Source organism: Marmota monax, unplaced genomic scaffold (genome assembly GCF_021218885.2).
Source record: "Marmota monax isolate L192 unplaced genomic scaffold, Marmota_monax_Labrador192_F-V1.1 WCK01_AAM20220418_F8-fsc00043, whole genome shotgun sequence".
NCBI lineage: Eukaryota > Metazoa > Chordata > Mammalia > Rodentia > Sciuridae > Marmota > Marmota monax.
In genome coordinates this window covers 8,207,631-8,279,719 of record NW_026691982.1, presented here as the reverse complement: position 1 = coordinate 8,279,719, position 72,089 = coordinate 8,207,631, and the positions used below count along the sequence as shown (strand labels likewise).

The 72,089-nt window shown below is 36.9% G+C and overlaps 1 long non-coding RNA gene across 1 annotated transcript; it reads left to right on the top strand.

Annotated features, from left to right (window-relative positions):
* The first annotated feature begins 25,495 nt into the window (after positions 1–25,495).
* On the top strand, positions 25,496–51,835 carry LOC131424312 (uncharacterized). The gene is made up of 4 exons (XR_009227092.1): positions 25,496–25,802; positions 31,947–32,010; positions 41,858–41,965; positions 46,664–51,835. It is a non-coding gene; the product is annotated as an uncharacterized LOC131424312 (long non-coding RNA).
* The last annotated feature ends 20,254 nt before the right edge of the window (positions 51,836–72,089 follow it).

Here is a 72,089-nt window from a genome sequence, read left to right as displayed (position 1 = left end):
AAATGGAAAATAACAATGAAAACCAACAGTGGGAGGTAGGACACTAAAGGGGGGAAAATAATCAAAGAGGAAAACAAACCATGTTTAGTAACATAAATAAACAAATATGGCTGGAAGAACAACCCATATCTCAATAATAACCCTAATGTTAATGGCTTAAACTCACCAATCAAGAGACACAGGCTAGTAGAATGGATCACAAAACAAGACCCAACAATATGCTGCCTACAGGAGACGCATTTGATAGGAAAAGACATACATAGGCTGAAGGTGAAAGGTTGGGAAAAATCATATCACTCATATGGACTTCGGAAACAAGCAGGAGTATCCATACTCATATCAAATAAAATAGATTTCAAGCCAAAGTTAATCAAAAGGGATAAAGAGGGACACTACATACTGCTCAAGGGAACCATACACCAACAAGACATAACAATCATAAATATATATGCCCCAAACAATGGTGCAGCTATGTTCATCAAACAAACTCTTCTCAAGTTCAAGAGTCTAATAGACCACCATACAATAATCATGGGAGACTTCAACACACCTCTATCACCACTGGACAGATCTTCCAAACAAAAGTTGAATAAGGAAACTATAGAACTCAATAACACAATTAATAACCTAGACTTAATTGACATATATAGAATATACCACCCAACATCAAGCAGTTACACTTTTTTCTCAGCAGCACATGGATCCTTCTCAAAAATAGATCATATATTATGTCACAGGGAAACTCTTAGACAATATAAAGGAGTAGAGATAATACCATGCATCCTATCTGATCATAATGGAATGGAACTGAAAATGAACGATAAAAGAAGGAAGGAAAAAGAATACATCACTTGGAGAATGAACAATAGGTTACTGAATGATCAATGGGTTATAGAAGACATCAAGGAAGAAATTAAAAAATTCTTAGAGATTAATGAAAACACAGACACAACATATCGGAATCTATGGGACACACTGAAAGCAGTTCTAAGAGGAAAATTCATTGCTTGGAGTTCATTCCTTAAAAAAAGAAAAAACCAACAAATAAATGATCTCATACTTCATCTCAAAATCCTTGAAAAAGAAGAGCAAAACAACAGCAAAAGAAGTAGAAGGCAAGAAATAATGAAAATCAGAGCTGAAATTAATGAAATCAAAACAAAAGAAACAATTGAAAAAATTGACAAAACTAAAAGTTGGTTCTTTGAAAAAATAAACAAAATCGACAGACCCTTAGCCATGCTAGGGAAGAGAAGAAGAGAGAGAACTCAAATTACAAGCATACGGGATGAAAAAGGCAATATCACAATAGGCACTTCAGAAATACAGAAGATAATCAAAAATTATTTTGAATCCTTATACTCCAATAAATTAGAAGATAGTGAAGGCATCGATAAATTTCTTAAGTCATATGATCTGCCCAGATTGAGTCAGGAGGATATAGACAACCTAAACAGACCAATATCAATTGAGGAAATAGAAGAAACCATCAAAAGACTACCAACTAAGAAAAGCCCAGGACCGGATGGGTATACAGCAGAGTTTTACAAAACCTTTAAAGAGGAACTAATACCAATACTTTTCAAGCTACTTCGGGAAATAGAAAAAGAGGGAGAACTTCCAAATTCATTCTACGAGGCCAACATCACCCTGATACCTAAACCAGACAAAGACACTTCAAAGAAAGAAAACTACAGACCAATATCTCTAATGAACCTAGATGCAAAAATCCTCAATAAAATTCTGGCCACTCGGATACAAAAACTTATCAAAAAAATTGTGCACCATGATCAAGTAGGATTCATCCCTGGGATGCAAGGCTGGTTGAATATACGGAAATCAATAAATGTTATTCACCACATCAATAGACTTAAAAATAAGAATCATATGATCATCTCGATAGATGCGGAAAAAGCATTCGACAAAGTACAGCATCCCTTTATGTTCAAAACTCTAGAAAAACTAGGGATAACAGGAACATACCTCAATATTGTAAAAGCAATCTATGCTAAGCCTCAGGCTAGCATCATTCTGAATGGAGAAAAATTGAAGGCATTCCCTCTAAAATCTGGAACAAGACAGGGATGCCCTCTCTCACCACTTCTGTTCAAAATAGTTCTCGAAACACTGGCCAGAGCAATTAGACAGACGAAAGAAATTAAAGGCATCAAAATAGGAAAAGAAGAACTTGAATTATCACTATTTGCAGATGACATGATTCTATACCTAGCAGACCCAAAAGGGTCTACAAAGAAACTATTAGAGCTAATAAATGAATTCAGCAAAGTGGCAGGATATAAAATCAACACGCATAAATCAAAGGCATTCCTGTATATCAGCGACAAATCCTCTGAAATGGAAATGAGGACAACCACTCCATTCACAATATCTTCAAAAAAAATAAAATACTTGGGAATCAACCTAACAAAAGAGGTGAAAGACTTATACAATGAAAACTACAGAACCCTAAAGAGAGAAATAGAAGAAGATCTTAGAAGATGGAAAAATATACCCTGTTCATGGATAGGCAGAACTAACATCATCAAAATGGCGATATTACCAAAAGTTCTCTATAGGTTTAATGCAATGCCAATCAAAATCCCAACGGCGTTTCTTGTAGAAATAGAGAAAGCAATCATGAAATTCATATGGAAAAACAAAAGACCCAGAATAGCAAAAACAATGCTAAGCAGGAAGTGTGAATCAGGCGGTATAGCGATACCAGACTTCAAACTATACTACAGAGCAATAGTAACAAAAACAGCATGGTACTGGTACCAAAACAGGCGGGTGGACCAATGGTACAGAATAGAGGACACAGAAACCAATCCACAAAACTACAACTACCTTATATTTGATAAAGGGGCTAAAAGCATGCAATGGAGGAAGGATAGCATCTTCAACAAATGGTGCTGGGAAAACTGGAAATCCATATGCAACAAAATGAAACTGAATCCCTTTCTCTCGCCATGCACAAAAGTTAATTCAAAATGGATCAAGGAGCTTGATATCAAATCAGAGACACGCCGTCTGATAGAAGATAAAGTTGGCTACGATCTACATACTGTGGGGTCGGGCTCCAAATTCCTCAATAGGACACCCATAGCACAAAAGTTAATAACTAGAATCAACAAATGGGACTTACACAAACTAAAAAGTTTTTTCTCAGCAAAAGATACAATAAGAGAGGTAAATAGAGAGCCTACATCCTGGGAACAAATCTTTACTCCTCACACTTCAGATAGAGCCCTAATATCCAGAGTATACAAAGAACTCAAAAAATTAGACAATAAGAGAACAAACAACCCAATCAACAAATGGGCCAAGGACCTGAACAGACACTTCTCAGAGGAGGACATACAATCAATCAACAAGTACATGAAAAAATGCTCACCATCTCTAGCAGTCAGAGAAATGCAAATCAAAACCACCCTAAGATACCATCTCACTCCAGTTAGATTGGCAGCCATTATGAAGTCAAACAACAACAAGTGCTGGCGAGGATGTGGGGAAAAGGGTACTCTTGTACATTGCTGGTGGGACTGCAAATTGGTGCAGCCAATTTGGAAAGCAGTATGGAGATTTCTTGGAAAGCTGGGAATGGAGCCACCATTTGACCCAGCTATTTCCCTTCTCGGTCTATTCCCTAAAGACCTAAAAAGAGCATGCTACAGGGAGACTGCTACATCGATGTTCATAGCAGCACAATTCACAATAGCTAGACTGTGGAACCAACCTAGATGCCCTTCAATGGATGAATGGATAAAAAAAATGTGGCATTTATACACAATGGAGTATTACTCTGCATTAAAAAATGACAAAATCATAGAATTTACAGGGAAATGGATGGCATTAGAGCAGATTATGCTAAGTGAAGCTAGCCAATCCCTAAAAAACAAATGCCAAATGTCTTCTTTGATATAAGGAGAGTAACTAAGAACAGAGTAGGGTCGAAGAGCATGAGAAGAAGATTAACATTAAACAGGGATGAGAGGTGGGAGGGAAAGGGAGAGAGAAGGGAAAATGCATGGAAATGGAAGGAGACCCTCAGAGTTATACAAAAGTACATACAAGAGGAAGTGAGGGGAAGGGGAAAAATAATATAACGGGGACAAACGAATGTCAGTAGAGGGGGTAGAGAGAGAAGAGGGGAGGGGAGGGGAGGGGAGGGGAGGGGAGGGGGGATAGTAGAGGATAGGAAAGGCAGCAGAATACAACAGACACTAGTATGGAAATATGTAAATCAATGGATGTGTAACTGATGTGATTCTGCAGTCTGTATATGGGGTAAAAATGGGAGCTCATAACCCACTTGAATCAAATTGTGAAATATGATATATCAAGAACTGTGTAATGTTTTGAACAGCCAACAATAAAAAATTAAAAAAAAAAAAAAAAAAAAGAAGTGGTGATAGAGGGCATCCCTGTCTTGTTCCAGATTTTAGGGGGAATGCCTTCAATTTTTCTCCATTGAGAATGATGCTAGCCTGAGGCTTAGCATAGATAGCTTTTACAATGTCGAGGTAAGTTCCTGTTATCCCTAGTTTTTCTAATGTTTTGAACATAAAGGGATGCTGTACTTTGTCGAATGCTTTTTCTGCGTCTATTGAGATGATCATATGGTTCTTATTTTTAAGTCTATTGATGTGGTGAATAACATTTATTGATTTCCGTATATTGAACCATCCTTGCATCCCAGGGATGAATCCTACTTGATCATGGTGCACAATTTTTTTGATGTGCCTTTGTATCCGATTCGCCAGAATTTTATTGAGGATTTTTGCATCTAGGTTCATCAGAGATATTGGTCTGTAGTTTTCTTTCTTTGAGGTGTCTTTGTCTGGTTTCAGAATCAGGGTGATGTTGGCCTCATAGAAACTTATTTTTCTTACCATGTTTGTTTTAGTTTGATAAAAACATTTGTATTGATTTGACAATTTTTGCTAAATTCATTTAGAACTTGCTTTCACCTTCTCTATTCAAATAATGTAGCTATGCCATAACCTAATTAGGAAAACCTCAAGAGATAGTGGTTATTTCTTATGATTAATATGAAGTGAGAATCTTGTCTTATTTTCTCAATTCACAAATTTTTAAAAAATTTATTTACCTTTAATAAGACTGAAAATACTTTAACAGTGATCCTGTTCAAAGTAATCAAAGCTTAAAAGGTATTTCTCCTATATAATTTTTTAAATAGGCATATATAAAAAGTTGCCAAGTCAAAAAGGATTATATATCAAGTGGGTTGTCTAAGACTTGGAACACATTTTCTTAGAAACAATGTTGTAAATAATGTTCAAATGCACTACTGATTCCTGAATGTGTTTATCACATGTAGAAATGCTGCATATATTATAGAATGTATACTACCACTTTTTTCAATAAATAAAATAAAAAGAGGTTGAAATAAAATTTTATTTAATTTGTGTACTATGATAGAAGTAAATCCAGCTTTATTAGGGATATTTATCAGGGTAATTTTAAAAGACACATAGGTCACTGTCTTTTCAAACACTTTTTAAAAATTCTATACAATTATTGTTTTCATATATTAAGTAATAAACTTCACTGGAGAAAATTGTGGAAATATGAAAAGTAGGAAAAAATATAAAAGTCCTTCTCGAATATAACCATTCTTATGATGGTAGCAGTAATTACCTGTTGCTTTATAACAAAACACTTCTAAATTGTCAACTTGAAATCAAAAAACATTGATTAGTTCATTGTTTATGAGGTTTAGGTATGTAGGAAGGGCTTACCTGAATGATTCTTTTTAAAATTTTTTTCTATTATTTTATTTCCACCTAACCCTATTATTAAAATATTACAAAATAGAAAAAAACAAATATAAACTCCATCTAATTATTGTTCTGTAATTAAACAACAAAACACTATGTTGACATAGTCAAACACATCTCTCTCTCTCTCTCTCTTTTTTTTTTTTTTTGATACCAGTAGATTTAGTAGATTGAAGCTAGCAGCAATAAACACTGAGCCACATCCCCAAACCTTTTTTATTTTTTATTTTGAGAGAGGGTCTCTCTACGTTTCTGAGGCTGCCTTTGAACTTGTGATCCTCCTGCTTCAGCCTCCCAAGTTGCTAGTATGAGAGGCATGCATCAACATGCCCAGCTAAACATATCTCTTAATCAGCAAAAATAAAATTAAAACTTCTTAGTTTTTTCTATGTACTTCACACCTGTCAAACAGTGTATCTTACTTCATTTGAGCTTACAGTATATGAAAATAATTTTAAAGGCGTAACAGGACAAGTCACTTTATTTTGATAAAAAATGTAAATTCCTTTTGAAAAATCCTTGAGGAAGGGCTGAGGTTGTGGCTTAGTGGCAAAGCACTTGCCTAGCACATGTGAGGCTGTGGGTTCGATCCTCAGCACCACATAAAAATAAATAAACAAAATAAAGTTATTGTGTCCATGTATAACTTTAAAAAATCTTGAAAAAAAATCCTTGAGGAAGAGATTTTCATCTTGAGGTGGAAGGGGTCTCCTAAAGTTCAGATACAGAAGCACTTGTTTGCCCTTCCATTTTCAGGCTTTATCAGTGATGTACTGCTGTGAATCAGAACTATCCAGGCAGCTCTGACTTCAGGCAGAACAGCCAGCTGAGCAGCCTGCCTTGTGCTTCCAGGACCTACAGACAGCCTGAACTCATGAGCTCAGAACCCAGCTTCTCATTAGCGCTACTAGGTGCTAGATGAGTCCCCAGGGTATTTTTCAGAGCATTTAAAGAATTAAAGTACACATATGAACAAGAGTTGGGGGCATTATCTAAAATATTAAGACCAGTTCCACCATCTTTAATAATAACTTTAATAACAAATATATATTATACACAGATTAAAGTTATTTTTCTTACCAAGGAACGTTTCTTTTAACCTAGATTGTTCTTCTATGCCTTCAGTCATAACCCACCACCTCCACATTCCTCTCCCTGAAGTGCTGAGCACTGAATCCAGGGTCTCACACATGCCAGTCAAGTGACTGCTCTACCACTGAGTTACACTCCCGATGGTTTCAGTTTTAAAAGGTAAAACTAGTCATGTTAAGACTATGGGTAAATCTCAATATGGGAAGTCAGCATGTAATGGAAAAATAGCAGATAATTGTCTTAAATTTTAAAACAAAGTACTCTTCCTGTGCATCTTTCCAGAGCTGCTTCTCAGAGAAAAAACTATAGCACATTCAGAGGACTGTAGAGATAGAGAAGAACCACAGAATACAGGGTGGGCCCATTCTTCTCTGTCTTCCTTGCTGTTTTTACCAGAATGGTTACTAAGAAGGCAAAGTCACTTACTCTTTGACAAACAATAGTGAAGGCACTTAAAGGTATTTGAACAACAGCCTGTCTGTGGCAAGTGAAGTTTCCCAGAAAAGTAGTCAGGGAAGGCAGCTTTTTTTGAGGGCTTCTCATAAATGCTTCTAGAAACAATGACACAGCATCACAAAACTGGGTGAAACCCATTTAGGTGGACTTCCTGGATGTTCAGGAGACAAACCAAAAAATATGCTAATGGTAATAAAAATCCTGCCACAGAAATTTTGCATTTAATTGAAAAACTAATCTAATAGAAAATGAAAACCCTAAATGTGTTATAAAATTTTTAGTGTAGTTTATCTGTGTATTTAGTACCGGGGACGGAACACAGGGGTGTTTAACCATCATGCCACATACTCCAGTTCTTTTTATTTTGAGACAGAATCTCACTAAGCTTTTGAGGCTGGCTTCAAACATGGGATCCTTCTGCCTCAGCCTCCCCAGTTGCTGGGATCACTGGTATGTAGCACCACATTTGGCATTTTATATATCCCTAACCATTTATTTATTTATTTATGGTATAAATGAAACCAATACCTTTATTTTATTTATTATTTTTTATGCATTGGTGCAGAGGATAGAACCCAGTGCCACTCAAGTGCTAGGAAAGCACTCTACCACTGAGCTACACCCCCACCCCCTGTAGCCTTAGACTTTTGAAAACTGCTGATGAAAGCACTATTGCCTTCTGGCATTTGAGGACTGAAACCAAGTTCTTTGAAATCTTATCTTAGGAAACAAAGGCAGTGTGAAAACTCTCTGTAGTGGAATTTCACTGCAGCATTATTAGAGAACATAACTGAATGGTCACAGAGGCATTTGCTCTTTCAACCTGTTTTGACTGTTTGGGAAACAGAGCAGGAAGAGGTTAAAAAGATATGACCCTAAAAACAAACAAGTGACTAAGCCTCCAACTAGCAACCAGCAAAAGAATTATTCAGTATTTCAAAAGCATCTTAAGAGTAAAGTAGTAAAATAATTTTGGTATCTCAGGACATCCAGAAGGCAGAGTTTGCATTGAAAACAGCCAAACGCTTGCTTCTGAACTTTTAGATTTTTAACTATAAATCTTCAATGATAAAATTTGATCCTTAAAATTTGCACATTTGTTTTATGTAGGAGATACAGCAGTTCGAGAAATTTTTGAATAGACTGGTATAAAGTCCGAATTCAGGTTCCTCCTGCGTATTGGACAACCGCACACCAGTCCTGCAGCCTTCAGGAAGACGGATATGTACGTCATCTGCGCCTCCAGCCATATTCATTCCGCATAAACTGCTGCCAGCATGAATGTCTAAGGTGCGAGAGGATGGACCTCGGAGATCTGGTCAGGACAACTGGAGTTATTTCCTTGACCGTAAATATTGTAGTTATTTTATTCCATCATTCAAAAAGAAACACTCCTGCGTAACACATTTACAGTCAGCGGCCTCCCATCCTCCTTCATGGCGAGGTAGTGGTTCGCACACACTCCCTTGATGGACGTACTACCCCTCTGTCTTCTGCTCCTAGACCCGTCCACTTGCTGTCCGGGTGCATGTGCAGGAAGAAGCATCCATTTTTTGCAATACAACCCCTTGGGGTCCTTGAAGTGGCAGGGCAAGAAAGCGCCCTCAGGCAGCATAGGCAGGGTGGTGATGCTCCTGGCTGCCCTGTCCCTACCTGGGGCCTGCTGGACCCCTGGGCCGCCTGGGCTGCTATAGCCTCCATACCTGGGCTCTGACCCCGCTCGGCCTGGCTCCTCTCCTGGGCTGCAGCCTAGGCCCCGGGGTCCCCAACCTAGGGCCGTGGCAGTGTCCTGCTCAGGTTGCCACTGTGTATGCGCCCTGAAGGATTCTTGTTCAGATTCTTTCATGAGGTTGTGATCAAATTTTTAGCCAAAATCTAAACTACCTCTAATAGAGACAACTACCAAAGAAGATCCTGCTGCCAAGGTCACTCACATAGTCACAGGGAGCCTCTGTTCTTCCTGTCTGTTGGCCCAATATTATACTTGCCCACCATTTAGGCATCTGCTTAAGAGTGATCATACATGGAGCTTGCCTGAGCCAGTGACATAAGTCATAGATCCAGACCCCTAGATGAAAGTCACCATCTGTTTTACCTAAGTTCACGTAGCATACGATCACGTGTGTCATATGCTATTAGTCATTCAAAGTAAGCCTGAACATTAAGGGAAGGGACAACACAAGGCCATTAATTCTAGGAGGTAAGGATTATTATGGTCCCTCTTGAAGGGTGGTATCACAATGGTATGTTTCTTATGGGTCGTCTTTTGATAAATTCCTGTATGCTACGGTCCCATTAAATAATATAAGAACAGTTTATTTCAATAATCCTTCCCATAAATATTATTTTATTGGCTAGACTATATTGTATTTTGTTGACATTTTATATTGTTTCCAAATAATGTGCTATTAAAAAATTCTAATGACAAAAATCTTTTACATAAAACTTCTTTATTTGCATATCAGGTCATTTCTTTTGGATTAAAATGTAGCTAATTTAACACAAATCGCCCAATTGTTTTCCAATTAGGTTCTATCAGTTCACTCACAGGGTATAAGAGTATGTGTTTCACTTTTCCCTTATTGGGTGGACTTTCAGTGTGGTGGTATATATCTCTAATCCCAGAGACTGGGGATGCTAAGTCAGGAAGATCATAAATTCAAGGTCAACCTCAGCAACATAGATACTCTACCTCAAAACAGAAAGTAAAAATAGAAAAAGGATGGGTGTTGTAGATCAGTGGTAAAGTGCCTCTAGGCTTCATCCCCAGTACCAAAACAAAAAAACACAAAGGAAACAAAAATAAGAATACTAGTATTTTATTTTCACGTTAGTTTTCCTGTTCCTTGATTCCTTATATTACCATCTCTGCTCTTTAATGGAGCAATGATAATTGTGTGTTTGTGTATCTGGAAGAGAAGAAAGATGAGAAATAGAATTAGGAAGAGGTGCTCTCCTGAATTAAATGAGAAGTGGGAAGGAATTTTGACGGGTGAGAATATACAACTGAGAGTGGGGGATAAATATTAATTTATTGAGGGACTGGAGTGAAAGATGAGAGGAAGGAAACCAGCATGTGCCTAGATAGGATAGAACAAGGTGGTTGGTGGGAGAAGACAAAGGGGAATGTAATTCCCTATGACTTTCTCCAGGATACCCTCTTGTCTTTCCTCTATTGAGAGTTAGAGAAGATAATGGGAGAAGAAAACAAGCAAATCCCTTCTTCAATTCAGAACAGTTATAAATTATTTTCCTTTTTCCTTGTCAGTTCTTTTGCTTTTACTTTCTTTCCATTTTCTGTTTCAAAACTGATTTCTTGTGGTGAAATTATGACACATTAGGAATAATATTTGGATAAAAGTGTATTCCATGAGCAAGAGTAACATGAAATAATTAAAGGAACTGATTTAGTGCCTCTTCACAGTTGATAACTCATCATTTTCTTTTATATAACTATCTATTATTATTTTTTTTTATGATACCTTTATTTTATTTATTTATTTTTATGTGGTGCTGAGGATGGAACCCAGTGCCTCACACATGCTAAGCAGGTGCTCTACCACTGAACCACAACTCCAGCCCTAAAATACATTTTTATACAAAAATTATTATTGTATTTCTCTCCCTCCCTCCGTCTCTCTCTCTCTCTCTCTCTCTCTCTCTCTCTCTCTCTCTCTCGATAGGTTCTCACTGTGTTATTCAGGCTGGCCTTAAACAACTGGGCTCAAGAGATCTTCTTGCCTCAGTCTCACTTTCCTGAATATCTGGGGTTACAGGCTTATGTCACTGAGCTGGATCTTTTATTGTTGTTGTTTTTTTTAATATTTATTCACCATACCTTTATTTCACTCATTTATTTTTCACATGGTGCTGAGCATGGAACCCAGGGTCCTGCCCGTGTGAGATGAGTGTTCTACCGCTGAGCCACAATCCCAGCCCCTGAGCTGGATCTTTTTTTTTTTTTTTTTTTTTTAATTTTTTATTGTTGGCTGTTCAAAATATTAAATAGCTCTTGATATATCATATTTGACAATTTGATTCAAGTGGGTTATGAGCTCCCATTTTTACCCCATATACAGATTGCAGAATCACATCAGTTACACACCAATTGATTTACATATTGCCATACTAATGTCTGTTGTATTCTGCTGCCTTTCCTATCCTCTACTATCCCCCCTCCCCTCCCCTCCCCTCTTCTCTCTCTGCCCCCTCTACTGACATTCGTTTGTCCCCCTTATATTATTTTTCCCCTTCCCCTCACTTCCTCTTGTATGTACTTTTGTATAACTCTGAGGGTCTCCTTCCATTTCCATGCATTTTCCCTTCTCTCTCCCTTTCCCTCCCACCTCTCATCCCTGTTTAATGTTAATCTTCTTCTCATGCTCTTCGACCCTACTCTGTTCTTAGTTACTCTCCTTATATCAAAGAAGACAATTGGCATTTGTTTTTTAGGGATTGGCTAGCTTCACTTAGCATAATCTGCTCTAATGCCATCCATTTCCCTGTAAATTCTATGATTTTGTCATTTTTTAATGCAGAGTAATACTCCATTGTGTATAAATGCCACATTTTTTTTATCCATTCATCCATTGAAGGGCATCTAGGTTGGTTCCACAGTCTAGCTATTGTGAATTGTGCTGCTATGAACATCGATGTAGCAGTGTCCCTGTAGCATGCTCTTTTTAGGTCTTTAGGGAATAGACCGAGAAGGGGAATAGCTGGGTCAAATGGTGGCTCCATTCCCAGCTTTCCAAGAAATCTCCATACTGCTTTCCAAATTGGCTGCACCAATTTGCAGTCCCACCAGCAATGTACAAGTGTACCCTTTTCCCCACATCCTCGCCAGCACTTGTTATTGTTTGACTTCATAATGGCTGCCAATCTAACTGGAGTGAGATGGTATCTTAGGGTGGTTTTGATTTGCATTTCTCTGACTGCTAGAGATGGTGAGCATTTTTTCATGTACTTGTTGATTGATTGTATGTCCTCCTCTGAGAAGTGTCTGTTCAGGTCCTTGGCCCATTTGTTGATTGGGTTGTTTGTTCTCTTATTGTCTAATTTTTTGAGTTCTTTGTATACTCTGGATATTAGGGCTCTATCTGAAGTGTGAGGAGTAAAGATTTGTTCCCAGGATGTAGGCTCCCTATTTACCTCTCTTATTGTATCTTTTGCTGAGAAAAAACTTTTTAGTTTGAGTAAGTCCCATTTGTTGATTCTAGTTATTAACTTTTGTGCTATGGGTGTCCTATTGAGGAATTTGGAGCCCGACCCCACAGTATGTAGAGCGTAGCCAACTTTTTCTTCTATCAGACGGCGTGTCTCTGATTTGATATCAAGCTCCTTGATCCATTTTGAATTAACTTTTGTGCATGGCGAGAGAAAGGGATTCAGTTTCATTTTGTTGCATATGGATTTCCAGTTTTCCCAGCACCATTTGTTGAAGATGCTATCCTTCCTCCATTGCATGCTTTTAGCCCCTTTATCAAATATAAGGTAGTTGTAGTTTTGTGGATTGGTTTCTGTGTCCTCTATTCTGTACCATTGGTCCACCCGCCTGTTTTGGTACCAGTACCATGCTGTTTTTGTTACTATTGCTCTGTAGTATAGTTTGAAGTCTGGTATCGCTATACCGCCTGATTCACACTTCCTGCTTAGCATTGTTTTTGCTATTCTGGGTCTTTTATTTTTCCATATGAATTTCATGATTGCTTTCTCTATTTCTATAAGAAATGCCGTTGGGATTTTGATTGGCATTGCATTAAACCTATAGAGAACTTTTGGTAATATCGCCATTTTGATGATGTTAGTTCTGCCTATCCATGAACAGGGTATATTTTTCCATCTTCTAAGATCTTCTTCTATTTCTCTCTTTAGGGTTCTGTAGTTTTCATTGTATAAGTCTTTCACCTCTTTTGTTAGGTTGATTCCCAAGTATTTTATTTTTTTTGAAGATATTGTGAATGGAGTGGTTGTCCTCATTTCCATTTCAGAGGATTTGTCGCTGATATACAGGAATGCCTTTGATTTATGCGTGTTGATTTTATATCCTGCCACTTTGCTGAATTCATTTATTAGCTCTAATAGTTTCTTTGTAGACCCTTTTGGGTCTGCTAGGTATAGAATCATGTCATCTGCAAATAGTGATAATTTAAGTTCTTCTTTTCCTATTTTGATGCCTTTAATTTCTTTCGTCTGTCTAATTGCTCTGGCCAGTGTTTCGAGAACTATGTTGAACAGAAGTGGTGAGAGAGGGCATCCCTGTCTTGTTCCAGATTTTAGAGGAATGCCTTCAATTTTTCTCCATTCAGAATGATGCTAGCCTGAGGCTTAGCATAGATTGCTTTTACAATATTGAGGTATGTTCCTGTTATCCCTAGTTTTTCTAGAGTTTTGAACATAAAGGGATGCTGTACTTTGTCGAATGCTTTTTCCGCATCTATCGAGATGATCATATGGTTCTTATTTTTAAGTCTATTGATGTGGTGAATAACATTTATTGATTTCCGTATATTGAACCAGCCTTTCATCCCAGGGATGAATCCTACTTGATCATGGTGCACAATTTTTTTTGATATGTTTTTGTATCCGAGTGGCCAGAATTTTATTGAGGATTTTTGCATCTAGGTTCATTAGAGATATTGGTCTGTAGTTTTCTTTCTTTGAAGTGTCTTTGTCTGGTTTAGGTATCAGGGTGATGTTGGCCTCATAGAATGAATTTGGAAGTTCTCCCTCTTTTTCTATTTCCCGAAGTAGCTTGAAAAGTATTGGTATTAGTTCCTCTTTAAAGGTTTTGTAAAACTCTGCTGTATACCCATCCGGTCCTGGGCTTTTCTTAGTTGGTAGTCTTTTGATGGTTTCTTCTATTTCCTCAATTGATATTGGTCTGTTTAGGTTGTCTATATCCTCCTGACTCAATCTGGGCAGATCATATGACTTAAGAAATTTATCGATGCCTTCACTATCTTCTAATTTATTGGAGTATAAGGACTCAAAATAATTTTTGATTATCTTCTGTATTTCTCAAGTGTCTGTTGTGATATTGCCTCTTTCATCCCGTATGTTAGTAATTTGAGTTCTCTCTCTTCTTCTCTTCGCTAGCATGGCTAAGGGTCTGTCGATTTTGTTTATTTTTTCAAAGAACCAACTTTTAGTTTTGTCAATTTTTTCAATTGTTTCTTTTGTTTCGATTTCATTAATTTCAGCTCTGATTTTCATTATTTCTTGCCTTCTACTTCTTTTGCTGTTGTTTTGCTCTTCTTTTTCAAGGATTTTGAGATGAAGTATGAGATCATTTATTTGTTGGTTTTTTCTTTTTTTAAGGAATGAACTCCAAGCAATGAATTTTCCTCTTAGAACTGCTTTCAGTGTGTCCCATAGATTCCGATATGTTGTGTCTGTGTTTTCATTAATCTCTAAGAATTTTTTAATTTCTTCCTTGATGTCTTCTATAACCCATTGATCATTCAGTAACCTATTGTTCATTCTCCAAGTGATGTATTCTTTTTCCTTCCTTCTTTTATCGTTCATTTTCAGTTCCATTCCATTATGATCAGATAGGATGCATGGTATTATCTCTACTCCTTTATATTGTCTAAGAGTTTCCCTGTGACATAATATATGATCTATTTTTGAGAAGGATCCATGTGCTGCTGAGAAAAAAGTGTAACTGCTTGATGTTGGGTTGTATATTCTATATATGTCAATTAAGTCTAGGTTATTAATTGTGTTATTGAGTTCTATAGTTTCCTTATTCAACTTTTGTTTGGAAGATCTGTCCAGTGGTGATAGAGGTGTGTTGAAATCTCCCATGATTATTGTATGGTGGTCTATTAGACTCTTGAACTTGAGAAGAGTTTGTTTGATGAACATAGCTGCACCATTGTTTGGGGCATATATATTTATGATTGTTATGTCTTGTTGGTGTATGGTTCCCTTGAGCAGTATGTAGTGTCCCTCTTTATCCCTTTTGATTAACTTTGGCTTGAAATCTATTTTATTTGATATGAGTATGGATACTCCTGCTTGTTTCCGAAGTCCATATGAGTGATATGATTTTTCCCAACCTTTCACCTTCAGCCTATGTATGTCTTTTCCTATCAAATGCGTCTCCTGTAGGCAGCATATTGTTGGGTCTTGTTTTGTGATCCATTCTACTAGCCTGTGTCTCTTGATTGGTGAGTTTAAGCCATTAACATTAGGGTTATTATTGAGATATGGGTTGTTCTTCCAGCCATATTTGTTTATTTATGTTACTAAACATGGTTTGTTTTCCTCTTTGATTATTTTCCCCCCTTTAGTGTCCTACCTCCCACTGTTGGTTTTCATTGTTATTTTCCATTTCCTCTTCCTGTAATGTTTTGCCAAGGATGTTTTGAAGAGATGGTTTTCTAGCTGCAAATTCTTTTAACTTTTGTTTATCGTGGAAGGTTTTAATTTCATCTTCCATCCTGAAGCTTAATTTCGCTGGAAACACAATTCTTGGTTGGAACCCATTTTCTTTCAGTGTTTGAAATATGTTATTCCAGGATCTTCTAGCTTTCAGAGTCTGTGTTGAAAGATCAGCTGTTATCCTGATTGGCTTACCCCTAAATGTGATCTGCTTCCTTTCTCTTGTAGCTTTTAAAATTCTCTCCTTATTCTGTATGTTGGGCATCTTCATTATAATGTGTCTAGGTGTGGGTCTCTTATGATTTTGCACATTCGGCGTCCTGTAGGCTTCTAGGATTTGGGGTTCTGTCTCATTCTTCAAGTCTGGGAAGTTTTCTCGTATTATTTCATTGAATAGATTGCTCATTCCTTTGGTTTGAAACTCTGTCCCTTCCTGTATCCCAATGACTCTTAAATTTGGTCTCTTGATGTTATCCCATATTTCTTGGATGTTCTGCTCATGGTTTCTTAACAGTCTTGCTGAGCTGTCTATGTTCTTTTCAAGTTGAAATACTTTATCTTCATTGTCTGATGTTCTGTCTTCTAAGTGTTCTACTCTGCTGGTAGTATTCTCAATTGAGTTTTTAAGTTGGCTTATTGCTTCCTGCATTTCTAGGATTTCTGTTTGTTTGTTTTTTATAACCTCTATTTCCCTGTATAGTTGATCTTTTGCTTCTTGGATTTGTTTATGTAATTCATTGTTGAAGTGATCTTTCATTGTCTGATTTTGCTGTCTGATGTCTTCCTTGAGACTCCAGATCATCTGAAGCATGTATATCCTAAATTCTTCATCTGACATTCCATCTGCTGCAGCTATTACCTCTTCTAACGTTGAGTTGACCTGCAATGCTTGTGGTCCTTTCTTTCCTTGTCTCTTCATACTGTTCGCGTTCCTTTCTACTTGGTGAAACTGTTGTGCTATTGAATTTTCCCCCTATATATTTATATTGGTCTTGTATGGTTGCAAAGTCTCCCTCACAGGCGCGGGCGGTGGCTCTGCCCCTCCTCCAATTGGGGCAATGTGCCTACCACGCCGGCAGGCCGCTGGGCCTGCTCTGCCGGTCGGTAGCAGGTCCGCCAACCTTGCAGGCGCGGGCAGCGGGTCTGTCCCTCTGCGGGCCGCTAGGCTTGTTCTGTTGGTGGTCACAGTTCTGTCTACTTTGCAGGCGCAGGCAGCGGCACTGCCCCTCTGCAGGCCTCTGGGGCTGTACTGCCAGTGGGTCCCAGGTCCGCCTACCTTGCATGTGCGGGGGGGCGCGGCTCTACCCTTCCTCAGGCCACTGGGCCTGTTCTGTCTCTCGGTTGCAGGTCTGGCCTGTTCTGATGGTGGTCACAGTTCTGTCTACCTTGCAGGCGCGGGGGGGAGAGGGCGGCTCTGCCTCTCAGCAGGCTGCTGCTCCTCTTCTGCCGGTGGGTCGCAGGCCCGCCTACCTTGCAGGAGTGATTGGAAGCTCTGTCCCGCCGCTGGACACTGGGCCTTTTCTGTCGGTGGTCACAGTTCCCCTACCTGGCAGGCGCGGGGGGTGTGGGGCGGCTCTGCCCCTCAGCAGGCCGCTGGGCCTGCTCTGTGCATGGTCACAGTTCCCTCTACTTTGCCGGCGCAGGGGAAGGGGGCGGCTCAGCCTCTCAGCAGGCCGCTGCTCCTCTTCTGCTGGTGGGTCGCAGGTCCGCCTACCTTGCAGGAGTGATTGGAAGCTCTGTCCCGCCGCGGGCCACTGGGCCTTTTCTGTAGGTGGTCACCGTTCCACCTACCTGGCAGGCGCGGGGGGTGGGGGGCGGCTCTGCCCCTCAGAAGGCCGCTGGGCCTGCTCTGTGCGTGGTCACAGTTCCCACTATCTATTATTTTACCACAAATTTGTGATTTTTTCCAAAGACGATAAGTTTTCTAAGGCTGCTATTTGATGAACTACATATTTTTATCAAAAGTTGTATTTTTAACTTTGTTTTTTAAGTGATGAGCTAAAATAAACCAAAAAGTAGGGCTGTGTTACTTTGTAACTGAAGCCTCCAGTAATATTTTATCTGGTTCCACAGTGTACTAGAACTACCTCTATATTATATTTTACTGAAATGCATGCCTGTCTGAAATGATCTACTTATATATTGTATTTCTCTTACTAGAATATAATCTGGCCAGGGTTATAAGCTTATACATCTTTAATTCTCAGATTAATACTCAGAATACCTACCACATTGCTTAGTATATAAATATATGTTGAGCCATTAAATGATGTAGTTGAGAATTTGAATGCCAGATTTAATATTCCTTTATATCTAGGTGTTAACTTTTTTAATATGGAAAATAATGAAAATATTCCATTACAACTGTTTTAGTAAGATATTTTGGTAGCAAAGCAGACTCACAAATTTTCTAAAAATGATACATAGGTAGAAATAAATCTGATAATGTTGTGACAGAATATACTTAATATATAAATATATTTTGTGGCGTATAATTTTCATTCATTCATTTTAAAAAAGATTGTTTTACTTTTATATTTTACTTTTTATTGGTGTATTATAAGTATACATAACTGTTTGATTTTTTTATAGTATATTCTTGTATACACACAATGAAACAGTATAATTTGATCAATTTCATTCCCCAGTACCTCCTCTTTTCCTTCCTTTCCTCCCTCTGATTCCCTTCTTCTATTCTACTGGTCTTCCTTCTATTCTGACAGCAGAATGTATTTTGACACATTGTACTCAAATGGAGCACAACTTCTAATTCCTCTGGCTGTGCATGATTGCACCAATAATGTAATTATATATATATTAATAATATCAATATCTTTCTACTATCTTTCCCATCCCCTCAGCTCCACCTCCAACCCTCATTCCCCTGTGCACAATCCAAAGTTTCTTTATTCTTCCTTACTCCCCCCCACAATATGATCAGCATCCACTTATCAGAGAAAATATTTGGCCTTTGGGTTTTTTTCTTTTTTTAGATTGGCTTATTTCACTTAGCATGATGTTCTCTAGTTCCATGCATTTATCTGAAAATGCCATAATTTCATTTTTTTCTTTAAGGCTGAGTAATATTCCATTGTGTGTATGTACCACATTTTCTTTATCCATTCATGTATTGAAGGGCATCTAGGTTCATTCCATAGTTTAGCTATTGTGAATTGGGATGCTATGAACATTGATGTGGATGCATCACCTGGAGTATGCTGGTTTTAAGTCCTTTGGGTATAAACCTAGGAGTGGGATAGCTAGGTCAAATGGTGGCTCCATTCCAAATTTTCTGAGGAATTTCCAGAGTGCTTTCCAAAGAGGATGCACCAATTTGCAGTCCCACCAGCAATGTATGAGTGTACCTTTTCCTTCACATCCTTGCCAACACTTATTATTGTTTGTATTTTTTATGATTGCCATTCTGACTGGATGTGGGGACAAGTGCATGGAGTACTGCATACATGGCATAAGTTCAGGGTGTCTGAGTGGCAAACCACTCCCCTGTTCTAGGCATGTGAGTGGTAAACACTTAACCCATAGGCACAGCCCTGGGCTTGTTACAGTCCCTGAGCTTTCTCCATGGCCCACTCCTCGATTGGTTGCTGCAAGAACAGTTAGCCAGCAATTGTATGGGTGGCTACCTGTAATCTGCCTAGCTACTGCCTAAGTGTATATATATACAATCATGCACAGCCAGAGGAATTAGAAGTTGTGCTTCATTTGAATATGTGTGTGTGTATGTATGTGTGTGTGTATATATATATATATATATATCAACTGAACAAAAAAAAAAAATCAGACCTGCTTCCTGCTTGGTCTCCAGAGGTCTTGATAAGCGACTCTGCAGCCACACTCACCTCTACCCTGTTCCATGGACCTCCTCACTGGACAAGAGAGAGCCCACTGAACTGGAGTGAGATGAAATAGTAGAGTAGTTTTGATTTGCATTTCTCTAATTGCTAGAGATGATGAATATTTTCCCATGTGTTTGTTGATTGCTAGTATTTCTCCTGTGAACTGTCTGCTTAGTTTCTCAGCCCATTTATTGATTGGCTTATTTGTACTTTTGGTGTTAATTTTTTGAGCTCTTTATATATTCTGGAGATTAGTGCTCTGAGTTGCGTGTGGTAAATATTTTTTTTCCCATTCTGTAGGTCTTTCTTAATGTTATTGATTGTTTCCTTCAAAAAAGATTTTTTAAACATCTACTTGCTATGCTTATTTGTTGTGACAGGCAAACATGTAACGTTTTATTTTATTAGGGGACCTTTGACAGATTCTAGATGCCAGATGTTTTAGACAGTAATAAGGGGAAAGCACTGGAACAAAGAGATATGAACATCTTTGTTTGTAAGGTGATGGAAAGTTATAAGAATGATTGAGTAAGAATTTGTGAAGGATAAAAGTTAGGTAGCAACTCTGGGGGTAGATGGAAGAGGGAAATGGAAGAAAATAGGTAAGAATACACAAAGCTAAATGCTATTTGGATATGAGAAGATGGAGGGATTGACTTAGATCTTTTTTGCTATATTTGTATATTGCCACTCTGACTGGATGTGGGTTAAATTGTGATTGACAATAAGTTGAGGTTAAAATATAGGTGGCTAAGAAGATAGTGGGCAAGCTGGTACTTCCACACCATTCTGATGGTGCAATAATAAACAATCAAATAGACAGATTTGGTATTTGGGTAAAATATAGCTGTGGGAAATTTTAGAAGTTGACATAGTGAAAAATAGTGACAAAAATCATGGCACAGAGAGGAAAAAGGAGGAGGAAAAAGAGGAGAAGGAAATACAAAGGACAATAAGAATAAGGAGGATCATCAGGAGAATGAAAAGTGGGCAAATAACTGAAATTTTATGTAGCTTTTTACAATTAATCACTTCACTATATTTTTGGGCATAGTACACTGGTTATGAGTGTCATATAATATTCAAAATAAAAATCTATACTGATATAGAAACTTGATATAGTTCTCTTTTTACTCATGGCTTAAAAAACAAAACAGTGCTGTATTTTTCTCATGGCTTCATATTAGCCTTCATTTCTTTGAAGTGCACAGAAGGCAATTTGTTGCTGATATGGGTATATCCTCCAATGAGTCCCTGAAGATAATTAACCCTAAAAAATATCATAAATTATGGCTTGTTTTAGCATCTCTTACCATAAGTTTTTCTATGATGAGCACAGGCAATCAACAGTGATGCACCTCTTTACAGGATTGGAAAAAAAATCTTGTAGTTAATTGACTTTTGAAGAAGCAATTCATCAGATATTCTTTTTTCCTATGTAGTGTGGAGGACACACAAGACAGTTAACTATCTTCAGGATTGTAAATATGATATGATAGGCTTTGCTATCACTGAACCAAAGCAATTTGATGGACATGAAGAAAATGGAAAGATCTGGGAATATGTGACTAAAATGCTTTTTCTGGAATAAGAGAAATAAGGGTGGTTATGTTTAGAATATGAAGTATCTCAATAATAATTGAAATTCTACAAACTGGCTATGGTACTTTGTTCTTACATCCGGGCTTTTGCTTTATGATTTTTAAAATTTAGGGATTGGAATAGACTATCATGAAGTTTCCTTTAGTTTTAAAATTTCACAAATTCTGAGACATATCAACTCTAAGACTAATTTAATGTTAGAAACATCAACAGGCAAAGGGCTCTTATGTCAGTCAGTTCTACAGATTTGAATCAATATGGCAGGAAATAAATATCAGAGATTTAACTTAAATCATATGAAATTGTCTTTTATGTAGGTCAAAGATAGACAATTTTGTATGTTTCAACCTATTATTCTAGTATCAATATAAGCAAGCCATTGCATTTTGTTTTGATTCATTTTATTTTTTGGAAAATAAAAATTTTATAACTAATTCCTTAACACACAAAGGGGTGCAACATCATACAATGAAATACTTTGAAGTTCTTAGAAATATAGATACAATATAAATACTACATCATCATAGTTTTGTGTAAAAAAAGACAGTGTTCAAAGTATGATATAGGCTTCTGATTCAGTACTGGAATTCTTTATTTGGTAATTGTTCCTTTTCCATATTCACCTGGATAAAATCTTCCTTTATATAGAATCTATTTTGTCTGCAATACCCTATCCCAGAGCAAACCATCTTTGTCTTTCCAACAGGATTTATCAAATCTAGAACCTAATATTAACTATCTTCCATTTTTTGACACTCGCATTCAACTTCTTAGCAGAGATATATTGTATGTTTGAGATTAGATATACTAACAAAAATTAGGTTGTATTTATTCAAGAAAGAACTGGGCATCATTTTTTACTGCAAGAAACTGCTGGCCCCTGAAGTTGAGTCTTCATGGTTCATATCAGCAGCTTACTAGATCCCAGAGTAGGGTCTGGGGGTGATGGAAATCTGCCGACACACAGCTGAGTTGAAAGGGCTTTATCCTCAGGTTGACAGACGTGGGGTATTTATTTTCTGAAGAGTAGAGAATCCTGGTAGAAGTACAGGGCTTATGAACAAACATTTGTTTCCCCAGAATCCTCATAAATTCAGAACACAGGTTATGGAAACACAATGGAAAGTATAGAAAAAAAAAGAAAAGAAAATGTTGGGGAAGCTCATTAAAATTTACTATAGGTCCCAAATTTTGTAATTCTGAAGCTTAACGACAGATGGTGGTGTAACTCCACCAATTTCACAAACATCTACATACAATTTTCATTATAATACATATTATCCTTGTTTTGACTTTGGTGCAACTAGAATTTTTTTTTTTTTTTTTCTAAAATGTATCTGGGAGGAGAGTGGGGATAGACTGCCGAAAAGGAGTCTGTTTATTTGCTCATCTTTGGAAAACTACAGTGGAAGTGAAAAATAGTAAGCTGGTAAGAGAACAGTCTATTTGAAGTAATACAACTTTGAAAGTGGCATCTTTAGGAGGAAAAAATATTTTTAAAAATTGTGATCTTCCAGACATCTAACAAGTGAGTTAAAATTTAGGTGTAAGTCATAAATATTCCAATAAGATGGCGCTAAAAAAAAAAGTGTAGTTGTTGTTAGACTCAAAGTTCTGGAGAAAACAGATTATGTATGTGAGTATTTATAATTATTCCTTACATTTTTATAACAAATAACTAAAAATCCATGCGGCTCACTCAGACTATCCTTAAAATTGAACCAACATTTCTAGTGTGTCATTCACGTCCCTCACTTTTCTTCAAAATACCTTTAGTTAGTCTTATTTCGTGTGGTTTATTTTGCACAAGATTCTCTAGCAGACATCATTCCAAATGAATTTACCTTTCCTTGGGACAGCAAAAGAGCAGTGTTTCAGATTTTGTTGATTGGTGGTTTTATCATAAAATAAAGTAGAAATCAAATAAACTTTTTGTGAGGGAACCTCGAGGTCCTCTTGCTGAAACTGCTGTAATCCAATTTAACTTTTCCTTGGAATCTCTTTAAATGCCTTTTGCAGATCCATGTGCTCCAAAGAAGACCTGAACTGTGGCTATGAGCTGGGTGGGAACTTCAAGGACAGGATTTGGCTTTCAGTCTCTCTCCTATAGGTAGCATTTCCTTTAAGCCTGGCATGATCCAGTGAGCTGACCAGTGACAAGTGCAAAAGAAAACTATTCGTTCCTTGTTTGTCTTTTCAGTGTTTTCCTCAGCTGCAGAAACCCAGTTTTCCTGTTATTATACTTGAACCTTTTTGGAGTCTGTTGTAAAGAGTGCTAAACCCCTGCTGGCTCCAGCAGCCTAGACAAAGAAAAAAAAAAAAAAAGCCTGCAGTGTTCTCAACCAAGCTGGGGCAGGGTGGTGGGTGAGTTCAAGGAATTACAAATTAATATATTTTTTGACCACCCATCAACAAGTAGGTGCCAAGGTGGCAGCCCCTGGTAGCCAGCTGTGTCTGCAATGTGGCCAGAATTGGGGGCTGGAAGGGAGGAGAGGGACAAGGGGAGCAAGCGCAAGCTTAATAACTGCCCAGCTCTACCTTGGTCCTCATACACTGTCTGGGGCCGCCTTTTTAAGACCAGCCCCATGGCTTATTGACTTAATTGGTTTCACTAAATAACCTGAAGGTGTGTTTACAAATGTGGGTGCCAGGGCTGCTTCCTCCCCAGGAAAACTGTGGGTTCTGATTGGGATTGTTAGTGTCCTGTGCCATGTGCCTTCATATAAAAGGGCCTGCTGCCCTTTGAGAAAAGGGAAGAGTAGGGAGACAAGTTGGTGCTGCTGGCCCCTCTCCCCAATACCACCCTCTCTTCTGCCACTTAGATGCTAAAGTTTTCTGGTTTTTCTCCAGGAAGGAAGGTCAGGAAGAAGTCCCCTGGGGCGAGGCTGGGTTCACTATTGCCTCTTGGCAGCAGCTATTTGGAGGAAAGTTTCAGCGCCTTTTGGAAAGCCACATTTTGAGATTGACTTAGGAGCAGAGCACAGGCTCAGGCAGCAAGGCACAGTGAAGGTGTGGGGGGGGAAGGGGGGCAGCAGCCCCAGGGCTGGAGGGACTGGTGGGCTGGTGGGAAATGGCAGAGAGGGACTGCTTGCCCAGAGCTAGGGTTGGGAAGGGGCTCAGGAGGAAGCTCCTCCCTGATTCAGGTCTTGCTGCCCACTGGGGCTATCTTGCCTTTTGCCTTTCTCCTGTCATTTCCCTGGGTCCTTAGCTGGCCATGGCCAGCAAGCCTTGTCACACCCTGTGGATGGGAGCTGGGAACAGGTGCTAGACAAAAGACCTAAGCATCCCTCATACTGGAGCTTTGGCTTTGAAGTGTGTATGGAGCAGGCTCTGGCAATTTCTTCTTTCCTTTCATTCCTGTTATTTTTGCTTGCCCAGTAACTGTTAAGGGTACTCATGAAAGTCTCAGAACCTCGTGGCTCCATTCTCCCTAGACCCGCTTCGTTGACCTGGGCTTGACCACCAGGAAGCCCAAGAACTCCTGTGCCCAAGTGAGGCAGGAGCCACTACAATGAAGAGGGAGAAAGACACTCAACCTGTCTCCATCCCAGGACCTAGAGGTGCACAAGGGGAAAATAAAGACCAGTGTGTTAACACACTCTCGGGTCTCCCTTTCTGACTCCCTTGTACTTTACCTGCCACCAAGGGCTTTGAATCCCTTTGAGGCTTTCTGTATTTCACGTGGAATCCCCTTTCATTTGCCAGCAGCTACATCTGCTGAGAGGACCTATTTGGGGACTGCCAAGAAGCAGCAGACACAACTTGGTTTTGCCAATACAGTATGTGGTTTTGTTCTCCTCTCCTTCCTCACCCCATTTCCTTGACTCGCCAACTGGGGAAAGCAGGAGGAGGCAGAACAGAAGGTGGGCAGAAGGGTAGGGATGGGGGAAGATAGGGTGCAGAACAAACAAGTTCTCCAGCAAGTTATTTACATTGCAGGTGAACTGACATCAGTCTGGAGGCTCCACTGACAGTTGGAACAATATTCTGCCCGCAGGCATTTTCCCCTCCCTTGAAGTTGGGAAACAGTGGGGATAGGTGGAATGGGGAGACAGGCATCTTATCTGGCTACTTCCTAACCACTTTTTGGATCAAGAACAAGGACTACAGTAACAGCTTAAAGACAAAACAAACAAGTTTTGTCTCCCCCCCCAATGGGCCCCTTGGGAAGGAGGCAGCTCAGCACACGGTGAGTGAACAGTTTGCACAGCCAACAACGCGAGGGCCCAGGTGTGTATGCACGCCCACTAGCGCCTACGTACACACACGCAGGAGATCCGGGTGGGGGGAGTGGTTGCAAGAGAAGGCGCGGGCCTCTGAGCTTCCCAGAAAGCGGTAGACACGCCGGCTGGCGCAGGGAGCTCCAGGGCTGCAGCTTCGCCAGGCCTCAAGCACAGAGCCTTCGAAGTCCGCCAACGACAGCCAGCTGTGGTTATTTATGTGACGGCGGGTCAGCCGGCTGTGGTTCCTCAGCCCCCATCCTGGCGCGCCTCCATCTGCCCGCAGCAGCTGCCGCGACTCGCGCGTGGGTGTGTTGTTTGGGTTGTCTGTCTGGGAACCGCGGGTGTCACCTTCTGGATCGCTGCCGACTGTGTCCTCGGTCGCGGTAAGTTTCTTCGCCCCCATTCTGGGACATTGTACCTCCGCCCTGCACTCTGTCCCAGCCACCTTCAGGCCCCGGGCCAGGCTGCGACTTTATTCCGTGCTCCTCCCGCCGCCGCAGCAGAGTTTGGCCCCGCCGCCTGCTCTCCGCGCCAGGGGGCGAGTGTAAGGAGTCAAATTTGCTTCAGCCTTGGGGTCATCACCATTTGTTTTCTTTTGCATTTTGCTATGAATGGGCGAAGGAGGAGTCGAGAAGGGAGAAAGGAGAGTTTCGCTGTTGGTTCAGGGATTTTTAGTTTTGAATAAGCAAAATACATCTTCCAGAGAGACCGAAGCTGGGGGAAAATGTGTATGGAAACACCAGATGTGTGTTTGTTTACTGTTCTTTAAAAAATCATTTCTTGTCTTTTCCTCCTCTTCCCTCCCCCCCCACCACCCTAGAGAAACACAGTAAAAATGTGTTGATTTAGAAACACACACTTTATTAATCCAAGTGCTGATCTTTATTCAGTTGGGCTAGTGCATGCCTCTTGTTCCTAAATTAGGTTCTTAGGTGTTCATTTCCAAAGTACTTTTCTTTGCACAAGAAAGGACAGTAAAGAAACTCGTGACTCTTCAGGACAATCTTATGTCTTAATTGCTGCCCCTGAGGGAGCTCTTTACCAAGTGCATGCTCTAGCATTGCCTGCTTCCCCCCAGATCTGTCCCGGTGTGTACTTTTATTTCCCTTTGGGCTGGAATCTTTACTTTTGGTGGATTTGGAGTGAAATCATGCCTCAGGGTATTCAGAGAGGAAATGTCGGAGGGGCACAGACACCTCTGGCAAAAGCGAGAGCTTCTTCCTTGGCTTTTATCTGTAGGTCCACAAAGGTCCTCCTGGTAAAGCAAAGGTCCCTAGGACCCTTCCTGCTTGCTGAGGCGCAAGTGTGGCAGCAGTTGTTGGGGTGGCAGAGGTGGCACATGCATCTCTCCCTTTCCCTGAGGCCAGACTTCTCCCTAGCCCTGACCTGGAAGTGGGCCCTCCCTTGGTGTGGGTGTTTGGGTCTGTAGCCCAAGGATGAAAAATTGTCTTACTGTCCTAACTCTGAGTGCTCTTAGGTAGGTGCTCTCAGGGCACCTGGCATTTAGGGTGACACTTTGATTAGACTGAATAGGAAGAGAAAGGCTGTGTACAGGGCTGGGGCTTTGGAAAGGGGAGCCAAAGGGCATTTTGCATGAGAATGAGTCAAGAGAGGCCAAACTGGCCACCTTGGGAGGTGCCTCAGAATCCTGAATGGCCAAGAACTAGACCCATCTGTGTATTTGTTTACTCAGCTTTTTAACCAACAGATTTAAACCCCTTAAGGGACAGCTGCTATCTGTATTGCTCATATGCTTCCCCCCCACACAGGTTTCCTCTCACCACATGTTGAAATCCAGTCAATTACTTGATCTTGAGGATTATTCCTCTAGAACTGAATACTGGTTGCTTCCAGGTGGGCAGGCATTGGCAACAAGAAGAGCACCAAGGGGCCTGGGTGAGTTTCAGAAAGGGCAGGAAGGAGGAGAGGGTCACATATCTGTGGGAGTGTGTAAAATGTAATATTTTCAGTGATCATGGATTTAGAACTGCTAAAAAGATCTACCTCCCAACATGCCCACAGTCTACTTGGAAGGATAGTTACATAGTAGTGAAGCCAGATTTAAAGTTAGGTAGTCAGTGTAGTTAGATAAATCCGGGTCTAATATCGAGTGAAATCTAAAATGGAGACCATGCGGAGAATGACTCAGGGAAAACACAGGACAACTCATGGAAGTCCCGAAAAGGCCCTAGGCCAAAGTCCACCTCAAAGAAATGTTAATGAACAGCCCCCAGCAAAAAGGTGCTGACTCAGAAGTCCTTCCTGACCAGATTACTTCTTTGGCCCACCTGTGTCCCACCCCTCGGGCCTTCCAACCTACATTCCATCACCAAAACTATAAAAAGGGGAAACAACCTCACTTCCACGGATTCCACCTCTTGGGTCCCCTTCTTCCTCAGGGAGAAGTCTTTTCTGCTGTCCTTTAATAAACTTCTAATTTCTACTCTGACCTTGCCTCGGCGTGCTTCTTTGGTGTTATTCTTCAACATTGGGGAAGCAAGAACTCGTCACCGGTCAACAGCGGTAACAGTAGCAGGGAAGCTCAAAGGAGAAATGTGACATCCTGAAGTGGACACTTTCCAAGGAAGTGGACATTTCCAACTTTAAGTATTTGGGGGAGGTTTACTTCAGAAAACAAAAGTTTGCCTGGAAGGCACATCTTTGCACTGTCTCCCTCAAATAGGTTGGTTAGGCAGCAGTGGAGACAGGAAGGGGTGTGTTTAATAGGAAATCTGTCTCAGAGGTCAAAGCTGAATTGAATATGAACTTTGAGATAATTTCATCTTCAAGTTTGCATTGTGCCCTACCTTGGCAAATGTTTTATGTTGTCAAGGGACCTGTTTATTTTTTTCTGTCACTATGAGTTATGGATACATATATTATCAGTGTACTGGAGTTTTTAAAATTTTTTATTTATTTTTTGTAGTTGTAGATGGGCAGCATGCCTTTATTTTATTTGCATATTTTTGTGTGTGGTGCTAAGAATTGAGCCCAGTGCCTCACCCATGCTAGGCAAGCACTCTGCCACTGAGCTAGAGCCCTAGTCAGTCCTGTACTGGAGTTTTTAAATGTAGTGTTTTATTAATGTAGTTAAACACAATTTACAGTTTTGATTCATTTGCATCTACGTTCATACAGTGAATATAAAGTTATGTAAAGTGATCATTAGGGCCATAAAATTTCATATGCTAGCTGGGGTTGTGGCTCAGCAGTACAGGGCTCCCCTATCATGTGTGAGGCACTGGGTTTGATACTCAGCACCACATAAAAGTAAAGTAAAGGTCTACCTACAACTAAAAAATAAACGTTTTAAAACAAATTTTATATGAGCTTTAGAGCTTTTTAAAGTCCTTTTTCCTGCCTTCCTTCATTCCTTCATTCCTTCCATTACTTAACTTGACACATGTTCAGTGGTTTGGTCAACTCAATACTTCCTTAAGAAACCTACTGCTTCTCTGTTCTCTAAAAATTAAATAAAAGACAAGAGGGCACTCAATGTAAGTTAAACTCAAAACTCACTTTAAGCACACAGAATAAAAGGGCTTTTCAGGAAATCATTTTTAACATTCAAATTGAATAGGAATGTGATAAATTTTAGTTTCTATACATAGCTGATAAAATGTTACCATTCCACTTTAGTGAGTATTGTAATAAACAAAGCAGTTAAAGGAGAAGATATACAAATAACAGTTATGAACTTCTTGTAATTGATTTTTTTTTTCCAAAATGGCCTAAATTATGCTTTGGGATATCATTTTCATAGAATCCATATTCTGAAGTGGAAAGAAAGGCCTTAGTTACATTATGATATGAATAGATTTATAAACTAGCTTTGTCTGAGTAAACTGTCTTTGGAGTTTTATTTATTTGCACTCATAATAGTGTAGTAGTTTTGCTTAAAAATTTATAACTTTCTAGGAACCTTAAATAGGGAGAAAATAGACATTTTTATCTATACAGATAACCTGTGATGAGAAGTGATATTTCCTTTGTAGGAACATGATATGAAAAGTACAAAAGAAAATACCTATTAGCTTATAGGTATGCTTATGCTTTATGAAAAGTGTAAATAGTCAAAATAACACCTGGTTTGATAGAGATTTGTAGAGCATATAACACTGTAATGAATGTAGTTAAATGAATTTACCAACTGTTTTTTTATTTCAAGAGAAGATGTGACAGATACAGAATGGACTTACATAAAAAGGATATTCTTTGTGATTTTTAAGAGGATTTATAGTTGGCTCTGCTTTATCACCCTTATTCTATTTCTGTGTTGAGAGTCTCATGTTAAATCTGCTATTAGTTATAGTACTGATTTAAACAACCCAGAATGATGGACATGATATATTTTCTGCCTTTCTGAACTAAATCAGAAAGTGGTAATTGATTTTAAGAAAAGAATATGATTTAGGACACACTTCACTAAGAAGTTTTCTTTACATGATTGTTAGTAGACAAAATTGGAAATCCTAGTTGAATTCAGCAATGCTCTCAGCTCCAAGTCAACTACTGAATATTAATTTTTGGCATACTCCAACTATTTTCAAAGCTTTGTGATAAATAGTAGTACTCTTATCAATAAATGAAGGGACCCAAAATGTTCTAAGCAGTGCCCAAATACATACTGCTGCTTGATAAACGAAAGCCTATTTCCTTTATTAGTCCAATGAGATCTTAATATTTGTATACGTTTCTGATAGAAGCCTTATAGATGTGACCTTTAATTCAGAGTGCCAACAAATTGGAGGAAATCCAACCCAGAAAGAGCTGCTTGTATTCTTAAGACTTCTGTAATGGTAATTCAGGTGCTTGAAACTAAAAAAAAAAAAAAAAAAAAAAAAAAAAAAGGTCCCAATGTTTGTGGTTTGCAGGTAGTTTAATGCCTAATTTGAATTTCACATACTATTGGCTACATCTGTTTTTTCTTTGACTGCAATAACATTTTCTTAGATCTGACTATTTATCTCTTCATATACTTGGACTAGTGTTGTATCTTTTGTATAGTCTTTATCAAGCAGAATAATATAAATTCTTTGGGCATTTTTTTCCCCCTCATGTGGCCTATCAGGTCATTTTTATTGTTTTCTTAAGATTTCCTTCCAAACTTTTAGCTTCCTCATGTTTTTCTCAGAACTTTGAAGTGGGCCCCACAACTACTTTTTGTTTAGTTTTCTCTTAAATTTTAAACATAGCTAGAAGGAGTGTCTAAAAGTGTCATTACTTTTTTTTTTAAACCAAGCATTGGTTATGTGAAAATTCATCATTTTTAAATTATATAAATACTCATAATGTATTCTTTCCTATAGAAATTCTTTGCTTGTAGATATTCTCTCTTGAGAAAATACTTCCATTTGTGTATTTGCTTATCATTTATATATACTATTTTTGCTCTGCCCCATCTGTTTATCTATTCTTTGCCCTAAATTTTCCAGACAAAACAAAGAAGTGATGAGCTTTGGTAAAATGGAAAAAAATATGACTAAGAAGCTAATATTAAAATATGAAGATGCCATAGAGAGGGTTTTAAAGAATATTTCTCTGTATTAAGTGCAATAAGAGTAATATTCAAACAAAACAAAGTCAACTTATATGTATGTAGTGAGTTGTTTGCAGTAGAATTAGACATTAAAAGTATTTTTTCTTTGTATAGTTGCTTTGCTAATTTGCTGTTTCTTCAAAGGAAGTATTATGAAGTATGTGCCTAATTAATTTTAGAAGTATAATTTCCATTTTATAATTGACTAGGTATTATGTTTATTCATACAGATATTTTCCTAGCAGCCTACTTAACAGAATATATCTGTGCTCTAAAATGGGGTATACTGACATCATGCTTATTTCATTTTTTTTTTTTAAAAGATTGTATTTAGGTTATTTGTAGCTTATGATTCACTTTTACTTTTTCATTTTTTAATGGTGAACTTTTTTTACTCCCTGTAAGTCGTGTTATGTTAAATTTCCCAACTTTCCACATACACTTTAAATTCAAAAATTAGTTCATTTAAATTTTATCTAAATTTTTATTTAAATGCATTTTCTCCATAAGTCTCCAAGGGGATTCCTTTGCATCTGAAACATATGTTCTTGGACCAGTACTCAACTCCAGCTAGCTTTCAGCTTTCTAATCAGTAGCATTTTTTCCTCTTCCTACTATCCACTAAGGATATCTAGAACATACCCTCTCTTTATATTGATTAGGATGTCATAGGACACTGTTGTCTTCATTCTTCTCTGCTATGGCAAATTATTTTCATTAGCAAGAGTGAATAAAATTTAATGTTGAGAAAGCACATTGCTATAAAGCAAATGAATTCCCAGGGGTTTAAAAGCTCCCAGCATGTTTAGTTTATTAATGTTCCTCAGTTTCTTTCAATTAAAATATACTTTGTGGAAGATAATGTTTATTTAAAATTTATTTAAGTCTTTTGCAGTTTCTTTTGAAGATTTTTCTAAGGCAAGTCTAAAAGATTGTACCATTAGAATGTCACAAGTGTTTTTTTTTTTGTTCGTTTGTTTTTCAACAGGTTAAAGAAATTAACTTTGACTGACCCAAAGGATGCTACTACAAAAGAACTTAAAGTTTTTCTGGTATGCATTTATTTTTTCTTTTTTCTCAATTTTTAAGTTATTTGAAAGCATATTCTTTGAAAGCTTTCTGCATAATTTTGTTTTGTAACATTTTAGAACACATATTACAACCATAGCCATGATTTTGTAACTTTATTTAAACCTTAAGAAAAACCAAACTTTGTTAAGGTGTATTTCAAGGAGAAGAAAAAGAAATCGATGACAGACATATTTTGGAGAAAGCTTAACATTTCTCACTGGTGGATCATGAGGAGGAAGTTAACAGTACACTAATCCAAATATCTTATTATCTTAGCATATGTATACTGTCATAAAATCATCTCATTTAAAAATGATCCCTAGCATCTTTCAGAACTATTCCTCACTGTTACTTCACCCAAACTTATGTTCCAGGTTTTGGTTGATTTTCATCTATGAACCTGTTTCTAACTCTCACTTTCTTTTGTCTTTTGTTTCTTCCTTTTGGAGTCTGCCTTTAGTTAAAGGGCAACACAAAAATGATCTTGTTTTATGTGTGTGTGTGTATACATGTATCTACTAATTTGCTTTATATATATATTACATGTACTGAATTACATGTATATATATTTGGTTTATAATACCAACATGGTCAAATACAACATTGTCTCCTACCTGAACTGTTGCAGATACCACAATTGATGCTTCATACAGTATGTTGGTCTACTCTAGATACACTGGTTTTCTTGATATGCCTAAAAGTAAGATAACTGATTTCTATTCCAGACATTTTTTCTCTGTTCTCTGTCTGGAATGCTCTGTACTCAGATATCTCTGATCTGGTGTATTCCTCTTTGGGAAATCCTCTCAATGCACTGTATAAAACAGCAAATCCTTACTGTTCATACTTTATATCCTTTACCATATTTTACTTTTCTCCATACCACCAAAACCAACTAACATTTTAGAAAGTTACTTATTTTTCATCTGTTCCCTAAGTGAGAATGTATATTACAAGGTGCCAGAGATTTTGTTTTGTTCTGTTCTCTAGCTCAATGCTTACAAAAGTGCCTCGGCACATGGTAGGAACTCCATAAATAAATGTTGAATGAAAGAATGAATAACTCACTGGAGGCCCCAGATATAACTTCCATCTATGTCATTGTATAACTTGTTTGTCACATAATCAAAATTAGTTTTCATCCTGCAACCATTTGATACCATTTCATATTTGGAAAGATTCTTCACTATTACATTGTCAGAAATATCCAAGATGGACTTATGTCTAGCTCTAGCTCAATTTTATAGATCCTTTTTTAAAATTTAACCTTTTTTTTGGGGGGGGGCTGCCACCGGGAATTGAACTCAGGGATACTCAACTACTGAGCCACATCCCCAGCCCTATATTGTATTTAATTAAGAGACAGGGCCTCACTGAGTTGCTTAGTGCCTCAGCTGTTGCTGAGGCTGGTTTTGAACTAGTGATCCTCTTTAATTTTTGTTGTTGTTATAGATGGAGAGGATGCCTTTATTTTATTTGTTTATTTTATGTGGTGCTAAGGATTGAACAAAGTGCCTTACACATGCTAGGCAAAGTGCTCTGCCACTGAGCTACAGCCTCAGCCCTTTTATTTAATTCTTGATCTGAGAAATAATAATATATTTAATTTTGAACGTTGGGAGTGGATATATATGGTTTGGAAAACAAACTCTCAATAGTTGAATGCTTTAATGTAATAATGCTGAACACAAGTTAAAAGTGACATTTAATTAATTAATATATCTTAGTATAAATGTTTCTAATGGATATACCATGAATACAACATGGACAAACCACATATTTCTGGGTCTTTTTGCAGTAAAAAATGGAGGGAAGTGGATTGAATCCAGGTCTTTTTTGAGATTCTGGGTTTTATAACCAACCTAGATGGTTTTACTTCTTTGCATTGGAAAACATAACAAAAGTTTACAAGTTCCTTTTGTCCTTTTCCTCCCCAATATATACCCTTAAACAGAACACATTGAAGGTTTATGATTTAATGAAAACTCCAACTCTTCAAATTTAAAATCCCACCCTTTAGCTTGCTTGTGAATACTAACTCATGAATGAACCATAGAACTTTTCATATAATGAAACACAACCCCAACTACAGGAGTACTGCATATATTACTGTAGTTTGTTTTAAAGAAAATGGAAGAGAGATTTTGTACAGTGCACCACGTAAGACATTTTGTGTCAAATCTCATGCGACATGTTTCTTCTTCCCTTGGGGACTGCCAAAAGTGTGTAGAGCCTCATGGAGGTGGTCCCCCATAGCTTCCCTTCCCCAGGCCCCAATGTGTGATGCGTGTGTTCATGCCGAGCCAACAAACTCCATGAAGTGTGCTGTCTCTGGTGTTTTCTTCTCTCCTTCAACCCTCTGCAAATTCAGCACAACCAAAGGAACAGAGGGCAGGGAATAATGTCTTGTTAGTTTTTTACAGTCATACAACTTTGTAAATATTCATATTTCATTACATTTTACCTTGTGTATGGTTTGGAGTATGTCTGTTTGACTAAAAATAATATTTCTTTTACACACTTTATGTTATCCCCAATAAAATAGTGTTAAAACTCAATTTTCTTTCTGGGCACAGTGGTGCATGCCTGTAATCCCAGCAGCTTGGGAGGCTGAGGAAGGAGGATCATGAGTTCAAAGCCAGCCTCTGCAACTTAGCAAGGTCCTATGCAACTCATCAAGAATAAGTCCCTAAATAAAATATAAAAGGAGCTGTGGATGTGGCTCAGGCTGTGGATAAGGCTATGGATAAGCAACCCCAGGTTCAATCCCTGTACCACGAAAAAAACAATTTTTTTTTTTCATCAACTTCTTATACTTCCTTAAAAGTATGACTTTAAAATTTCTCTTTTGTGACACTTTGCTTATTTGTAACTTTAAGAATGTCATGATATTCCCAATCGCACATGTCTGTTCCTGAGATTATTCTATTAACGGGAAAAAGGCAATGCAATTTGTTATTTCTAATTGGTATTAGAGTTTACATATCTGTTCTCTTAGACATTCCTCTAATTGTGTTTTGACAACATCTTGTTAGCTGAAACAAAGCCAAATTCTAAAATAAGGTGAAGTACATGTTTATTCATCCTACATTAAAAGAAGTTCTGTTTTTCTTTTGGAGATGACTTGTTTTTCTGTCTTTGAACCAATTCTAAGTGCAAACATACTCTCACAATTGGTAGCAAAATATAGGACATATGACTAATGAAAAAACAATATTTTTTATTGGAATTATATGTCTTACTATAGTAAGATAATTTAAAAAGTAGCATGTGACTGGATAATTTTATTTTTTACATGATACCTATTCATGTAAAAGTGAAAATGTATTATTTATAAAAAGCAAGCTGCTTATATATTTGACATTTGAATTTAAGGTAAGATTAATTACTATATTCTAGAAATAATTCTGATAAATCTCAATATGTTTATTTTTATTATGTTTATTAGTTACATAGCCATATTTTCGTAACTGATTATTACAGAGTTTTTTCAAAGAGTTTTATTTTTCTATTTTGCAGTCAAAGGTTATTTACATGGAAAAAAATTCACCCCTCTTTAGTGTTTAGATCTTCATATTTTGACAAACATACAGTTGTGTAATCACCACTACAATTAAGATATAGAACATTTTCCTCACCAAATTTCTTCATGTGGCTTTTCCTCAGTCCTTCCTCCTATCTTCCAGTCCCTGTGTATCCATTAATCTGTTTTCTATTACTTTTCAAGTCTGTTTTATAAATAGAATCATGTGGTATGTAGCTTTTGAATCCGAGTTTTTCAGTTAATATAATGTTTTAGTTAGCTATGCATTGGTGTGACCAAAAGGCCCAACAATAACAACTTAAAGGAGGAAGAGTTTATTTTGGCTCACAGTTTCAGAGGTTTCAGTGCAGAGACAGCTGACTCCATAGCTCTGGGCCCAAGGTGAGGCAGAACATCATGCAAAAGGCATGTTGCAGAAATAGTAGCTCAGGACATGGTTACTAGTGAAGCCAGAATTAGACAGGCAGTCAGTATAGATAGGTAAATTTAATCAGGTTGAATCAAGGAGGCCAATTTTGAGTGAATCCAGGCGGTATGAGACTGTCCCCTGAGGTATTGAAATGTTAATTCCTTCAGAGCCCTTTCTCCACCCTTATCAAGAACTTGCCCCTGCTTCTACTTCTTGCTGATGTAACCTCTCCCAGGAACTGCCCCTTCCTACAGGGAGCCATAAGATTGTTAGTTAGCATGTTCTAGGCTGCTCCATCTGCCCTTCCCCTTCAGCCCTCCTGTCTCCCACCTTTTGGCCATCCCACCTAGCATTCCTGGGTGTAGTCACCTATGCTGTAAAGAGAGAGATGAGGGGAAAAGAGCAGGAGAAAAAAAGAAAGCCTGAGACATATGAAAAGGGAGAACACCTCACTTCTTGAGATACCAGGATACCAACTATGTCTTTTTAATAAACCAGGATACCAACTATGTCTTTTTAATAAACCCTGCTTTATTTGCTTGCCTTAGCGTGCTTCTCTAAGGATCAAACTGCAACATGTGAGGAAGCAGAACTCATCACTGATAACCTGCAGTATCATTAGGAAGCAGTGGGGGTGGTCACTATGAAGCAGTGGGGGTGGAGGGAAGCACAGGAGAGCAAGCCAGCACTAGACTAGTGCACCCACACCACAGTCAGAAAATATAAATGCCAAAGTAACACCTTCAGTGACCTGCTTCCTCTAGTTACACCCTACCTGCCTACAGTTACGACACAGTTAATTCATTTCAGTGGATTAATGTACTGATAAGCTTATACCTCTCATAATTTAATCACTTCACCTTTCTAAAACTTCTTTCATTGTTTTACACAAGAGCTTTTGATGGACATCTCATATCTAAACCGTAGCATTCCCTTTGACCCCTCCAAAGCTAATATCCATCTTACAACTCAAAGTACATTTAGTACATTTCCAAGCAGTCCCTATAGTCTTTACTGGTCCTGCCTTGCCCCAAAGTCCAAGTCCAAAACCTCATCTGAGACTCAAAGCGTACTCTTAGCTATGAAAGTAAAGATCAAAATCAAGTGACATATATCCAACATATAATGGCATAGAATAATGGCTACAGTCTGCCAGGCTTCCAAAGCCTTCCTATAAAATCTCAGAGGAAGCCTCCATGACCCTCTAACTCTAGAATCCTGATTCCTATAAACTAGCACCATGTGGTTGATGCCCAGGTCTGCTACCATCTTGAGAAGTAGCCAGGTAGCCAAGTCTCCTCTTAGTGCCATGGCTGTAGCAGCTTCTGAGCACCTGTACAGTTCAGCATGGTCAAACATAAGCCCCACTGTGCAATAATATATTCCCATCATCTTTTCTCAAATAATTTTTTATTTTTACATGCGTGAGCCTGAAATGGGAATTGTCTTGCCAATTTCTGAAAAGCCCTCAAGTCATCTTTTCTATTGTCTTTGTAAAAAGTACTTAGCATCTCATTAGTGGCTATGTTGTCTTTAGTAAACAGAACTTCCTCAGTCGTAGTTTTACACAGATTTTTCTGGCCAAGTTCCAAATTTTTCAAAACTTTCTGCCTTGGTTTTGCTGATTATCACAGTAAACCTGACTGAAAGCCATCAGGAATATCATTACCACTGCCTGAATGCTGTGCTGCCTGGAAATTCCTTCTACCAGATTAATTAGACCATTTCCTTTAAGGTCATCGTCACAGAAATTCTCTGACATGGGCAAAATGTAAACAACTTCTTTGCCATAAAATAACATAAATGTCCTGTAGTTCAATTTCCAGTAGAGTCCTCCTCTGAAACCCCATGATCTCAGTCTTACTCTCCACAATTATATTGGCATTTTGGTCTTATGCACTCCTGCAGGAATCATCCACTAAGCTCCATATATGATATTTTAAAGCTTTTCCACATTCATCTCCAAATTTTTCACAATTCCTTTCTCTCAAACCAACACCAAAGGCTTCTGAACCACACAGTCAAGTTAGTCAGAGCAATGGCCCCATTCCCAGTACCAACTTTTGTTTTAGTTGCCTTTGCATCACTGAGACCAAAAGACCTGCAATAACTACTTAGAGGAGGGAAAAAATTATTTGAGGTTCATGGTTTCAAAGTCTCAGTCCATAGATGGTCAACTCCAAAGCTCTGGACTCATAGAGAGGTAGAATATCCTGGTGGAAGGATATGGTGCAGGGAAGTAGCTCAGAACATAACAACTATGAAATAGAGAGCAAAGAGAGAGAGAGAAAAAGAGACCTGGGGGTGGCCCATGCTCTTTGCTTAACAGGGACAAAATATAAACCCAATATGCACACCCCCAGTGACCTACTTCATCCAACCACACCCTATTTGGCTACAGTTACTGCCCAGTTAATCCATACCTGTGGATTAATTCACTGATTTGATTACACCTCTCATAATCTAATCATTGCATCTCTGAAAATTTTTGTGTTGTCTCAAACAGGAGCTTTTGGGGGGACACCTCATACATAAGCCATGCATTTGAGATTAATCTATATTGTTATGTGTATTATTTTTGCTTTTGCAAGAATGTATTAGAGTTTTCCTGTCATAATTAGGAGTTTGGAATGAAGACAGGTTAATAATTTCTAACATTAAGAATTTATCTGGGGTGTTCATCATAAGTAGTTTTCTCCCTAGTCTCACTTCAACCTCCAGTCTCTGTTTTGCTTTTTTCCTCTCTCACACTTGCTTTTCTTGTTTTGATGGGTGTTTTTTTGGTCTGTGCCAGTGTAGTCCTTGTCATCTTCTTGGCTAATTGAAAGATTTAAGACCCACTGAGGTAACAAATTCTTAAGAAAGAAGCTCATTATCAGTTGTTTAATGATGTTAATTCATGTGCTCATTCTTCATCCATGGACATCCTTTGGTTTTTCTAAATGGCAAAATAAGTAAGAAGAGTCCAGAAATCCAAGAATTAAAAGGAAATTTGAAATTTTAAAATTTCCTCCAAATCAACTGTGGGGGTATGGGTTGCAGTTATTACCCGAGAGTGTCTGTTGAACTGTTTTGGACTGCAGGCTGTACAAAGAAGGAATAACCAGAGAGTTAAATCAGAAAGCCAGATTGAATCTTAAGAAAAAATTGTCAGTTTGAAGTGACTTAGTAGAAATGGAACAGAAATATAAGAAGAGAAGATAGGAATGAAAATATTCAAGAAACATGCAGAAATTATCTGTGTCTTTGCTTTTGCATGGACAAGAAATTCAAAGACATCTTAATGTGCAGGAGGGAGTTTCAATTGGTAGTCCTGGCTAGTGACTTTCAAAAACTTACATGAATGAAAAACTTTTAATCTCCAACTTTTTTTTTTTTTAGTTTTAATTTCATTCACTCATTTGTTTAATAAATATTTTTATTTTTATGTTTTTATTAGAGCATTATAGTCATACACAGCTATATGTTATGTTCATTTTGACATAATCATATATGCATGGAATATAACTTGCTCCACTTGAGTCCCCACTACTTTTCCTTTCGCTTTTCTCTCCCTCCCCTGTTTCTCTTCCTCTACTGGTGTTCTGTTTTTTTATAGTTTTTATTTATTTTTTCATTCTTTTTACATATATATGACAGTAGAGTATGTTTTGATGTATTATATATACAAGGAATATAACATTTGATTTAGGATCCTGGTCTTGTGGTTATACATGATGTGGAATTTCACTGGTTATGTGTTCATATATGCATGTAGTAAAGTCATATCCAATTCATTCAACTGTCTTTCCTGTTCCTGTCCTCTCTCCCTTCCCTTCCTTGTCTTTGTCCAATCCACTGAACTCTTATTCTCCCCAACCTCATTGTGTGCTAGCATCCACTTTTGGAGAGGACATTTGACATTTGCATTTTGGGGACTGGCTTATTCATTTAGCTGATATTCTCCAGTTCCATCCATTTATTGGCATATTCCATAGTCTCATTCTTCTTTATGTCTGAGTAGTAGCTTCTCAGCTAAAAAAACAACAATGTGAAGAGAGAGCTTACAGATTAGGAGAAAATCTTTACCACATGCACATCAGATAGAGTACTAATCTCCAGAGTATATAAAGAACTCAAAAAACTTAACACCAAAAATATAAATAAGCCAATCAATAAATGGACTGAGAAACTGAATAGACACTTCACAGAAGAAATACCATCAATCAACAAACATATGGAAAAATGTTCATAATCTCTAGAAATTAGAGAAATGCAAATCAAAACTACTCTAAGATTTCATCTCATTGCAGTCACAATGGCAATCATCAAGAATACAAACAATAATTAGTGTTGTTGAGGATGTAGAGGAAAAAGCAGTATGGGAATTCCTTACAAAACTTGGAATGGAACCACCATTTGACCCAGCTATCCCACTTCTAGGTTTATACCCAAATGATTTAAAACCAGCATACTACAGTGATGTAGCCACATAAATGTTCATAGCAGCCCAATTCACAATAGCTAAGCTATGGAACCAACCTAGATGTCTTTCAATAAATAAATGGATGAAGACAATGTGGTACATATACACAATGAAATATTACTCAGCTTTAAAGAAGAATGAAATAATGGCATTTGCTAGTAAATTAATGGTGTTGGAGAATATCATGGTAAGCAAAATAAGCCAATCCCCAAAAACCAAAGACTTAATATTTTCTCTGATATGCAGTTGCTAATTCACTATAAGGGAAGAATAGATTTATCTTAGATTAGGTAGAGTGGAATGATGGAAGGGACAGGAATATAGGGATAGGACATAGAATGAAACAGATATTATTAACTTCTGTACATATATGACTGCATGACTGATGTGATTCTACAACATGTACAATCAGAAAAATAAGAAATTATACCCCATCTATGTATGATATATCAAAGTTCATAAATACATTTTACTTTCATATATTAATAATTAAATAAAAATGAAATACAAAAGAATACAAGTAACAATAAATGTTAGTGAAGGTGTGGGGAAAAGTGTACACTCATATCATACATTGCTGGTGGGACTGCAAATTGGTGCAACCACTTTTTTTGAGGAATCACACAAAACTATGAATGGAACCAGTATTTGACCCAGTTATCCCACTCCTCAGTATATATCCAAAGGAAATAAAATTATCAGAGTATAGTGATGCAGCCGTATCAACATTTACAGCAGCTCAACTCATAATAGCTAAGCTATGGAACTAATCTAAGTGCCCTTCAACATATGATTGGATAAAGAAAATTGTGTGTGTGTATATATATATATATATATATATATATATATATATACACACATACATACATACAGTATGGAATAATATCCAACATTTGAAAAAAATCAATAGAGCATTCTTTCTTACATTGAATTGAAATCAGTCAACCAAAATTTATGCCATATATTTGCATAACATATTTTACCTACAAAAGATGTTTGAAAAGTTATCATTTCCAATACATTTTTCTTTCTCCATTGACAGAAGTCAAGTTTCTCTATTTTTTATATACTAAAATAATCTGGTTGCCTAAATATTAATATTTGCTGAAGTTTCTCTTTAAAATGTTGTATTTGGAGCTAGACGCCATTCTGTAGATGAGACCTGGTTGGAAATTAAGTTTTAGACATGTTACATTGTTAACAGAACTGTAATTCATTTCATATAAGTTGCAATCAATGTCCATTTAAATACTTGATTTTTGGAATAAGATTTGTACCTTGGTTAAATTTGTGTATTTTTAGGTCAGTTATTGAGTATGTCAACTTTTTTTTTTTTTTTTTTTTGAAAGAGTGAGAGAGAAAGAGTGAGAGATAGAGAGAGAATTTTTTTTTTTAATATTTATTTTTTAGTTCTCGGCGGACACAACATCTTTCTTTGTATGTGGTGCTGAGGATCGAACCCGGGCCGCACGCATGCCAGGCGACCGTGCTACCACTTGAGCCACATCCCCAGCCCAAGTATGTCAACTTTTAAGAAATGCTGCTTGTTTTATCTGTTAGTATTTGTGTCATTCATAATTTTTGTTAATACATTTTAGAGACTACTCAACTTTTAAAAAAAATTTTGAGCAGAATGTTTTTAAGAATAGAGCCTGTTCTATTCTTAGAGGAGGTAGAATCCTTAGCTTGTCATTCATCCTTTGGATGTGATTGTTTAGCTAGTGATATATATTTGAAACTTATCATAATTATCATTATAATAACATTTACCAGATATTTTAATGTAGGTACTTTTCTAAGTAATTTTGTATGTATTGATTCATTTAGTCCTCATAATATTTTTTTAAAAAGTATTTATTTTTTAGTTGTAGGTGAATACAATATCTTTATTTCATTTTTATGTGATGCTGAGGATCAAACCCAGTGCCTCACATGTGTGACTGTTGAGCCACAACCATTTTACAAATGACTAAGCTGAGTTACACAGTTTCAAGAACTGTAAAAGTCTTGGAATTTTATAGTACTTGCAAGCTAATAAACTAGACAGTCATTGTTTTATTGCTGTTTGTAGAAGACACAAGACTCCTGGGTCAGAAGCAAAGGACCTTATTACTCACTGTACAGCAGGTAGCATGAGTACATGTTTGATTTTGTTCCCTTGACTCCCAAGTTACAGGGGCTCTGCAGAGTAGCTTGGGTTGATGTTACATCCAAAATGAGAAACTGTTACATCCAAAACGAGAAACCTCCAATTTAGGAAATTGTATCTTTATAATGGACTGAGCAAACTTGTCCTTTGTTCGAGAAGGAGACAGTGTCACTATATTCCAAGACTTTGTATTCAAAAGATACACGGAAAGATAGTACAGGGACTGGATTTGTGGCTGACTTATTGGTAAGGCCCTTCCCTAGTATGCATGAGTTCCTGGGTTAGATCCCCCAAACCATACCTACACATGCATACAAAGAGCAGAACAAAAACTGAAAATGCCGCTTCTTGCAGAACATGCAAGGATAGAAGAGGCCTGTGGGAATTTGCCTCTCATCTGAGATGTTAAGAAAGTTTCCAAAGTTAAACAAGTAATGAGTGGACTAACTCCAAGTTGGCCACAAGAGATTTTCTCCACATTTTCTTGATTCAAATATTGTGCAGTTAAGACATTTCTGTGATCCACTTATCTAGTAACAATGTAGGAAAAGGAAACAACATTTGGTATGACTTATTTTTAACATGGCAGGTTCTTTTTTTAAATGTGTTTAAAAACCATCTGTTTAATAACCTGTTCTAAAATTTTGTGTGAACCTCACTAATCTTGGTTTTCTAGAATTATTTTAACTTTAAAAAAAAGTACAGAATCTTTTGCCACTAGTATTTATCGTGTCTTTTGTTGTAATTATTTTGAGGTTATTGACTATGGTTCTGTTATAAAACTTATGAACTTGTTTTTTGAAAAAATCTATCATCCACTGGTCTTACGACATCTGGATTTATTTAAAGAGACTTGTTACCTCATTAATTCCTGACCTTTGATTTTTCTTATTAATCATATTTGATATTCCATTTAGCTTTAAAATTTTACCTTTTTGGTGAAAAAGGTAAAAATCACCTAGAATTCAAGAAGTTGTGATGCATCTATCTCAGTTATCTGAGGTTATTAGACTATTATCACCAAATAGTAGGCTCATTTCTTCCTTAATATTTTTCCACACTTAAATAAGATCTTGAAATATCCTTAGAGGTTTATTTTATTTTATTTTATTTTATTGACATGCTTCAGTCCATTTTGAGTACTTTTTAAAACTTTCAGTCATATTTCTGTACTATTCCTTACCAATTTTGTCACTTCTGAGGTTGAATACATCCTGGTTTTCCTTTTGAGTATTTCCGATTTTTTATTCATTAGTTCCTTTGTTAATGTTAGGGGGGTCATAATTTTGTTTCTAATAATTATAATTTTTAATAGAAGATATAGATAAGCCCCTTTTGATTTTAGAGGTTCATGGAAAGTTCTTATATGTAGCAGGGGTCAACAATATTTTTTGTTAAAGCGATAGATGGTTAATGTTACAAGCCTTGTTCACCCTCAGTCTCTGTTCATGACTGCCATTGTAATAAAACAGCTGTGTACAATACTTAAACGGATGAGCATATATGTGTTCCAGTAAGGTTTTTCTTCATATACTTTTCATATTTTTTTCAACCATACCCCATAAGCTATTTAAAATCAGGCAGTGGGCCAGGTTTACCTCATAGACTATATTTTGACAGACACAGACACATAAGTTTGTTCATATAAATGTAGCTGTATTTTTTCAAACTCCATTACTAATATCCATGCCAGATTTCATTGACTTGCTTGGAATTTTAAGCTGAACATTGACTTGTACTTCTAAGAATTCTGTCATAAGTTCTTTTATGACATGGTTATTCCCATTTTGCTGTAATTAACTCTAAAGTAGTAGTTCTTATTAAGTCTTCAAAGAGAGAAAATTATTAATTTGTTATATGCTTGACTTTTGGCATGATTAGTATTACAATATACATATGGAGTATAAAGTACAACATCTTGCTGAGTCTTAGAGGTTAGATAAGGAACAAAGAACATTTGTATCATTTTTGCAGAGGTTGGGGAAAAAATAAAAAATAAAAAAGCCAGGAATATCCCTAGATCAGTAGAAGAGTAATGAAGCATCACAACTTGCAGAGTGCAGAAGCAGTTTTATTATGAGACAAAGTTTTAGCACACCTAGAAGATTTTATTGCTTGCTGTAAGTCAGGATATGGTGGGCTGTGGCCTAGGTGAAGTAGATGAGTGAGACCCTGGCTGGAATGGGACATCTGAAAGCTGAACACATCAGAGATCTTCTCTCAACCAGTCAGCAAGACTGTTTTACTTGGTTTGATTGTATGCCTTTGGGAAAGAAGGATTTCCAACTGTATTTATTTAGAGTGGCTCTTTAGGTAGTTTTTTTTGTTTTGTTTTGTTTTTTTCCATTTATGGATTCTGGTATTTATTTTTATTTTTTGAAAGAGCAGTGTTAGCTGGAAGAGATGGGGAAGATGGATGAAAAGACTAAGAATGAGAGTCCAGTTATTTTCCCTGATGTTCTTTCTTCCTTGCTATGGGCAAAGCCACAATCCCCAGCCAGGCAGTCAACTGTGGGACACCTACACACACTCTCCTCACTTTTTCTTCTTCAAAACACATATTTCTCTTTTTTTGACAGGAAGTCTAATGTAGGAATGACGTGTTAGATTTTGTTATGAGAGCTATAAATTGAACATCATCATTTCTTTTTTCCCTTGTATTTTTAATCATTTTTATTGCCATATTCAATATCTTGAATAAGCAATTTGTGATTTTTGATTTTTAACTAACCCATAATACCCAGTCCATATTTCCCCCTTTGAATTCATTTTGAGTTTTCTTTGACTAAATAAAATGTCCTTAAAGGTGTAAATGCCATTATCATTTTAAGGTTCACAGGACACACTTCTATTTTATAACTGTGCTCTTGTGAAATTTTTATTTGAGTATTTAAAGTATTTCAGGTGGTTGTCAGTCTGTTGAATGAAAGTTCTTTTATGATGTTATACATGGTACTTTACCAATGTCATAGTCAGAATGCTTTCAGAAGAAAAGGATTTTTAAATAAAGCGTTTATAAAAAATACAGTCTACTCTCTTTTAGAGTTAAGACAATAAGAAATGAAATATTTATGAGTTAGGACTTGGCTGTCTGAGGAAATACAGACAAGGCTATGATTTCATTACATTAATTGCAGTATTTGTGTGACCTAAATAACAAAAAGTGCAAGAAATTTACTCAGGTATGAGGGCTGCTAAGCTATGTATGGCTATTGAACTATTGTGGTTTTCTTCAGAGTGAAGTTCTCTTTTATTTTTATGAAAAATATTAATGGAGGATAAGGAAATACAACTAGAGGTGAAAATACTGTTTGATGGCAAAGGTGATTCAAATTTAAGAAAGGTTTAATTGAAAAAGTATTAATATGTACATTTTGTAGACTTCTTTTCCATAAAGAACTACACTATATGGTTATGTCTTGTTTTAATCACATTTTCCAACAAGAAAACTTAGTTATTTTGATAGTTCTTAAATTTCAATATGCAATAGTAGAAGTAATTTTAGATTTTTTTTTTTTTTTTTGGTACCAGGGATTGGAACCCAGGGGTGCTTAACCACTGAGCCACATTCACAGCCCCTGTTTGGTTACTTAGTTTCAAGGCAGGGTCTTTCTAAGTTGCTTAGGGCCTTTCTAATTTGCTGAAGCTGGCTTTGATCATGAGATCCTCCCACCTCAGCCTCCCCAGCTACTGGGAGTACAGGTATGTCCCACCATGTCCTGCGATTTAGTTTGTACTTTGATGCAGCAGTTCCACTCTCCCATGAATAATATCTAAGTAAATTATGACAAACCAAGGTAAACATAGTATTGGTTGAAGGAATTATGTATTATTGCCAGAAAATAAAGGTATTTATTCAAATAAAGAGAACTAATATGTTTTAATTTGGTAATTTTATAAAATGTTATAGATGATGCTATTGAGAAAATATCTTGAATAAAAGTTAAATAAGATAAAAATTCACTCTGATGATTTTGCTATTTATAAGACTAATATGGGAAAACACAAAATGCTGATTTCATGTTTTGCCCTGTGTTTCTGGTTTTTAATTTTTTCTGTCTCTACAGGTAATAGAAATCTTTGATTTCATGCATAGAAACCAAATTACGTAACAGAGAGACTACAATTAGATTCTTTAGAATAAGACAATGAAAGAGAGATTGAAAAGGTAAGAGAGATATTGTATTGTAGGTATGTTTAAAACATGGGAAATTTTATTTTAGTTTGTACTAATTTGTGTAGAATTTTTCCTGTGACATTTCAGTTTTGTCCATTGAGCTTAGTTTAGACATCATTGTAGTGGTTGGTTTAAAATTACAGGTAAGATTTGGGAATCATCTGAAGACTTTCAGTACGTGTTTTTTTTTATCAAATATATTTGAAGTCTAAACAGCTTTTCTTTTTCTTGGGCTCATTTGGTTGTTTAGAATTGGGAATACATTTTTCCTATAGAAAAAGAAAATTCTGAATTTTGATTAATTTGTGATAATTGTTAAAAACTGTATTATAATATTAAATATTAAGTGTTAGCATTTAAAATGGAAAATTATTTTAGCTTTTTAAAATGATTGTGATACTAGCTAACCTAGTTCATGAGACTCTTCTCAGTCAGCCAGATGCTGTTTCTCCTTTAAATTTTCAATTTCTTTAAAGAAGTTCTTCATCACCTACTTCTAGAATGTTATTCCTCTTGTCTTCCTTGGGATGATTTTAGAATTTGAGGCAGAGATTTGGGTTTGGGAGTGGGCTCTGCAACAATGAGTCATAATTTCATGTGATAGTTGATGAGAAAGACAGGAGAAAAGGAATAAACAGGAAGAAGGAAAGTGAACTAGGACTAGTTTGACTTTTGGCTAGCAGTTAACAGGCTTCCATGACTGGCCTGACAGGACACAACTAGCTAGAGTCCATGTGCAGTGCAGGGAGCAAAACCCATAACCAGTGAGTTAACCCCACACTCTTAGCACATTTACTATCTAAACAAATCCAAATATAGTAAAGCAAAAAAGGAAGAGAAAAAAAAATGAGTCAGCAAATTCTTTTATTGCTGAATTTAGATATCTACCTACAATTCTGTAATGACCTAGGACACTTGAATACTAATATTAACATTTCTTATTTGCAAAATATTTTACAACTAAGAAGGCTCTTGTGTTCATATTGGATCTTAGAACTAATTTTGTAAGATAATTCAGGTAGATACACTAAATGCTTTGCAAATGAGAAAATAATAAAATTATTATTTACCCAAGGTCATATGACTAATAAATAGCAAAACCTAGAGTAAGTGATGTATTTTTCTTTCTAGCCAGTATTCTTCTGATACACCAAACTACTCCTGGTGAACTAGGCATCTGACTCTTCTGAATTCCTCTTAGATATTAACTCCCTGGAGTGCAAAGACAATGTCTTCTTTTTTTTAAAAGTTTTTGCAGTATTGGTCCACAGATAGAAGCCAAGCGGGAATATTAGTTAATGAAGGTGTGGACTTGACAGTGTGGAAAGAGGCTTGGCATCAGATGGATGGAGAGTGAATCCTGAGTAAGTCACATCTTGGCTGCATGACCTAGGATTCCTTATTTGATTTCTTAATCTACTTGTCTCATAGGTAAAATACAGATGAAAATATATGTATCATAGTATTTTCATATGACTTAAAAAGAATATGGGCTGGGGTTGTAGCTTTTGGTAGAGTACTTGCCTAGCATGTGTGAGGCACTGGGTTTGATCGTCAGCATGGCATATAATATAAATGAATAAAATATAGGTCCATCAAAAATAATAACAAATGTTCCACATAGTACCTGCTAGCCAGTAGATGCCCACTATCAATTTAACTATGTAGCTTATGGCTTTCCTTCCTTTTTCCAGCTTAACCCCTTTTTTTCCTGTGGAGATGTTTTTACTTGTGTGTTGGCTTTGTTTTATATGTTTTTCATCTTAATAATTAGTCTGCCTTGGTTGGTACTCTAGGATGGAGCAACCCATTGTGCTTAGAGCATCTTCATATCTGACTCTGTAAATTTCGAGGAGCTGGAAGAAAGGGAAATATACAATTTACCCGAAGCAGATATATCGTGTTCCTCATTTCTTGCTTCCTTTGGTCAGGTAGTTTATTTATAAAAAACTGATCCAGGACTATTAGGAGGAAAATATGACTTTGTGAATATGCTCAGAAGTCAAATGTTGTCTTTGCCTGAACCAGTGTATCCTTGGAAACTTGAAACATGAAACTTAAAAATTAATTTTTAATTTTGTTTGTGATATTTATAAGTGAAGGTACAAATGTTTTTTCATGAAGTTCTCTGAAGCTATTAGATGTGGCAAAATAGATATTGCCCATTTTATTTTAAGATTTTGACTTAGTTTTGCAGCATTTTCTTTTATTTTTTATCAAAAGTTGTAGACCTTAATTTGCTTTTCAATATGATGTTTCTAGATTAATAAGCCAGTTATTACAATAAAATCTTATTTCCTGAAGCAATATGTTTTTTAAACAGTTTTATATAATAAATGTAAGATTCCTTCTTCCTGGATATCATTTTGACTCCTGTTAGTACTTTTGCTGCCTTCCATTAATGGAATGATTTTACATCATTTAAGTACATATTTTGGGTAATTTCTATCAAGGCAAACACTGCTCTCTTCTGAGGACTTCTACCAAGGCCTGTAAGAAACTAAGGTGGGAATTTTACTCTTAACCTGGCTATGTTTTAAGTTTAGGAAGCCAATTTTTCTGGCTGAAATGAAGTCATTTTCTTCTTTTTTTTATATATAAATAAGACTAATTTATTTACAGTTTCTACTGAAACTGCAGTCTTCCCCCTTCTGCCTAAATGGCCCAGACCATTTTAATCCATGGTTTGAGCTCCTCACAGAGCTCACTTGTTGTCATTAATACACTATGCTATGTGTAGTACTGTCCACCACTTTACACATTCACACTAGGGAAGTTAGGTTGAAAAATTAGAATCTTTCTTACAGCTTTCAGACAGTAAGGAAGCACTAAGGAAGAACATTTTAAAGACCCTTTTACACTCATGTCTTCTTTCTTCTTCAGTGCTAGGAAAATATATGGGATAATTTAGTCCAATTTGTCTGGGAATAATTATTTATGAGGAGATATGTGCTCTGTAGAAGAAAGGTTTGACAAAGAATATATATTCTTTAGCTCATTGGTGTTGGGAGCATATGTTAGTGATCCTACCATAAAAAGCATATGCTTAAAAAGTGGTTACTGTGTGAGGATAGTAACTATTCTTATATAGTATTGTGTCATGGGAACGGTTTCGTTTTACCTGGGAGGAATGAATGAATTTAAACCAATACACAAATTCTGTAATGATTTTTTCTTCAGGATATGATCTAGACCTACAAATATCTCTTCATTAACTATAGAAGTTTGGGATTCCATCACACTTAGAGGTAATCTTCCATAAAATTCTGAAGCAGATGGTAAAGGTGGGTGTTAAGTAATTTAAATGTGAATTTAGAAACTAGAGAAAGATAAAAATAAAACCAAAGCACTTAGACACAGTCACATCACCTGGTAGTAATATCAGTGTATTTTGCTGCTGCTTTTAAGTTTTTTCCATAGACTTGCCACAATTTTTGCATGACTAAAAAGGAAAAATTAAGTATGAACCTGGTTGAATGTTTAATAAAAAATTAGCAATGTCATATTGATTTTGATGACATAGCCACTTTTTTTGTTTTTTATCTTCAGACTTGGTACATTCAAAATAAGTTGAATTGAAAGTATTAATTACCATTTAGACACGAACTTCTGTTCAGAAACAAGCCCCATGTCTAGCACAAAGTGTATTGAATTTCTCATTGTGTACAAATATGTTCATTCCTTTTTTTTCCAGTTCTAGGACATTTTCCTCTAAAAGCAGCCAGTGTTTTAGCTTTTTCTTTTTCTTATTTTATTTATTTTTTTGTTACAAGATGCTGTGATTTCTTTAAAGTTCAAGAAACTATTTTTATATCTAGCCTAATATTCAACTTAAATTGTTGTCCTTACCCACTGTTAAACCAAATTAATTTGTAAAGGATGGATTTTAGAATAAATATGTTTAGCACTCTATAACAATACAGATTACTGAAGTGCATTTTCAAATGTTAGAACATAATTTTAATTTAATCTTTTGCACAGAATTTCTTTAGAAGCTGAGGTTTTATGTTAAAGTTTTCTTTTCTTGGGAAATTAGAGGTTCTCAGTAGACAAAGGTTATTTGAAAATTAATTTCTATGCATAAATGTGTATGTTATTTTAAAAAATAGGTTACATATTGCTTCTTTTCATCTGTTAAATCTAGGTTACATAAAATGATGAACTGTACCTAACAATATTGGTCTACCTTGCCCTCAGGGGAAAAATAGGCCTCTACATGTAACATGTGATACTAACAAGATTAGAATTTAATGAAGTGCAAGAGAATACCAAAAGTTTTGATATTTTACTTGCTTGTTTTTTGTTTGTTTGTTTTTGTTTTTTTAATTTAAGGAAATAAGCACTCTGTATTCCTCACCCTAATTGCCAACTGTGCCCTAGTTGGTTGAACATCAAGGATTTGTCACATTTTTTTTTTCCTTAAGGAAAAGCAGGGCATCACAAATCATCAGTGAATCTCTTGCTGAGTAATGGTGGTTTTTCAATATTAATTTTTTTAAGCACATTTTATTTTTAGAAATCAGTATTTTTTATTCCAAGATCATATATATTGTGTGTATACACATCATTAATATCAGACATTTTCTCATCTTTATAATTTGTTCCGGTAGTATAAATAAAAATAATAATTTAGTTTTCTGAAATATAATTACAATCATTAACTTAGAATGTAGCATGTTGAAATAAAAGGAAGTTGTTTTTTAAATTTATTTCTTGTTGTAATTTGTTATATATTGACAGCCGATTGCATTACAATTCATATTACACATACAGAACACATTTTTTCATATCTCTGGTTGTATACAAAGTATATTCACACCATTCATGTCTTCATACATGTACTTAGGATAATGATGTCTGTCTCATTCCACCATCTTTTCTACCCCCATGTCCCCTCCCTTTCCCTCCCACCCAAAAAGGAAATTTTGTAAGTTTATCTCTTTACAATATTGAGACTGTTTGGGAGAGTTTATATTGATTTTGTGAAAAAGGAAGTAGATGAGTCATCTAAAACTTGTAACTTTATGAAATTCAGAACTATTCTTCACTGTGGAATTGGAAATACTGTATGCTTTATATATTGACTTTTAATTGTAAGTGTAAGTCAATGCATTCATTCTCATTTTAGCTCTTTTGTTACCATTTTTAGTAACATAATAAAATATTGTATTTTAATAATAATCTGTAGATATTTTATTTTTTGGTTAACTGATAAGTATATTAGAATATTTTTGGTTGTAGTTTCATTTGAATGGAAAACTTGTATTTTTAGATAAAGATCTTTTTATTTCCATAAGAGCTGTAAGGATTGAGCAATTGCTGTAGCATATGGTACATTTTCTGTCCTATTTTTTTATACCAGTTCATTAAGAAGAAAAACTGAATTAAGTAACCTAAAAATAATTCTGCTGTTGGCCTATTTGCTTGTTTGTTTGTTTTATGGTCAGTTGATTTTGTTGTCATAATTTAGCAACAACAAAATGTCTTCGGTGCATAAGAGAAGTTCCACATTTGATTGCCCTGATGGAAAAGCTCTGAAGCATTTTGCTACACAGAGCAGCATCTTGTTTGGCATCAGCATAGCTGGTCAGAGGGCCTTTATAGTAAAGGGTGCTAGCCCTGGTCTTAATAAGGAGGTCTAACCTCCTTATTCCAAAGAGACCCACCTTACCTGATGATCACAACTTGGCCTCACCTCTAGATGCAAAGGCACACACATTTTTCCAAATCACATTAATTTTCACAATAGCTTACAAACTTGAACTTGAACTGAAGTTTTTAAAAAAGTGATGGAAGAAACTAAAACTAATCATAAGAGGTATAGCCAATGCCTTCAAAAGTTCAATTATTACTATTTTACTATTCAACTGTTCTTTAAATTATCCAGAGTATTTTAAAAATAGTAGCAACTTGTACAGTGGAATAAAGTTGGGCATTTCTTTCTTCTCTACCTTTTCTTTGGTGATGTTTGCCGTTTTGATCATACTGTTGACTGTTATCCAGATTGTTAATATATGAATACTTTTGAGCATCTTCTTGTCTTGCTTATATGGAAATAGTTGGTATAAAAACAAGAACACAGTGGTTCTTTTTCTAACTCTTAAGACTTTGTACATTTGGACATTTTGTTTAATAACAAATTCAATGTTGATTAGAAGTGCAAAGTGCCTTAGGAGCGTGATTCTGCAACATCAATGACAGAATGATGCATTTCTTCCTTGTGGGGGAACTACTTGTCCCTGGTGTATTTAAAGGCTTTTGCATTTACATTCAAATAATTTTTTATTCCTTCCAGAGGAGCTTTAAGTATTTAGTAGTGAGCATTTGCTGTGTCATATGGTGCATTTTAAATTTCAAAATAATTTTGAGTCCTACATAAGCATTCATTCACTGATATGTTGGATTAATATGAGCTTAAAACCCCATAATAATACTTCAGCTCTTTTTAAAAAAAATTTATTTATTCTAATTTGTTATACATGATGGCAGAATGCAACTCATTTCATATTACACATAGAAGAGCACAATTTTTCAGGACACTGATTGTATACTACTTGAGGTCTTAAAAATATAATTTATGGAGTAAGTAGGAAAGAAACTTTGTTAAAGAATACCAGGACTCATGTATTAGACGGATTTTAAGAGGATTTTAAGTAACAGCTCTGCTAGGGAGCTGCCTTGGTAGATTGCTATGTTAATGGCCTGCAATGAATCACACCTTCCCAGATACACTTTTTTTGTAGATCCCATTCCATAGCAACTTTGGTTTGGGTATGTGACTGGCTTTGACCAGTGGGACATAAGCATTGTGGTGCATTGCAGTTTGCAGCTGTGGTACTTGGACTGCTTCTGTCACTATATGAAGAAGTCAGGTCTAGCCTCCTGGAAGTTAAAAGCCTACATGGAATGATTTAACCCTGCAGGCATATGGTGCTTTGTTCCCAGCTGATCTACCAGGTAAATGCCGCTACATGAGTGAGCCCATGCAAGATCAGCAGAAGCATCATACAGTTGACTCAGTGGATAGTTAAAATAATAAATTGCCTTAAAGCCACTAGATTTTTTTTTATGCAGTGAAGAACACGGCAACTTATGTGACTACAGGAACTTTTCTGTCATTTCTGTGTGTCTCTTTTATAGCAGTCACTTGGTAATATTCCCCCAATACCTACTCTTACAAAACACTGTATCTGCAGAAGATAAAGTAACAATTGTTCATAATTTTCATTGTATAAAATGGGATTCATGTCTTTTGACTTGTAAGTAGAAGGAAGGAGTCTCAAAATGAATGAAGCTTTTGTAATGTTTCAAGTTTATAACTACACAGTGTGTTTTGGTGAGATGATTATGAGGACTCTCCACAAATCTGTAAGGGTGATTATATGTTCATTGAAGCAGCTCACCTTTAGAGAGAAGAGATTTGGGACTTTCAGACTATTCCCAGGGTCATACAGTGTTGTGAGAAGAATAGGTGTGTTTATTCTAGAAGAAGACATTGTGAAGTTCTCAGGTAGACTAGTGTTAACTTCTCCAAAGCAGAATTTATTACAGAGTCCTCAAAAGAAGGACAGGGACCATAAGGAGCAATGATAGATATATTGATCTCTGTAAGAGTTTTATGAACTTATGTCCAGTTATACTTTATGACTTATGTACAAGAATATGACACTGATGGGAATGGATATTTTTGCCCACTCTAAGTTGAAACACAATGCTGAGGACCACCGATTGGAAATATCAGATGCTGTAGCACTAGATGACCTAGGGAGTCAGGCTACTTGGTACCTAGCACCACTGGATCAGAAATGTGTTACCTGAACTTCTAATAGCTTATACCTGCTGTCCCTAGGATGTCTTGAGGGCACAAGTGGTCATTGTCAGGAGAAGCAAAACAAGGAGGCTCCAGAACTTATGTCCCAGTGATCAAAACAAGGAGAAATGCTTGAACTCCCATGGCAATCTCAGGGAATTTTCTGACTTAGTCAAGAGGCATTTATTTGGTGGAAGTTGGAATGCTTTGGGTTCATCTGGACTTAGGCACTCTTGTTTTTACTAATTGACTTCTTTGCTTTACCAGCCTGATGTGGACTAGGAGAACATAAGTTAGATGTGTACATTTTGGGTTAATTCCACTTCTGCTGTCTTCAGAAAGAACTATGAGAACAAAAGCAAACAGTCAAAAAAAAATCTGATAGAACTTTAGAGTCCTAACACTATTGTGTAACTTGGGGTTGTCAATTGATCATTCATCAGAGATTGAATCATGAATGGAGGAAGAATTATGGAACAATTGGAAATGACTCCTGGAAGACCCCCAACTATAATATTAGGAGATAAAATAATTTCCAGTCTTCTTTGTAGGTAATTAATAAAAAGTCAGGTGTGAAATAGAGTGATATGAGCTTTAGGAGAAGCAAGGGAAAAGCACTATTAAGTTGCAAAAAAGAAACAATTTCTAAAATCCCAAATACAGTCTCTGTATTTACTTAGAAATTAGTGATATTTGGTAAAGATTTTTACATATTTTTAAAGCTGTGACAATTAAAACTCCATCAAGATTTTTTTTTGGTGAAATAATTTTACCAAACAGAAAAGCATTGCAAAATTTCAAGTCTATTTAGAGGATCATAAATGAGAGAAGAAGGAAGCCATGATATATCAATGTGAACTTAATTCACATTATTTTAATCCACAAAGGATTTAGGAAAACTACAAAAAGAAAACAACCCAGTGAAATAATGATGATGTAGAAAAGAAAAATCAAAAAGAAGGAAAATATGATTCACTGTGGATGTCAAATTAAGGAAAAGATGCCTATAAGAATGAAAGATGCAGAGACCTATATAGTTAAACTCCTAATTTGTCTCAGAGATTCCTGGTGGTTAAAATGGATTTTAATTAGTTGTATAATGTTCATTTTGGGGAAAAAAAAAAAAAAAGGAGAGTGGCTTTCTTCAGGAAAGGGACTGATGAAAAGGTTGGGCAAACTTCAGAGGAAAAGACCACCAAGAGACTGTCTCATGCAACAGCAAAGGGTTTATTGGGGGTCCAGCATGCTGGGGCTCAGAGCTCACTTCAGAGGAGCAAAGAACAAAGAGCCCCGGGAACAACTTGAGCAGAGCTTATATACATTCTTTGGAGGGGGCAGGGACTTTACATACATCATAGCATCCTTTAGCAAATCATCACATACCGCGGGGAAATCAAATAACAACTCTAAAACATGATTAGCACATTCACTGGCAGGAACAGGTCAGGTCAGGTGGGGATGATTGGTCAGTACTAAGATGGGTATATGTTTAAACTGATTGGTTTAAGCCCTGAGGTGTATACCTGCTGGACTGCACGGTTTCTTTCTGGAAGGGTGGGTTGTTTTTACAGAGCAACCAGATAGTCAGGGGAGATTTCAACATACATTTACTTGTCTCTCCGGGAGTTGTTTTCACTGCCACATGAATTTCAGATTCCAAATGCAACTTAACAGAACTTAAAAACTTTACAGGTCTTGAAACAAACCTTATCCTTTACATTTCAATTTCTTTATCCTTTCACTATCATCTTTGGACAAAATTCTAAAGGCAGTATCTCATATTGGCAGATATCCCATACCTGGGAATAATGAGTGATACTGCAGGCTGTATTGTTGACCAGGAATACCAAATGTCAACCATGTAGTTCAGCACGAACACCCCTCTTGGCTTAAGCCAATCAGTTCAAATGAATACCCCTTTTGTACTGACCAATCACACTTACCCAACTTGTTCCCGCCAGTGAATGTGCTAATCATGTTTTAGAGTTGTTATTAGATTTTCCCGTGGTGTGTGATGATTTGCTAAGAGATGCTATGATGTATGTGGGGGTCCCCGCCTTCTCCAAAGAATGTATAAAACTGCTGCAAACCCTGGGCTCCGGGCCTCTCAGCGTCACCAGTTGCTGTGTGTGTGCGCGGAGGACCAAGCTAGCTTGCAATAAACACCTCTTTGCTGTTTACATAAATCTTGGTCTTTGGTGGTCTTTTGGGGGTCCCAAATTCGAGCATAACACTCCACCATGAGCAAATACAAGATGGCGGTTTGAAACCCAGAAGAGAGCCCTCACCAGACTCAAGCATGCTGACACCCTGACCTCAGATGTCCAGCCTCCAGAACCATGAGAAATACATTTCTGTTATTTTAAAACCTTCTACTCTAATTTGCAATAGTAGCCCAAACTAAGATGCTGGGAATAAAAAAATCCAAGTTTTAATCTCAGTTGATTAATAAATAAACATTTCCCAACTCTAAAATGGAAGTTTTATATTATTATGTTTAAGATAGCTTCCAGATCCCGATGGCTGGAGGCGTCTGAGGGGCAGACGGCAGCAGCGGCCAGGGGAGGCGAGGGCAGTGGGCCTGGACGGGAGCACCCCGGCGGACCCGACCAGCATCCCCGCCTTTGCTAGGTGTTTAAGATGAAGCAGTCAAACTGACTTTTGTTTCTATCTATTGTTAACAGTCAGCTGAGTTTCCCTGGGAGTCCTGGGGGAACTTTACAGCAGTTTCTCAGTTCTGCTAGTGCCATTTGCGCTAGGATGGGTCCAGGCCTTGCTTGACCATGTGGCTTCCCTTGGAAGCATCAGGGATGTCTCCCTTCTCTGATGACCCTCCTCTTCATAGAAAATGCACTGATTGGCTTTCTGTTCTCCAGTGGTCTCATTAATCTCCCTGATCGAGAGGTTATGTGGCCCAGAGTTGCAAAGCTCTTTAGAGATGTCCCCTGTTCCCTGGATTCAGACTGACTCAGAGGGCAAGAGCCAAACATTAGTTTTCTTGGCCCTTTTAATTTAATTTTAATTTTAAAACTTAATCTTAAACATCCAGCAAATAAATTTCAACAGCCTTATATTAAGTGTACTGGGCTTTAATGTCTATCTCTCTATCCTGTAGGTGATAACTCATTATCTTAAATTAACCCAGGTTGTGAGCTCTTAAATCAGTACCTCTGCAAAACATTAACAGGCAATCTTTAGACCATTTATAAGAAAACTACAAAATAAAATTAACAAGAGTAAAAACATATTTAGTTCATGTAATAGCTACCTTGAATTTTGGTAGAGTTATACATTATAATCCCCTGTTTGAGATCTTAGTAATCCTGACAAAAACCAACTTTTGGACACAACTTTAAATGTCCAGAAATCTGGCCTACTTCTTTTGTAGTCATTTTTACATGTTGTGAGATGGGACACAGAGCCTTATCTCAGGTAAATCTTAATTACTGTAGTTAATAAATAAATAAATCTTCATAATCTTAATTAATGTAAAAAATTAATAATCTTAATTACTGTAGTTCTGAAGCTAAAATTTGCTTTTTAAACATCATTTTACAAAGCCTACATAAATTGTTGCTCAAGTTCATATGAATATTAGCTAACACAATATAATATCACATCTAAAACATGAATTAAAGAAAGGCTGAAAGCTTTTAATCTTTTGTAGAAAAGTAGCAAAGTACTTTCGTGTTTTACAATATCAACCTTTATAGAGATTAGGCTCTCATTAGCTTAAAAATGCAATTAAATTGTATCTCACTGTAAAAAGTAACATAGAACTTTACATATCTTATTGATAACAAGTCCAGTTATAGAACACAAATGATATAAATAAATCTCCAACATGTTTTTCTTTTAAGCCTAAAATTACCATACTACTTTAGAACATCAGCTTGATATAATGCTCTTTTAAAGCTTCTACCTTATAGACTTGTATACCTGGAAGATATGAACACATTAATAGCACCACAATTACATTGATGATTTTATATTAACCAAGTTTACCTTTTGAAGAAATAACATATTACAATATTGAAAAATTGCCGCAGTCTGGCTGGGCACAAAATCACGAGCCACTCAAACAGGAACAAACTTTATTTTTGAAACTCCCGCCAATGCCCTGTATGCTCCCGGGAAATATGCCGACCCACACACGCGGCGTTCTCCCGGGCCACACTACCCCAACAGGAAATCCCTCCTCCGGAATTCCCTCCTACCGCACTTTCCCAACCAATGGGAACTCTTTGCGAGTCCCGCTAGAGCTCCAAAGTAGCAGGTTGAGGTGGACAGCAGGGGTCTAATATCCATTTGAATTCAGATCTTAACATAGTCATATCATCTCAATGGCTTGCTGGCATCACCTTTCAACCAAAAATGCCATGCATCATTACTATTTGGCTATGGCTCTTAGCAAAAAATAACATTTGTTGTTTAACCATAGTTGTATAATTTTTAATTTCTTTAAGATTACTTGCTCAAAAAACTTACATATATAACCAACTTACACAGACCTTCTTTATCACTTACTTAAACCCCCTTAATTACTTAATCACATAGTCTCTCTTATCCAGAAACACATTTTCCCTCTATTAAATCCATACCTCAAACCTTCTAATTTCTCTTTTCCATCTGTTAACCTCCTTTTCTGTTCACATTTTGAAACAATACTTGTGAATTTCTGAATTTAGGCAGATTATTTCACAGACATCAACATTTTATTAGTTTTTTTTATCACCTAGGAGAAACTTATAAGCTTAATTTTAAAGACATCTTTACTTTCATCTGTTTACCCAATTTAAATGGAATCATTTGAATCACGTGAATCAAAAATATTTGGATCCTTTTTTTTTAATTTCATGAGGCTCCTCATATATCTGCCAATTGTCATATCATTGCATGATATATGGACATACACACATACAGACATACAACACATAACACAAGTGTGCACACATAACACAAGGCCTTGTAGCTTTTCTCAGGTGAAATCTCCATTGCAATGTTCAAAAAAACTCCACAGTGGATCAAATATAGAACTGATCAGAAAAAACATTAACTTAGGTCTGTAGGATGAAAATCATGAGCTCAAAAAAATACAGAATTAAGAAAAAGCAAAAGTCCTAGAAAAAATTGACCAGACAGTAATTAGTAAATGCCATACAATTTACTTTTTGGGTTAATCTATTTTGAGTTCAGGTAAAAGACACCTTTACTTTTTTTTTTCCCTTGGGCCTCAGATCTATCTCCTACTGAGCTTGCAGGCTTCTGCTATTGCATTTCAACTTAAGTCCTGGCGGAGGTCTGGAAGGAGCAAGAAAAACTGGAATTCCAAGGAGAAGCCTCATGCCTAAGGTATTTTAACCATAAGTCACAATTTTCAGGTTTGGATGTTGAAAATTATGATACAAGTTTAAGATACAATTCACAAAATTTCATACCTTTACATCTTCCTACACTAGAGAAACTTGCTCACACAAAACTGAAAATAGGATCTTACTTGATAATATAAAAGCTACCATCAGAAGAAATTCCTTCAGGATCATTAAGCCACTTCCTTTGTTTTGAAGTTCCTAAAGTAGTATTAAGTTACATTAAATCACCTGAAAAAAAAATTTCAAAAGAGAACCACACACTACCATGTATATCCAAAATTAAGCTTTAAAAATTTCCAAGACTGTTGCTATTCAATGTCATTTAATAAGCCAGACTAATGTTCCAATTCAACACTTTTCTTTTCTAAATCCTACACACTGAGAGGAACAGATACCAAATCATAATTTACTATCCTTGCCCGAATTAATGCACTGGTACACCTACTGAAATCTTCTCAGGCTACCCAGTTCAAAAATTGATGAAAAAATAAAACTAAATGATTGGGAGTAACTTGCCAACTTGGAAGTAGAGTTCTTTAATTTTCCATCCTAAGTATTTAAGTTCTCTGGCATGAATTATCTGGAATCATAAACTAAACAATTACCTAAACCCAACTTTTAGCTGCAAGATTATGCAATGCTTCAAAAACCCATTCAGATACCAGATTGTTACAATAAAAAAATCGTCTTTTAGACACACATTTAGCCTAGATTATCCCCGGGAAACAATCTATAATAACCTTTAAAACAGACAGACCAGATAAAGGTTAAATCTCTCCAGGTTTTTAACTCCCATTTAATTATGACTCCTACATCAGTGGCACCATAGATTTCCCCACAAGTGGACCAATTGTTCTCACATAGGGGCAACTATAGGTGTAAAATCAAGGGTCTCAGTGTGGTGACTTTACTGCATTCAGTGTCCCCTTCTTTTTAAGTAGACAGAGATGGAACAATCCTTACAGTACAGGGAAGAAATGAGGGAGGTTCCCTGAAGCAAAAGGGGCTTCTGCAGCTGCTGGGAGTCCCTCAGTCCCTCATTTTACTTACAGGATTAGCTCCTTTGGTTAGGTCTAATCCCAGGCACGCTGGCATATCTCCTAACTTTCCAGTAGTCAGCTCTCAGAAAGTTAATCCTCTGCTTGCAGTTGTTTCGAGTGCTAGGCTTCCCCAAGAAGGCAGAGTGGGGAACTCCTCTAAAGTCCCCTCTGGGGTGCCAAAATTTGTGACTGAAAGTTTGGTTCCTGTCCTCAAAGCCAATTAATGCCAATTTAATAATGAAGACAGGATTTTGAGAAAAAGAAAAAGTGAGATATCAAAGTTCTTAGATCCCCAGCAGGCATTTCCCTCTGCAGTGGGTGCACTCAAGCCAACTACAGGAAGAAAAGAAAACATTGCTTCCCTGATCGCACTTAACAAAGGGGAGTAAAGCTTATCAAAGTTCTTTAAAACACAGCTAAAAGGGGTGTAAAAGGTGAGAACAGAAAAGCTGGCGGTTCTATTGACTTTTAGTCCCTTACAGGAAAAGCATACTAGGGACATTCTTAGGCTATAATTTAGCCAAAGTTACCTCCACACATCTAAGGCAGATTGGAACTTGGGACTTTGCATCTGTCCAAAGTAAAACAATGCCATCACACTTAACACAGACACAGACAAAAAGACACACAAAGACATAGATTCCCTTTTCAGATTGTGGAAAAAAAAAAAAAAAAACGAAAATGGGTGCTGGTCCCAAGCCAACTGGGGCCTTCCCTTCAAACAGAGGGATTGGGGGAGCATCCCCCTCAGATTGGGTCTGACGACCCCCGATTTGGAGATTTGTTCTCTTGCCAGGGTGTTGGGGTGGAGACAGACAGGACAATAGAAACAAACACACATAACACAAAGTTCACAGCGCGGCCACAGAATTCGCAGCGCGTTGTGGATTGGTACCCAGAAACTAAAGGTATAGGCGGACTGCGGATCCGTCAGCTACAAAATACTTTACCAAATACTTCACAAAATACTTTACTACAGGCAATCCACTCAGAACCCAGAAAGGGGCTGGGGATGTCTCCCACAAACCCCATTGGCTGCCCTTCGGTGCGTCCACCTGGACCTTTTGCCGACCACACAACACAGAACCAGAACCTGCATGCAACCAGAGTACAGAAACTTACGGATAGGCAATGCCTTTACTTACTGGCCGGATTTTTAATCACCTCTCGATCGGTGTGTCTGGGTAGGCTTATTAGGGGGATCCCGGACGAGCCCCCATATGTTATGCTCGAATTCAGGACCCCCAAAAGACCACCAGAGACCAAGCTCAATGTAAACAGCAAAGAGGTGTTTATTGCAAGCTAGCTCGGTCCTCTGTGCGCACACACAGCAACTGGTGATGCTGAGAGGCCCTGAGCCCAGGGTTTGCAGTTTTATACATTCTTTGGAGAAGGCGGGGACCCCCACATACATCATAGCATCTCTTAGCAAATCATCACACACCGCGGGAAAATCTAATAACAACTCTAAAACATGATTAGCACATTCACTGGTGGGAACAAGTTGGGTAAGTGTGATTGGTCAGTACAAAAGGGGTATTCATTTGAACTGATTGGCTTAAGCCAAGAGGGGTGTTCGTGCTGAACTACATGGTTTCTCAACACCATAAACTACTGGGAGGGTCATCTGGCATCCCAGGTATTTCCCTGTCTCATGCTGATTGGTGGCTGCTAGGGGGTTGCTATGGATCCCCACCTAGCCTGAGTGAGTCAGGGACACCTGGCCAGCAGATCTCTCCTGTTATTTGTAGATAAACAACTTAGTGGGAATGTGTCTATGAGCACTCTGTGGGTCTTTCCAAGGACAAAGGCCATGTCCCTTCCTTGGACAGGCTTTGCTCTGAGATAGAGGCTGGTTTTTCAGGAGAGCAGAGCAGAGGTGTTTTCTCTCTCAAGACTCTTCTAAGGGCACTTGTCCCATTCACTCTTCTAACCTTATCTAATCCTAATTACCTCCCAAAATTAGAATTTCAACATATGAGTTTTGAGAGGACACATCCAGTCTATATTAGGCAATATAGTACTTTCTACCATAACTTGGTACCATATTTTAAATTACTATTTTCTTGGGTTTAGAGTGGTTGAATGTTTTGTAAGGTTTATGATCAAGAATGACAAAAAAATCATGTGAAAATTCTCATAGAAACTGCTCTCATTCCAGATTATAAATGAATTAATAAAGAATTCATGTTAGTTATACTGTCCTTATGCATAATTTCTTATTCTGTATGAAATTTGTCATCATTAAAGCATGATTTTCAAAATGGGAAATATTAATCATTTTCAAAATTACTGAAGATAAAGTATGTGATAAAGCTAAAAATAGACAGGCATGATAAATGACTGGTTATATATGAGCCTAGACTTTTTTGACTACCCCTTTCTTAATCTAGTCAGAATTAAGCTCTGAGAAGACCATGATAGGCTAGAACAGATAAAGAATGCACAGGAATAATTTTAAAAAGATAAGTGTATAGTTCTTGTAGATATATGCATTTTATAGTAATTCCTGTGGCCTGTACATTTTAATTGACTACAGGCTTTATTTTGACTAACAGAGTGATAAATACTGACTTAAATTTTTTTGAGCAAATTCAGTTATTTTTCAATAATCTTGTAAGTGTATATATTTTAGTATATATTTTTTTTGGATCAATACGTACTGACTAGAACTTAATGAAACATTAACATTTTTCAAGAAAGGCCAGTTTATGTTTATGTGTTATAAACATAAACTCTTTGAAGACAAATACATTCATAGCCACATTTTAGATTCATTAGAATGAATGAAAATGTAAATTGCAATAAAATGATCTCTGCTTTGGAAACCCATGGATGCCCTCATCTCCATGTCCAGGGATAATCAGTCCCTAAAGGATGTTCTTATGCTAACTATACAGTGAAGACTAAGGGGAAAAATAGATTGCAATTTCATTAATTACAATGAGAATAAAGTTGTCATAAGACCTGAAATTCAGATCTTGTATCAGAGTAAGAAATAGCTTTCCAATGTTATAGTTATGCTAGTGGAAATCATTCTATTAAACAAAAGCAATTTTATTAAAATAACTTAAGAAATAATGTTCTAGTAACACAATACTCATGAACTTTTGAAGACCTTCTTGGTTTTAATGGAAGATTTCTACCTAAGATTCCCAATACCAACATAGGTGACCTTAAAATAGAAGGGGAAAAAAAGAGATCTGAAAATTATTAAAAGCTTTGCATCAAATGTCACATATCCCTCCAGTTCACATTTTATTAATGGTTTCTAGATGCAGATAGGGGTGAGAAAATGACTCCCTGACTTGGTGGTTGCTTCTAATGATAATTCTACACCTTGGAAAGAGGAACATAGATTTTGGTTGTGAACCAGGCAACTCATATAGATGATTAAGAAAATAGGAAAACAGATTTTTTTAGAGATTTTTACTTTAACAAAATAATTTGTATGAATTTAAAAAGTAGCAAAAGAGAAAAAGTAATTGAAGCACAACTAAAGGATAAGCTGAATATAAGATTTTTTTTCTTTCAGTTCTGGGGATCAAAACCACGGTCTTGTACCTCTTTAGGCTAGTGTTCTACCACTGAATTATACCCCCAGCCCAAGACACATATTTATTACTGAAAAACTAGCCTCTACCTCAGAGCAAAGCCTGTCCAAGGAAGGGACATGGCCTTTGTCCTTGGAAAGACCCACAGAGTGCTCATAGACACATTCCCACTAAGTTGTTTAATCTACAAATAACAGGAGAGATCTGCTGGCCAGGTGTCCCTGACTCACTCAGGCTAGGTGGGGATCCATAGCAACCCCCTAGCAGCCACCAATCAGCATGAGACAGGGAAATACCTGGGATGCCAGATGACCCTCCCAGTAGTTTATGGTGGTTGATAACATGTTGGGAAACCATGTAGTTCAGCAGGTACACCCCTCTTGGCTTAAACCAATCAGTTCAAATGAATACCCCTTTTTGTACTGACCAATCACTCCTACCCAACTTGTTCCCACCAGTGAATGTGCTAATCATGTTTTAGAGTTGTTATTTGATTTTCCGGAGGTGTGTGATGATTTGCTATGATGTATGTGAAGTCCCTGCCCTCTCCAAAGAATGTATAAAACTGCTGCAAACCCTGGGCTCGGGGCCTCTCAGCGTCACCAGTTGCTGTGTGTGTGCACAGAGGACCAAGCTAGCTTGCAATAAACACCTCTTTGCTGCCTACATCGATCTTGGGTCTCTGGTGGTCTTTTGGGGGTCCCGAATTCGAGCATAACATTAATTTCAACAAATATCATATTTTAAAAGAACTCTCTCAAGTTAATCTAAAAAAACTATAGAAAACACTAAGAAGTTTGAATCATTTTTAACAATGATTTAATTTAAAACTATGTTGGTTGACTTATCTAGACAAAATGATATTATAACTACCTTTTCTTCTACTTTCTTTCCTTAGCCTTCCAGATTTTTCTCATAATACTAATTTAGTTTATTGTAGTATATAGCTTATGGATTATAAACACAATGTCTACAGTATTTTTTGTTTTCAACTAAAATTTAGTTAGTTAGTTAGTTTTAACTCCACAGTTAAGTAGAATTGGTGGTTTCCTTCATTCTTTAACAGGATTCTCCATTTCTGAGTTCTTTATTTGATCAAGTTCTTGGTGTCTGGAGTTTAAGTGCTTAGGAGCTTGCCTGTTCACTCTATTTCTTTGGCTTTTAATCACATGATGTTTTTGTTGTTATTAGTCATATTGAAGGGGTATGAGACCTTTGTCATAACATAACCCACATAAAAATCCCTTGAAGTTTGCACAGGGAATATTTCAATATACTATATCTCAAATATGATATTGAAAAAGATGTTCCAGCCTGTACTCCTAACTCTCCATCCATTCAAAAGCTTTTTTTCAGTGCAGCCGCTTCATATTTTGATAATTGAATAGCTATTGTTTGTGTTATCTTCATGTAATCTAAGAAAACAAAGGAACTCAGTAAAAGTTCTTGCTTAGCATCTGGATGGCCATCTTAAGTGACAGCCGCCATTTTAAGGAAAACATTTCACTTTCCCACCCAACAGCATTTCTGAGAAAGGCTCTCTGATTTAAATTTTAAGACTCAATTATGTATCATTTAATTTTGCCAGGTGCTAAATATTCTGAAACCTGTATGTAACCTGATCCTCATAGTGTATAAAACACATGTGAACAGATTATTCTTTCATACCATAAGTATAATTATAGGGGTTTTCACAGGATGCTAGAGGAAGGAGGAGGAAGAATGAGAACTTCAAAATGGGGGGTGGGGGGAAGAGGGAGAGAGGAGAGGTTTTGCATAGTAGAACCCTTAATTGCTACAGGCAGTTTGACTCACAAACAAAGGCTGTTAAGTAAAGATTTTTTTGACTCTTTAGAAGAGTGATTCCCAAAGTGGTTGGCTACCTTCTGATGGGCAAGCATTATATATTGGAGGTTTAAATTAATCCTCAAATACAAATGCAATCTTTAATTCTATGATTGAAAAATATGCATTGGTTTCTACTTTCTTGAACAATTAAGGACTGTATCTTACTAATAGCCTATGCTATTTATTAAGGGTTATTAAAAACAGCAGATATTTGCAAAATTAAGCTCATTTACTGGAGGCTACTGAATATTCTATCAGAAGTCAGAGTATGAAAAAAACTGGATATGTTTTGGATCTCTAACTGCTCAGGCCCACGAAACAGGTGGCTGAAATTACTGTCTATGGCAGAGTATTTTGTTATTGGTGTATCTGCTAGGCATTCTTCAACTAAGCATGGTGCTTGTGGTATTCAGCTTTATCACTATGACAAATACCTGAGATAATTCACTTATAGAAGAAAAAATTCTTCTTGGATCACAGTTTTAGATGTTTCAGTCCACAATTTTGGGGGACTCTGGTAGTACCCCATGGGGCAGTGTATGGCAGAGCACAACTGTTCAACTCAAAGCCTGTAAGCAAAAAGAGAAAGGGACTAGAGTCCCACAACTCCCTACCACGACATGCCCCTGTGACCTGAAGCCCTCTCAGTAGGCCCCACCGCTTAAAGTTTCCAATACATCCAAATAGCACCAAGGTGGGAGCCAAGACTTTAATACCTGGCCTCTGCTACAGCATTGCTTCAGTACTATTATGTTGCTTATGAATTATAAATGATTTAGCTTAATCATTATCAATTTTTCAGGATTGCCTTATTTGTCTAATATGGTTAGCTATTAATATTTGCATTAACATCATTTTTGAATCTAGCATGTCTCAAAATATAGTTGGTAAAATCATTATTAGAGCTTTTGAACAATGGCATGCCAATGCATCACCCAGACAGATGTCACAAAACAGAGTCCTGGGCCACTGGTGGAAATTCAAATTCTCTGGGTCTGTGTGGGGCCTGATAATTAACATTTCTAACAAACTCCCGAATGACAGTGATGCTGCTGATCTTCCAACTACAATTTGGAATTGCAGTAATCAGTGTGTTTATTGCTAAAACAGACACATAGAAAATTCCATGAAAATATTCCTGTATGAAAGCATCAATACCTTTTAGTTCTTTTCTATGTGAAAGCGGGAATACCTAAGATAGGATGAGTGGGCAGCAGAGTCTCAGTGTTTTGGCCGCCTCGAGTAACTGGCTTTAAAAAAGATTGAGGATATCCGGTTTTGAGCTAATTCAAGTTGATCAATGACATGCAAGGAGAAAAGACAGGATAAATTAATGTGGCTCAAACATTACATATTAGAAGAATAGAAGGGAGAAAGGTGGTTGGGGAAATTTACTGAATTATCTAGGGTCTACTATGCTTTGCTCAGCAATTTGCATTTTTCCCAGGGAGATTAGTAAAGCATCAAAGCATTTGAAATTAGGAGATGATATCATCAAAGTTATAAAAACAAGAATATAGCAAGAAGTGAAGCAGAGACATCAGTTTGGAAGCTATCACAGTAATTTAGGTGAGAATAATGAAGAGCTTGGACATAATAGGCAGAGATAACAATGATGAAAACAGAGTTCTGTTAGATATTATGGAGTTGACAATAATGACAATACCAGCTGACATTTATTCTGTACTTACTCTGGGGTATGGTACTTCATATGAACTAACTTAATCCTGCTCGCAGCATTCTGATAGTGTTATTTTTATTTTATTTTATTTTATTTTATTTTTTTTACAAATTGGGAAACTTGAGTTGCAGGGAGTCTAGGCTACTTGTGAAATGCCACTTGCCTGGTTAGGGCATAGCCAGAATTTAAATTCCAGCAGTTCAGATGAAAATGTGGACTGTTAAACTGCATGGTAAATTAATGGAATTTAATGGTAAATTAATGGAATTTAATTAACTGGTTGCTATAGAAAGGGAATGCATTTTACTAGCAAATATCTAGACATTACTAGTCTAGGTACTGATACAGGAAAGTTAGGAGGAGAAATGTAGTTGGAGTATAATGAAGTATAGAAATAAATGTGTGATCTGAATATTTGTGCTCCTCCAAAATTTATATGTTGAAATCCTAGCTCCCAATATGATGGTTTTGGTACATTGAGCTTCTGGTAGTAAGTAGGTCATGAGTCTGGAGTCCTCATGACTGGAATTAGGGCCCTTATGTAAAAGACATCAGAGACCTCTCTCACTTCTTTAATCATATGAGGATATAAGGAAAGACAGTCATCTGCAACCTGGAAGAGGCACTTTGCCAGAACTGGACCAGGATAGCATTTTAATCTCAGACTCTGGAACTGTAAGAAATAAATTTATTATTCTTGCAGTTTTGTTCCTTTGTCATATAGAGCAAATTGATGAAGATAATGGAGAAAGGAAAAGATAAATTCAATTTTGGCTATTTTGAGCTTGAGAAATCTGCAGGAAATCTAAGTGAAGATATGTAATTGGCAGTGGATATATGGACCTTGACTGTTAAAATATAATATAAAGTAAAAAAACAAAAACAAAATCCATGGTAGCCTGATTAACAAGGAAGTGTGTTGTCAAATGGATAAACTTCTGTAGTATTGTATTCAGATCTGAATTTTACATGTTAATTTAAGCTAAAGTTTAAAGGCCCCAACTTCCTTAATAAGACTCCTGTGGCACATGCATTAAAATCAAGAATCAATAAATGGGATAGATTCAGGCTGGGATTGTGGCTCAGTGGTAGAGCACTCAACTAGCATGGACGGGGCCAGGGTTTGATCCTCAGCACCACATAAAAATAAGGGCATTGTGTTGTGTCCATCTACATCTTAAAAATAAATATTTTAAAATAAATAAATAAATAAATAGATGGACTCAAAATAAAAAGTTTCTTCTCAGCAAAGGAAACAATCTGTGAGGTGAATGGAGAGCCTACATATTGGGAATAAATATTTATCCCTCTCATATCAGATAGAGCACTAATCTCTAGGGCATATAAAGAACTCAAAAAGCTAAACACCAAAAAACCAAATAACCCAATGAATAAATGGGCCATGTACTTAAGAGACACTTCTCAGAAGATGATATACAATCAATCAACAAATACCTGAAAAAATGCTCATCATCACTAGCAATTAGAGAAAAGCAAATCAAAACCACTGTAAGATTTCATCTCATTCCTGTCAGAATGGCAGCTATTATGGGCAACAACAATATATGTTGGCAAGCATGTGGGGAAAGAGGTACACTCATATACTGCTGGCAGAACTGAAAATTGTTGCAGCCAATATGGAAAGCAGTATAGAGATTTCTTGGAAAATTGGGAATGGAACCACCATTTGACCCAGCTATCCCTCTCCTTGATCTATACCCAAAGGACTTAAAAACAGGTATTACTGGGACACAGCCCCATCAGTGTTTATAACACCACAATTAACAATAGCTAATCTGTGGAACCAACCTAGATGCCCTTCAATAGATGAATGGATTAAAAAAATGTGGCATATATACACAATGGAATATTACTAAACAATAAAAGAGAATAAAGTCATGGCATTTGAAGGTAAATGGATGGAGTTAGAGAAGATAATTCTAAGTGAAGTTAGCCAATCCCCCCCACCCCCCCCCAAAAAAAAAAAAAACAAATGCTGAATGTTTTCTTTGATATATGGAGGATGATTCATAGTGGGATAGGGAGTGGGAGCATGGGAGAAATAGACAAACTCTAGATAGGGCTGAGGCTTGGAGGGGAAGGGAGGGGACATGGGGTTATTAATGATAGTGGAATGTGATGATCATTATTATCCAAAGTATGGGTATGAAGACATGAATTGGTGTGAATATATTCTGTATACAACTAGTGATATGAAAAATTGTGCTCTATATGTGTAATAAGTACTGCAATGCATTCTGCTGTCACATATAAATAAAAATATGCATTGGAGTTTGTTTAAAAATAGCCATACAATCATTTTTGGTTTATGTGCTATGGTAAAAATGTGCAAATTGCTAGCAAAGTAATTCATGGGAGGCTGGATTCTAATGATGGGGTAGTGGAGATGAGTTCAGAGAAATTACTTGAAAGCTAACCAATGAAGGGCCAGCAGAAGCAGCCTGATGGAGAGAGAAGGATAACAAAGAGAATATGAAGAAGAAGGGACAATGGATGTGGGCATTGGGGTTGGCTTGGGGTAGAAGGCTGGGAAACTCAATGCATGGAACACCTTAAAACACAGGAGGGATTGCAGCAAAGAAGAGAAAGGAGGAAGAGGGAATGGTAAAGACAACAGAAGTCTCCCATGCCCATATATGAATACACTACCAGGGAAACTCCCCATCATGCACAACCACAAGAATGGGAAGCTATACTCCATGGATGCATAATATGCCAAAATACACCCACTGTATGTACATCCAAAAAGAATGAAAAATCAAAAGCTGTGTGAAAAGCAAAAAGTAATAAACATTTTTGAAACCCAATTTAAAAGCATGATTTAGAAAGTTAAAATGTGTCCATTTACTTTTATTCATTGAATATAGTTAACAAATATACCACAACTGACTAAAATAGAGATATTTGAAGTATGAGCATTATGAAAGATGGGACCATTCCAGAGCATTTTCCATTTGAAAGAAAAGTGACTAATAATTGATTGGCCTGAATCCAAAGTTACAGTGGGGTTCAAAAAGCAGGTAAGTGTCCTCATAAAAATAGAAGCTGTATCAACCAATTGAATTTAATTATATATGAAGGTGAAAATGGAGCTAAACTGCCCATAATTGGCAGCTAGTTTTCCATAAAATTAATTCATCTGAAAGTTTGACATTGGCATGTGTTCCAGGGCTGCTGGTGGTTTAATTAGTCAACACCAAGGAATCCTGAAACAGTAAATTATTTTGTTTCTATTGCCAATTATTGGTTAAGAAAAATTGTATTAACATCTGCTTCTGGGACACATAAGAAAGGGCAGAAGGAAAACACCCTTTTAGTCTTGTTGTTGTTGTTGTTTGTTTTTTAACCTAAAATGACGTCAAGGCAGAAGAGGGTGACTCATTTATATAAACGAAAACTCAACTTACCAGCTGTTCAGTAATTTGCCAATGTACATGTTGTTCTTACTTATTTATTTATTTTTTAATTTTTGGTACTGGGAATTGAACCAAGGGACACTTTACCACTAAGCCACATCCCAGCCCTTTTTGTTTTCTATTTTGAGACAGGGTCTTGCTAAGTTATTAGGTCTCACTAAGTTGCTGAGGCTGGCTTTGAACTTGCCAGCCCTCGTGTCAAAGCCTCCCAAGTCACTGGGATTAAAGGTTTGTGCCACCGCACCTGGCAGTGACGAAAAATTATAATTCCAAATTCAGGATAAATTGTTAAATTGTTTTCCCATATTCCCTTTTTGTTTGTTTTTAAGGATGCCTGTTTTTTGTTTTTTTGTTTTGTTTTGTTTTGTTTTTGTTTTGATGGAGAGTTCTGAACTCAGGGTTTTTTGCATGCTAAGCAGTTATTCAACCTCTGAGCTTCACCCCAAGTCCTCTCTAAGTCATTGAGGGGCTAGGTAAATCCAAGATTCAGGACTTTTCACACCAGACACCTAAATGAGTTCCATCAAATAGGAAGATATGAGACAGAGAAATCAGATGGTAAACACAAGAAACT